General features: G+C 39.6%; 2 protein-coding genes across 3 annotated transcripts; both read right to left on the bottom strand.

Annotated features, from left to right (window-relative positions):
• Positions 1–25,550: 25,550 nt before the first annotated feature.
• Positions 25,551–28,406, bottom strand: LOC135593410 (uncharacterized). The gene is made up of 3 exons (XM_065083401.1): positions 27,491–28,406; positions 26,920–27,085; positions 25,551–26,466 (listed from the first exon to the last, which is right to left on the bottom strand). Exons 1-3 carry the CDS (start codon positions 28,205–28,207, stop codon positions 26,231–26,233), a joined length of 1,119 nt encoding a protein of 372 aa, XP_064939473.1. The 5' UTR covers positions 28,208–28,406; the 3' UTR covers positions 25,551–26,230.
• A 5,034-nt stretch (positions 28,407–33,440) lies between these two features.
• LOC103973782 (zinc finger CCCH domain-containing protein 17) lies at positions 33,441–41,343 on the bottom strand. 2 transcript variants are annotated; one of them, XM_009388436.3, is made up of 9 exons: positions 40,592–41,341; positions 40,423–40,518; positions 40,250–40,339; positions 40,033–40,134; positions 39,763–39,909; positions 35,664–35,783; positions 35,474–35,533; positions 34,222–34,319; positions 33,441–34,137 (listed from the first exon to the last, which is right to left on the bottom strand). In XM_009388436.3, exons 1-9 carry the CDS (start codon positions 41,027–41,029, stop codon positions 33,996–33,998), a joined length of 1,293 nt encoding a protein of 430 aa, XP_009386711.2. In that variant the 5' UTR covers positions 41,030–41,341; the 3' UTR covers positions 33,441–33,995. The 2 variants fall into 2 exon arrangements, with proteins under 2 accessions (XP_009386711.2, XP_064939472.1); XM_065083400.1 differs by lacking the exon at positions 35,474–35,533 and having other exon boundaries at positions 40,592–41,343.
• Positions 41,344–72,089: the final 30,746 nt, after the last annotated feature.

Here is a 72,089-nt window from a genome sequence, read left to right as displayed (position 1 = left end):
GAGATCGTATATCCCTGTTTCCTTACAGATCCTCAGGAGAGGGTGAAGGAGGTCAAGCGTCCTCCTCTCTAGCGGTGATCCACACAACAGGGTTGCGACGACGCTCCTCAAAACTCCAGGCCTACTCTGAGGTGGAGAGGGAGAGGAGAATAGGAAGGGCAAGCAAAGACTCTAGCCTATGAGGCTGTGAATCCCTCCTATTTATAGAGATCCTGTGTCAAACCCTAATGGGTCCTTCCCTAGTGGGTATTGGATCTGCATCCAATAAGACAAGGGCTCCGTCGGATATCTCATATCCGAACCTCTACTCATCGCAATGCCTACCATATGTGTGTGACCCTCTAGGCCCAATATCGAGCTGGCCGTGAGTCATACCTGTCAGAACTCCTTCTAACTAAGTGAATTATTATCTCTGTAATAATTCACTCGACTCATCGACTACGGAAGTACTAGGCCACTACGCCGTAGTCCCCAGACGATACAGGGGAATCCAATCCATTGGACCTGTCTGTCCTCAGTTACCATGTACCTATAGTCCCTCATCCATCTAATATCCCAGAGACCGTATATCGAGCATGGTGCTGTCAGACCCATACGGTTTCTACTTGAGTCTCGCTCTAATCGGATTCTCCCGGAGAACTCTTTCTCTCTCAACCCGAATGACCCTGGCCAGGGATTTGTCTGAGCAAGAACACATGGGATATTCCTCTCATGATACCGAGAGTGGATGATCCTCTATCGACACTCAATAGCCCTCGTAAGGTCGACTACCACTCCCAATGACCAGCTGTACTAGATCTGGGAACAGCCAAACCTATAAGTCTGGTATCAAAGAGTGGAGCACTCATACAGGACATCCTTGGTGTCTCAAGTCTAAGAACCAGATACACCACTAGGATTACGGAATCGTTGTCTGACAATAAGGCATCATCAACCATCCAGCATTCCATAAGCGGATCAATCAGTGAACTCATTCTCCAATGAGCACCTGTACTGTATCCCTAGTGTCCCTACACGAGCAGCTATGAGACCAGCTGCATCCATCATATGGACGGGTATACAGCACACCAGTCTATCCGGTTATCACGATGTCCCTCTCGAGTAACCTATGACCGGGATTATTTAGGATATGTGTTTAAAGGTGAATCGATCTCATTATCGTGATCTCATCACGATCCGATTCCCATTGCACAAACCCAAGGACATCACAATACATATGCATTTATGCAATAGTTATAAAGTGATATACGCCAAAAATATAATAAGCAAAAAGATTCTGTATCAAGTCACACGTGCCATCACTCACGTGATTGGCTTGCTGGGCACTTATGACTAGCAATCTCCCACTTGACCTAAAGCCAATCACCTATGTGTCTGATCCCCATCAGACTCCTGTGACGCTCATAGACAATCTGAGACAACGACTTTGTCAGTGGATCTGCAATGTTACCTTCGGATGGAACTCTTTCCACTGCTACATCTCCTCGGGTTACGATCTCTCTTATAAGCTGGAACCTCCTCAGAACACTTCTGTTGAGACCCGGGTTCCCTTAATTGAGTAATCACCCCATAGTTGTCGCAATATAAGGAAGTCGGCTCCTCGTTACTCGGCACGACTCCCAAATCTGTGATGAACTTCTTCATCTAGACTCCCTACTTTGCTGCATCTAATGCAGCAATGTACTCCGCCTCTGTGGTCGAGTTAGCAGTGGTATCTTGCTTGGAACTCTTCCAGCACACTGCTCCTCCATTCAAGGTGTACACATACCCTGAATTCGACTTGCTATCATCGACATCAGACTGAAAACTTGAGTCAGTGAAGCCTTCAACCTTAAGGCTATTACCTCCATATACTAGTAAAAAATCCTTAGTCCTTCTCAAGTACTTAAGGATACACTTTACTGCTTTCCAGTGCTCCAAGCCTGGATCCGCCTGATACCTGCTCGTGACACTCAGAGCATGCGCTATATCAGGCCTAGTACATAGCATGGCATACATGATAGACCCTATTGCTGAGGCATAAGGTATCATATCCATGTTCGCCCTTTCTTCTGGAGTCTTTGGGGACATACTCGTAGAAAGCGATATCCCATGTTTCATCGGTATGAGACCTCTTTTGGAATTTTCCATGCCAAACCTTTTGACAATAGTTTCTATGTACCTGGACTGGGACAAGCCAAGCATCCTTTTGGATCTATCTCTATAGATTCTAATCCCCAAGATATAAGATGCTTCTCCTAAGTCCTTCATGGAGAAGTGTCTAGATAACCAAGCCTTTATTGTGGATAGCATTCCTATGTCATTCCCAATGATGAGGATGTCATCCACATATAACACCAAAAAGCTAATAGCGCTCCCACTTACCTTTCTGTATACACAAGGCTCATCTTCGTTCTTAACGAAGTCATAAGATCTGATTGCCTCATCAAATCTTATGTTCCAACTTTGGGAAGCTTGCTTTAGTCCATAAATGGATTTAAGCAACCTACACACTTTATCTGGGCAGTTCTTGGACACGAATCCCTCAGGTTGCATCATATACACCTCCTCCTCGAGGTTCCCATTGAGGAATGCGGTTTTCACATCCATCTGCCAGATCTCATAATCATAGTGTGCTGCAATAGCCAATAGAATTCTGATGGATTTTAGCATTGCTACGGGTGAGAAGGTTTCGTCGTAGTCAACACCTTGTCTTTGACGATACCCCTTAGCCACTAGCCTTGCTTTATAAGTCTCTACCTTTCCATCTACTCCGATCTTTTTCTTAAAGATCCACTTGCAACCGATGGGTACAATACCTTCGGGTGCATCAACTAGGTTCCAAACCTTATTGGAGTACATAGAATCCATCTCAGAATTCATGGCTTCTTTCCACTTCCCGGAGTCTATACTCATAATAGCCTCCTCGTAGGTCTGAGGATCAATATCCTCTACATCCTCTGCTCTAATATGTCTCACATATCTCTCAGGAGGATGGGATACTCTATCAGACCTGCGTAAAGTTGAAACTTGTGTATTAGATACCTGAACATACTCGGGCTGTAGAGTGGTGCTTGAGCTTGGTTCTCCAACCTCGCTCAATTCTATCATTCTCCCACTGTCTCCGTCAAGAATGTGTTCCTTCTCGAGGAAAACTGCTCTCTTAGCTACAAAGACCTTTTGGTCCTCGAGATGATAGAAGTAATACCCACAAGTTTCCTTAGGGTATCCCACAAATTTACATCGCCCTGTCCTTGATTCTAACTTATCGGGGTTGTGTCTTTTAACATGGGCAGAGCAGCCCTAAATCTTAACTACTTTAAGATCAGGCTTCTTCCCTTTCCATATCTCATATGGTGTAGACACCACCGACTTAGTTGGAACTCTGTTCAGAAGGTAAGCTGCGGTTTCTAGGGCATATCCCCAGAATGAGATGGGTAGGTCAGCGAAACTCATCATGGACCGTACCATATCTAATAATGTACGATTTCTCCTTTCAGAGACACCATTGAGCTGAGGTGTATAAGGAGGTGTCCATTGGGATAATATCCCATGGTCCTTGAGGAAGTGAGTAAACTCTGTACTTAAGTACTCACCTCCCCGATCTGATCGAAGAGTTTTGATACTCTTTCCAGTCTGGTTCTCCACCTCATTCTTATACTCTCTGAATTTCTCAAAGGCCTCGGACTTGTACTTCATTAAGTACACATATCCATACCTTGAGAAATCATCAGTAAATGTAATGAAGTAGGAGTAACCTCCAATGGCATGAGTTGACATGGGTCCACATACATCACTATGTATGAGTTCCAACAACTCATTGGCTCTCTCTCCAGTTCTACTAAATGGAGATTTGGTCAGTTTTCCACGAATGCAAGGCTCACAAGTTGCATATGACACATAGTCGAATGGATCTAGATATCCATCATTTAGCAACTTTTGAATCCTTCTTTCATGGATGTGACCTAGCCTACAATGCCATAGGTATGCACTGTTCAACTCATCTCGTTTCCTTTTGGACACATTTACATTCATGATATGTGGAGTGGTGTCTAACATAAATAAACCATTATGCAATGTTCCTTTCGTGATGATCTTATCATCTAATAATATCGAACAACCATTGTTCTCAAAAACAAATTTATATCCACTAACTGTTAAACATGAAATGGAGATAATGTTTTTGATAATAGAAGGAACAAAATAACATGCATCTAATGCAATAAAAGCTCCACTAGGCAGATGTAGGGCGACCTCGCCAACAGCTAAAACAGCAACTTTTGCTCCATTACCCATCTTGAGGTCCATCTCGCCTCTCTCTAGTCTCCTAGGCCTTGCCAGAACCTGCAACGAATTACATATATGATAAGCACTACCGGTATCTAATACCCATGTGTTATCATAAGAGTCTGACAAATGGAGATCGATCATGAATGTACCTGAAGCTTCATCAAGCTTTTGTTTCGCCCTTTCTGCAAGGTACTCTTTGCAGTTTCTCTTCCAGTGCCCATCTTTACCACAGTGGAAGCACTGGCCTTTGTCCTTTGTTGGGTCTTTCTTAGCAACCTTTGCTTTACCTTGTTTGCCCTTGCCCTTTCCCTTCTTAAGGGACCTTTCTGCTTTCCTTTTCTTTCTGGTCTCACCAGTGTAGAGAACTGGCTTCTCTTTCTTAATAGTACTCTCTGCCTCCCTCAACATATTGAGGAGCTCTGGGAGAGTCACCTCAAGCTTGTTCATATTAAAGTTCATTATGAACTGTGAAAAGGAATCTGGTAGGGACTGAAGCACAATGTCCACACACAAGTTTTCCTCTAGGACCATTCCTAGACCTGTGAGTTTCTCTATCCACTCAATCATCTTTAGGACATGGTTCTGAACCGGTGTCCCCTCAGTCATCCTAGCGCGGAAAAGGCTCTTGGATATCTCATATCGTTGAGTCCTTCCCTGTTCCTCAAACAATTTACGGACATGTAGGAGAATGGATCTGGCATCCATCTTTTCATGTTGTCTCTGTAACTCTAGAGTCATAGAGCCCAACATATAGCACTGAGCAAGAGTGGAGTCATCAATGTACTTCACGTAGCGAGCGATCTCATCCTCGCTTGCCCCTTCTTCGGGCGTAGGCATCACTGTATCAAGGACGTACACGATTTTCTCCGCTGTGAGAACAATTCTCAAGTTACGGAGCCAGTCCGTATAATTTGGACCAGTGAGGCGGTTGACATCAAGTATGCCACGTAAGGGATTTGAAAGCGACATTTTCTGAAAATAAAGATGTAGCAAAAATGAATAACATGCAGATTTTGCAAGAAATAAACAATCAAGATATGGACTTCTATCTTAATATGCTCCCACTATTTTACTAACGAGTCACGCGACACCCTCAGCACGTGAAACGGAAGTCTCCGGCAGACTTCTAGTGGGGATCAGGATCCAATCAGCGTCTTAGTGTAACCTCGAGGGACTCGACCAATCACACTAAGCCTAAAAGGTAGACAACTCTTGCCGATCACAACTCCTTGTGATTCCCGTCCTGTTCGGCCTCCGAATCACCATGGCCTCGAGGGACTCGACCAACCATGATGCTCGGTTAAGTCAACACCTTCGTTACAAGATAAGTCTGATTTGATGATATACCCTCGAGGGACTCGACCAAGCATATCATGCCCTCAGGTCACCGGTGACATCTCTATGTCGTAAGCAAGATAGCGAATCGCGATATAGGTGAGTCTCGAGGGACTCGACCAACTCAACCTACACCGGGATTCGGTTCCTACTCATAACGATGGAAGGCCACGTGGGTCAATCTAATTGCCTCACGTTTACCGACTTAATATTATCGAGAGATGTTTCTATGATTTGGTCTCCTATTATGACATGTCACACATGTACATATTTAATATATATCTACATCGCATGCAAATATATATACATATCTAGTATGTGTATAAGCAATCACACCAGATGATCATGGACCACAACCTAATATGATTAGGCCCGAGCCAGTAGGCCTAATCACTCACATCAAGATCTATGTGTGCAACGGTGCATCTCCATGCCTTGTGATCATCCATCTCGTCCTCGTCGGTTCCGTCGACATCTTGATGCATCTTCATGCATCACGATCGTCCGTCTCGTGGGTCCCGCTATGGCTTCCACGCTCCCGCTGCGCCTCCTCATGTGATTACAACTTAATCATAGGCACGCAGGCCCGACAATAAACGAGAAATATAATGGAGGTTCGCAGACCTCAATAATAATAATCACAAGTACACACATCACACGGTCCATGATCATCCGTCCACTCATCATACATCACATGTATAAATAATCGTCATTATGTAGGACTACTAGATAATAAAAATAATAATCAACTAAACCTTTTAATTAATTAATATTTTCTGAAATCAGGGATATATAGGGAATTTCTCAATTCCTAAGGGTATTTTCGTAATTTGGACAAAAGACAGAAACTGGAATTTCTCAAATTCCGAGGGGTAAAACTGTCTTTTGCCCAGAAAACCCTAATTTCCTACTGCCCTTTGCTGCTGCCGCCGCCGCCGCCACCCTGCTGGCGGCGGCCTGTGCGGCGAGGGGCGGGGCGCTGCCCTCGCCTGCGGGCGGCACGCCCGCTGGCGGCACTGCCGTTGCAGGTGGGCGCCCCCGCGGGCGTTGGCGTCGCCGCCTCCGCGGACAGTTCTGCCGGCGAGGCAGCGCCCGCAGGCGGTGCTGCCTCGCTGGCGGCCGCCCCTGCGGGGTTTTTGCCCGTGGGAGCAGCGGCCACAGGCGCCGCTGCCCTGCGGTGCCTCAGCCCGCGCTGCTGCCCCGCGGCGCCTCTGCCCGCGGGCTCAGCGGCCGCAGGCGCCTCTACCCGCGGGCTGCCAGCCCCGCCGGCCGCAAGCCTGCTGCAAGCAGACCGCCGGCCGGCTGCTGCAAGCACAGCGCTTGCGCATGCGCCGGCGTTGTGCTGCCTGGCTGCGGCTGCGGCTGGCTGCAGGCATGCAGATCGAGGGCAGCAACTGTTGCTGCCCTTCCTTGCTTTTGCGTCAACGATTTTGACGTCAATATTCTTCCTAAACACAACACACGCAGTTCAAAAACCAATCATTCGCACGAACAACCTGGCTCTGATACCACTGTGGGAAATCATGGGGGGCGACATCATATGCGCAGCGGAAGAACAAGAAAACAAAAATCCCCGATTCCCAAAAAGATGTTCGTCGTCGTGCGAAGATTGGTGCGCAAAATCCGCAAAACACAAAACTGCGTATAGAGATTGTATTACCTAGGGAGATCGTATATCCCTGTTTCCTTGCAGATCCTCAGGAGAGGGTGAAGGAGGTCAAGCGTCCTCCTCTCTAGCGGTGATCCACACAACAGGGTTGCGACGATGCTCCTCAAAACTCCAGGCCTACTCTGAGGTGGAGAGGGAGAGGAGAATAGGAAGGGCAAGCAAAGACTCTAGCCTATGAGGCTGTGAATCCCTCCTATTTATAGAGATCCTGTGTCAAACCCTAATGGGTCCTTCCCTAGTGGGTATTGGATCTGCATCCAATAAGACAAGGGCTCCGTCGGATATCTCATATCCGAACCTCTACTCATCGCAATGCCTACCATATGTGTGTGACCCTCTAGGCCCAATATCGAGCTGGCCGTGAGTCATACCTGTCAGAACTCCTTCTAACTAAGTGAATTATTATCTCTGTAATAATTCACTCGACTCATCGACTACGGAAGTACTAGGCCACTACGCCGTAGTCCCCAGACGATACAGGGGAATCCAATCCATTGGACCTGTCTGTCCTCAGTTACCATGTACCTATAGTCCCTCATCCATCTAATATCCCAGAGACCGTATATCGAGCATGGTGCTGTCAGACCCATACGGTTTCTACTTGAGTCTCGCTCTAATCGGATTCTCCCGGAGAACTCTTTCTCTCTCAACCCGAATGACCCTGGCCAGGGATTTGTCTGAGCAAGAACACATGGGATATTCCTCTCATGATACCGAGAGTGGATGATCCTCTATCGACACTCAATAGCCCTCGTAAGGTCGACTACCACTCCCAATGACCAGCTGTACTAGATCTGGGAACAGCCAAACCTATAAGTCTGGTATCAAAGAGTGGAGCACTCATACAGGACATCCTTGGTGTCTCAAGTCTAAGAACCAGATACACCACTAGGACTACGGAATCGTTGTCTGACAATAAGGCATCATCAACCATCCAGCATTCCATAAGCGGATCAATCAGTGAACTCATTCTCCAATGAGCACCTGTACTGTATCCCTAGTGTCCCTACACGAGCAGCTATGAGACCAGCTGCATCCATCATATGGACGGGTATACAGCACACCAGTCTATCCGGTTATCACGATGTCCCTCTCGAGTAACCTATGACCGGGATTATTTAGGATATGTGTTTAAAGGTGAATCGATCTCATTATCGTGATCTCATCACGATCCGATTCCCATTGCACAAACCCAAGGACATCACAATACATATGCATTTATGCAATAGTTATAAAGTGATATACGCCAAAAATATAATAAGCAAAAAGATTCTGTATCAAGTCACACGTGCCATCACTCACGTGATTGGCTTGCTGGGCACTTATGACTAGCATGTACTGTATCCCTAGTGTCCCTACACGAGCAGCTATGAGACCAGCTGCATCCATCATATGGACGGGTATACAGCACACCAGTCTATCCGGTTATCACGATGTCCCTCTCGAGTAACCTATGACCGGGATTATTTAGGATATGTGTTTAAAGGTGAATCGATCTCATTATCGTGATCTCATCACGATCCGATTCCCATTGCACAAATCCAAGGACATCACAATATATATGCATTTATGCAATAGTTATAAAGTGATATACGCCAAAATATAATAAGCAAAAAGATTCTGTATCAAGTCACACGTGCCATCACTCACGTGATTGGCTTGCTGGGCACTTATGACTAGCAATCTCCCACTTGACCTAAAGCCAATCACCTATGTGTCTGATCCCCATCAGACCCCTGTGACGCTCAAAGACAATCTGAGACAATGGCTTTGTTAGTGGATCTGCAATGTTATCTTCGGATGGAACTCTTTCCACTGCTACATCTCCTCGGGTCACGATCTCTCTGATAAGGTGGAACCTCCTCAGAACATGCTTAGATTTCTGATGAGACCTAGGTTCCTTCGCTTGAGCAATTGCCCCGTTGTTGTCGCAATATAGGGAAATCGGCTCCTCACTATCCGGCACGACTCCCAAATCTGTGATGAACTTCTTCAACCAGACTCCCTCCTTTGCTGCATCTGATGCAGCAATGTACTCCGCCTCTATGGTCGAGTCAGCAGTGGTATCTTGCTTGGAACTCTTCCAGCACACTGCTCCTCCATTCAAGGTGTACACATACCCTGAATTCGACTTGCTATCATCGACATCAGACTGAAAACTTGAGTCAGTGTAGCCTTCAACCTTAAGGCTATTACCTCCATATACTAGTAAAAGATCCTTAGTCCTTCTCAAGTACTTAAGGATACACTTTACTGCTTTCCAGTGCTCCAAGCCTGGATCCGCCTGATACCTGCTCGTGACACTCAGAGCATGCGCTATATCAGGCCTAGTACATAGCATGGCATACATGATAGACCCTATTGCTGAGGCATAAGGTATCATATCCATGTTCGCCCTTTCTTCTGGAGTCTTTGGGGACATACTCGTAGAAAGCGATATCCCATGTCTCATCGGTATGAGACCTCTTTTGGAATTTTCCATGCCAAACCTTTTGACAATAGTTTCTATGTACCTGGACTGGGACAAGCCAAGCATCCTTTTGGATCTATCTCTATAGATTCTAATCCCCAAGATATAAGATGCTTCTCCTAAGTCCTTCATGGAGAAGTGTCTAGATAACCAAGCCTTTATTGTGGATAGCATTCCTATGTCATTCCCAATGATGAGGATGTCATCCACATATAACACCAAAAAGCTAATAGCGCTCCCACTTACTTTTCTGTATACACAAGGCTCATCTTCGTTCTTAACGAAGTCATAAGATCTGATTGCCTCATCAAATCTTATGTTCCAACTTCGGAAAGCTTGCTTTAGTCCATAAATGGATCTAAGCAACCTACACACCTTATCTGGGCAGTTCTTGGACATGAATCCCTCAGGTTGCATCATATACACCTCCACCTCCAGGTTCCCATTGAGGAATGCGGTTTTCACATCCATCTGTCAGATCTCATAATCATAGTGTGCTGCAATAGCCAATAGAATTCTGATGGATTTTAGCATTGCTACGGGTGAGAAAGTTTCGTCGTAGTCAACACCTTGCCTTTGACGATACCCCTTAGCCACTAGCCTTGCTTTATAGGTCTCTACCTTTCCATCTACTCCGATCTTTTTCTTAAAGATCCACTTGCAACCGATGGGTACAATACCTTCGGGTGCATCAACTAGGTTCCAAACCTTATTGGAGTACATAGAATCCATCTCAGAATTCATGGCTTCTTTCCACTTCCCGGAGTCTATACTCATAATAGCCTCCTCGTAGGTCTGAGGATCAATATCCTCTACATCCTCTGCTCTAATATGTCCCACATATCTCTCAGGAGGATGGGATACTCTATCAGACCTGCGTAAAGTTGAAACTTGTGTATTAGATACCTGAACAGACTCGGGCTGTAGAGTGGTGCTTGAGCTTGGTTCTCCAACCTCGCTCAATTCTATCATTCTCCCACTGTCTCCGTCAAGAATGTGTTCCTTCTCAAGGAACACTGCTCTCTTAGCTACAAAGACCTTTTGGTCCTCGAGATGATAGAAGTAATACCCACAAGTTTCCTTGGGGTATCCCACAAATTTACATCGCCCTGTCCTTGATTCTAACTTATCGGGGTTGTGTCTTTTAACATGGGCAGAGCAGCCCCAAATCTTAACTACTTTAAGATCAGGTTTCTTCCCTTTCCATATCTCATATGGTGTAGACACCACCGACTTAGTTGGAACTCTGTTCAGAAGGTAAGCTGCGGTTTCTAGGGCATATCCCCAGAATGAGATGGGTAGGTCAGCGAAACTCATCATGGACCGTACCATATCTAATAATGTACGATTTCTCCTTTCAGAGACACCATTGAGCTGAGGTGTATAAGGAGGTGTCCATTGGGATAATATCCCATGGTCCTTGAGGAAGTGAGTAAACTCTGTACTTAAGTACTCACCTCCTCGATCTGATCGAAGAGTTTTGATACTCTTTCCAGTCTGGTTCTCCACCTCATTCTTATACTCTCTGAATTTCTCAAAGGCCTCGGACTTGTACTTCATTAAGTACACATATCCATACCTTGAGAAATCATCAGTAAATGTAATGAAGTAGGAGTAACCTCCAATGGCATGAGTTGACATGGGTCCACATACATCACTATGTATGAGTTCCAACAACTCAGTGGCTCTCTCTCCAGTTCCACTAAATGGAGAGTTGGTCAGTTTTCCACGAATGCAAGGCTCACAAGTTGCATATGACACATAGTCGAATGGATCTAGATATCCATCATTTAGCAACTTTTGAATCCTTCTTTCATGGATGTGACCTAGCCTACAATGCCACAGGTATGCACTGTTCAACTCATCTCGTTTCCTTTTGGACACATTTATATTCATGATATGTGGAGTGGTGTCTAACATAAATAAACCATTATGCAATGTTCCTTTCGTGATGATCTTATCATCTAATAATATCGAACAACCATTGTTCTCAAAAACAAATTTATATCCACTAACTGTTAAACATGAAATGGAGATAATGTTTTTGATAATAGAAGGAACAAAATAACATGCATCTAATGCAATAAAAGCTCCACTAGGCAGATGTAGGGCGACCTCGCCAACAGCTAATACAGCAACTTTTGCTCCATTACCCATCTTGAGGTCCATCTCGCCTCTCTCTAGTCTCCTAGGCCTTGCCAGAACCTGCAACGAATTACATATATGATAAGCACTACCGGTATCTAATACCCATGTGTTATCATAAGAGTCTGACAAATGGAGACTGATCATGAATGTACCTGAAGCTTCATCAAGCTTTTGTTTCGCCCTTTCTGCAAGGTACTCTTTGCAGTTTCTCTTCCAGTGCCCATCTTTACCACAGTGGAAGCACTGGCCTTTGTCCTTTGTTGGGTCTTTCTTAGCAACCTTTGCTTTACCTTGTTTGCCCTTGCCCTTTCCCTTCTTAAGGGACCTTTCTGCTTTCCTTTTCTTTCTGGTCTCACCAGTGTAGAGAACTGGCTTCTCTTTCTTAATAGTACTCTCTGCCTCCCTCAACATATTGAGGAGCTCTGGGAGAGTCACCTCAAGCTTGTTCATATTAAAGTTCATTATGAACTGTGAAAAGGAATCTGGTAGGGACTGAAGCACAATGTCCACACACAAGTTATCCTCTAGGACCATTCCTAGACCTGTGAGTTTCTCTATCCACTCAATCATCTTTAGGACATGGTTCTGAACCGGTGTCCCCTCAGTCATCCTAGCGCGGAAAAGGCTCTTGGATATCTCATATCGTTGAGTCCTTCCCTGTTCCTCAAACAATTTACGGACATGTAGGAGAATGGATCTGGCATCCATCTTTTCATGTTGTCTCTGTAACTCTGGAGTCATAGAGCCCAACATATAGCACTGAGCAAGAGTGGAGTCATCAATGTACTTCACGTAGCGAGCGATCTCATCCTCGCTTGCCCCTTCTTCGGGCGTAGGCATCACTGTATCAAGGACGTACACGATTTTCTCCGCTGTGAGAACAATTCTCAAGTTACGGAGCCAATCCGTATAATTTGGACCAGTGAGGCGGTTGACATCAAGTATGCCACGTAAGGGATTTGAAAGCGACATTTTCTGAAAATAAAGATGTAGCAAAAATGAATAACATGCAGATTTTGCAAGAAATAAACTATCAAGATATGGACTTCTATCTTAATATGCTCCCACTATTTTACTAACGAGTCACGCGACACCCTCAGCACGTGTAACGGAAGTCTCCGGCAGACTTCTAGTGGGGATCAGGATCCAACCAGCGTCTTAGTGTAACCTCGAGGGACTCGACCAATCACACTAAGCCTAAAAGGTAGACAACTCTTGCCGATCACAACTCCTTGTGATTCCCGTCCTATTCGGCCTCCGAATCACCATGGCCTCGAGGGACTCGACCAACCATGATGCTCGGTTAAGTCAACACCTTCGTTACAAGATGAGTCTGATTTGATGATATACCCTCGAGGGACTCGACCAAGCATATCATGCCCTCAGGTCACCGGTGACATCTCTATGTCGTAAGCAAGATAGCAAATCGCGATATAGGTGAGTCTCGAGGGACTCGACCAACTCAACCTACACCGGGATTCGGTTCCTACTCATAACGATGGAAGGCCACGTGGGTCAATCTAATTGCCTCACGTTTACCGACTTAATATTATCGAGAGATGTTTCTATGATTTGGTCTCCTAATATGACATGTCACACATATACATATTTAATATATATCTACATCGCATGCAAATATATATACATATCTAGTATGTGTATAAGCAATCACACCAGATGATCATGGACCACAACCTAATATGATTAGGCCCGAGCCAGTAGGCCTAATCACTCACATCAAGATCTATGTGTGTAACGGTGCATCTCCATGCCCTGTGATCGTCCATCTCGTCCTCGTCGGTTCCGTCGACATCTTGATGCATTTCCATGCATCACGATCGTCCGTCTCGTGGGTCCCGCTATCGCATCCACGCTCCCGCTGCGCCTCCTCATGTGATTACAACTTAATCATAGGCACGCAGGCCCGACAATAAACGAGAAATATAATGGAGGTTCGCAGACCTCAATAATAATAATCACAAGTACACACATCACACGGTCCATGATCATCCGTCCACACATCATACATCACATGTATAAATAATCATCATAATGTAGGACTACTAGATAATAATAAAAATAATAATCAACTAAACCTTTTAATTAATTAATATTTTCTGAAATCAGGGACATGTAGGGAATTTCTCAATTCCTAAGGGTATTTTCGTAATTTGGACAAAAGACAGAAACTGGAATTTATCAAATTCATAGGGGCAAAACTGTCTTTTTGCCAAAAACCCTAATTCCCCCTCTGCTGCTGCCGCCGCCGCCACCTTGCCGGCGGCGCCTGTGCGGCGGGGCGAGGGCACTGCCCTCGCCTGCAGGCGGCACGCCCGCTGGCGGCGACGCCGCTGCGGGTGGGCGCCCCCTTCGGGCGCCGCTGCCTCCGCAGGCGGTGCTGTCCCGCCGGGCGGCCGCCCCTGTGGGGGGGTTTCGCCCGCAGGAGCAGCGGCGGCAGGCGTCGTGCGTCGCTGCCCTGCGGCGGCAGGCGCCGCTTCCTTTCGGTGGCAGGCGCCGCTGCCCTGCGGCGCCTCTGCCCGTGGGTTGCCAGCCCCGCCGGCAGCAAGCCTGCTGCAAGCAGGCCGCCGGCCGGCTGCTGCAGGCACTGCGCCGGCGCTGTGCTGCCTGGCTGCGGCTGCAGGTGGCTGCAGGCATGCAGATCGAGGGCAGCAACTGTTGCTGCCCTTCCTCGCTTTTGCGTCAACGATTTTGACGTCAATATTCTTCCTAAACACAACACACGCAGTTCAAAACCAATCATTCGCACGAACAACCTGGCTCTGATACCACTGTTGGGAAATCATAGGGGGGGGCGACATCATATGCGCAGCGGAAGAACAAGAAAACAAAAATCCCCGATTCCCAAAAAGATGTTCATCGTCGTGCGAAGATTGGTGCGCAAAATCCGCAAAAACACAAAACTGCGTATAGAGATTGTGTTACCTAGGGAGATCGTATATCCCTGTTTCCTTGCAGATCCTTAGGAGAGGGTGAAGGAGGTCAAGCGTCCTCCTCTCTAGCGGTGATCCACACAGCAGGGTTGCGACGACGCTCCTCAAAACTCCAGGCCTACTCTGAGGTGGAGAGGGAGAGGAGAATAGGAAGGGCAAGCAAAGACTCTAGCCTATGAGGCTGTGAATCCCTCCTATTTATAGAGATCCCGTGTCAAAACCCTAATGGGTCCTTTCCCTAGTGGGTATTGGATCTGCATCCAATAAGACAAGGGCTCCGTCGGATATCTCATATCCGAACCTCTACTCATCGCAATGCCTACCATATGTGTGTGACCCTCTAGGCCCAATATCGAGCTGGCCGTGAGTCATACCTGTCAGAACTCTTTCTAACTAAGTGAATTATTATCTCTGTAATAATTCACTCGACTCATCGACTACGGAAGTACTAGGCCACTACGCCGTAGTCCCCAGACGATACAGGGGAATCCAATCCATTGGACCTGTCTGTCCTCAGTTACCATGTACCTATAGTCCCTCATCCATCTAATATCCCAGAGACCGTATATCGAGCATGGTGCTGTCAGACCCATACAGTTTCTACTCGAGTCTCGCTCTAATCGGATTCTCCCGGAGAACTCTTTCTCTCTCAACCCGAATGACCCTGGCCAGGGATTTGTCTGAGCAAGAACACATGGGATATTCCTCTCATGATACCGAGAGTGGATGATCCTCTATCGACACTCAATAGCCCTCGTAAGGTCGACTACCACTCCCAATGACCAGCTGTACTAGATCTGGGAACAGCCAAACCTATAAGTCTGGTATCAAAGAGTGGAGCACTCATACAGGACATCCTTGGTGTCTCAAGTCTAAGAACCAGATACACCACTAGGACTACGGAATCGTTGTCTGACAATAAGGCATCATCAACCATCCAGCATTCCGTAAGCGGATCAATCAGTGAACTCATTCTCCAATGAGCACCTGTACTGTATCCCTAGTGTCCCTACACGAGCAGCTATGAGACCAGCTGCATCCATCATATGGACGGGTATACAGCACACCAGTCTATCCGGTTATCACGATGTCCCTCTCGAGTAACCTATGACCGGGATTATTTAGGATATGTGTTTAAAGGTGAATCGATCTCATTATCGTGATCTCATCACGATCCGATTCCCATTGCACAAATCCAAGGACATCACTATATATATGCATTTATGCAATAGTTATAAAGTGATATACGCCAAAATATAATAAGCAAAAAGATTCTGTATCAAGTCACACGTGCCATCACTCACGTGATTGGCTTGCTGGGCACTTATGACTAGCACAAGCTAGCAATTTTTACGATATACAAGTTTCACAATATATAAGCTAGCAAAAATTTCGAAAGCAAATACAAGATAGCTTTCTTGTGTAAGCTCATGATTCTTGCTTCCTATTGCAATGTGCAAATTGCAAGTTTTGCTTCAACTAAGATATTCAAGATAGTGATGTTCAAGAAGACAATTTTTCTTCTTGAAATGAGCAAGTTAGCAATCTTTGCTACTTAAGATAGGCAAGCAAGCAGTCAAGTTTTTGCATCTTCTTGACTTGTACAAGCTAGCTATCTCCCCCTTTGTCATTGTAAAAAAGGAAGAGAGAATACAGTTTTGTACTTCTTTTTTCCTTTTACAACGATTTCAAAATCATGACAAAGGATGAATAATCAAGTTATGAATGTCAAGACAATTTTTCATCATGAATATTTTATCATTGCATGCATCATTATCATAAGTTGAAGTATTACATGCATGATATCATATCACCATTCATAATTACATTAATGTTTCAATATAGCAATTTCTTCTCAAAATGTGTAACTTGGCACTCATAGCATTTTAGATCATGATTTACATCATATGCAATACATCACATCATAATTAGAAAGCAAGTATTGCATGCATAATTGCACATCATAAATGTTTCATATCATGATGGTATCAATTTTGTCAAATTATATCCTACCATGCATGATCAAAACTTCTCCCCATTTTATCATTGAAAACAAGAAGAAAGTAGGGGGTAGAGCATAAAAGTATTAAATATTTTAATCATTTCAAGGCATCATAGATCAAGTTATGATTCGTGATTCATCATAAAGCAAGTTAGTTTTCAATCATCACATAAGGCATTTAAGGAATTTTTGAAACATAGGAGAATGATTAATTTAAGCATACAATGTTTCAATCCAATTCAAGTCATGAATATCAATGCTTTCATATTGTGAGTATCAATTCATGAATACCACAGGATATTATTTGTGACTTCAATTTTGCAAGATCAAGATTATGATTCAAATCAAATCATTAACTTGAAATTCATAATCAAGTCATTAAAATTAATTTCGAGATTCACAAAATATCATGAAATCATTAATCTCGATCAGATGGGAAAAGCATTTTCTTTTTAAGTGATTCTTTTAACGCATCATAAAAAAAACTCATTCATAATTCAAGTGATTTACAAGATATCATAAATGAATTTATCACTTGTATTTCATCAAAATCGAGAACTCTAGAGATAGAAAATGATTGAAGCATTTAACATGATTGATGCATGATTCATATTTAAAGTGTATCTTATATCGTAAATACGAATCAAGCATTTGTCAAATCTGAAATCATCCTCAAAATTACATTCAATAAATTCATGTATGACAAGCATAGATTTATTGAAAAATCAATAAGATAGAGGATTACATTTCAAGTGTTCATCAATTGTAGCATTTCATCATGTGGTAAGATATCAATGCGTAAAACTGTGAAGCAAGATTTTGTTTGATATCTTGATACAGGTCATATAGCAATGATAGCAATCATATATTTCTTGGTGATGCAAGCATGGGATAATCATAGCATAGTGTTTATAGCATCAATTCATATATTTCTCCCCTTTTTTAAGTGTTTCATCTTAAGTGATCGATTTCATGTTAGCATGCCTTTTCATTTATGTCAAATGAAAACATGCATCAACGTTTAGGATCGTAAAATGAATTTCATCATAAAACCATCAATCACAAAAATCATCATGTATATCTCATGCATGAAATTGTCAATCGAAATATTTAATTTCATCATTATGCATTTCTTCAAATCAAACATGATCTTTAATCAAAATCGAGAAATAACAATGGAAATTAACGTAATGCACATTATTACTTCTTAACCATGATTTCATATTTTCAATCAAGATCATTTTATTTGTTTATCATAAAATATGCAATATTATCATTTTTGAAATTACTTAGTATGATCATAATAATTTTTTTTTTTTTTTAACATGTAATTTTTAAGAAAATTAATTCTAAACTAAAAGAGAAAGATACATCATGAAAGCATCAAGTAATTTCAAAATAAATTAGGGGGATTTCGATTACCTCATCATTGTAGGCTGTTAAGGCGTAGTTTGCCGCCTTGCTTTTGTTGACTTTCTCTTCTTCGGAGGAGCTCGATTCATCCCAGTTTTTGTTCTTCTTCTTGCGTTTAAAGCAAGTAGTTTGATTCTTTTTGCTTTTTAATTTTCGTTTCATTTGTAGTTTAAGTTCACCATCACTTGAGCTTATGCTCGAGTGGTCTTCAAATGTTCTATGTCCCAAATCCTTCCTGTTCTTTGGAAGGTGGTTCTCAAGTTCTTCACGTGCATTGCACGTCATTTCATATGTGATCAATGAACCAATTAGTTCTTCAAGTGGAAATTGGTTCAAGTTTTTCGATTCTTGAATAGCAGTTACTTTTGAATCCCAAGTTTTAGAAAGTGAGCGCAAAACTTTGTTAACGAGTTCAAAATCCGAAAAGCTTTTACCAAGTGAATTTAAACCATTGACGACATCCGTAAAACGGGTGTACATGTCAACAATGGTTTCGCTTGGTTTCATATGAAAAAGCTCGAAATCATGCAGTAAAATATTAACTTTCGAGTCTTTGACTCTACTAGTTCCCTCATGCGTGATTTCAAGAGTGCGCCAAATATCGAAAGCCGTTTCGCACAAAGAAACCCGATTGAACTCATTTTTGTCCAAAGCGCAAAATAAGGCATTCATAGCCTTTGCGTTTAAAGAAAAATACTTCTTCTCTAAATCCGACCATTCGTTCGTCGGTTTAGAGGGAAGTTGAAAACCATTTTCAACGATATTCCATAAATCCAGATTTAGAGAAATCAAGAAAACTCTCATTCGAGTTTTCCAGTAAGTGTAGTCCAATCCGTTAAAGAACGGTGGACGAAAGACCGAAAAGCCCTCTTGAAGAGCCATTTCTCTCGGGTGTAAATCCGAAATGAGAGATACCCCGCTCTGATACCAATTGTTAGGATCGAGAGCACTAAGAGGGGGGGGGGGTGAATTAGTGCAGCGGAAATCTTACAGCGATTAAAAACCAAAAGCTGCATTCGTTCAATAAAAGCTATTATGATGCAAAAGCTAATTCTCAGTTTGTATCTAAGTGCAGTTTGCGTCTAAGCGCAGATTACGTCTAAGCGCAGTTTGCGTCTAAACACAGTTTGCGTCTAAGCGCAGTTTGCGTCTAAGCTTTGAAACTCGTTTGTATACTCGCAGAAGGCAGTATGCAGTTGAAATCAAGACGTAAACGTGAACTGAGAACTGATGATTGTGAGAGGAAAGCCGATTTACGTCTAAATGCAGTTTTACGTCTAAATGTTGAAACTCGTTCGTAAAATTGTAGAGGACAGTTTGCAGTTATCAATAGGATCAAAATGTAAGTGTAAACTGCAAAGAAACTCTTTCGTAAAAGCACGGAAGACAGTTCTGCAGAATCAAACGTAAACGTAAACTGTAATGTACGAAAATACGAATTTACGTCTGAATGCAGATTCGGAAGAACAGCACTTAGAACTTGTTCGTGAGAGCGCAGAGAGCAGTAGTAATGGAGGAGGTTTGCAGTAATGATAAAGTGCTCAAAAATAAACGCAAACCAGAGATTTAGAGTGGTTCGGTCAGCCTTGACCTACTCCACTTTTGGCTTCCTCCACCGACGAGGTTGCCGACGTCAACTAGGGGCCTTCCTTCAATAGGCGAAGGCCAAACTTCCCTTTTACAGTTTCTCTCCTTTTGACAGGCTCAGGAGACAACCTTTACAGACCTTTCTCTCCTCACTTTACAACTGAAAACTTGAAGAACAGAAGGAGGAGACTTAAAGGCTTTACAACACTTTTGAGCTCTTAGAATCACAGAAAAGATCAAGATTTTGGTGTAGGTCTGTATCTTTTCAGTGCTGAATGGGTGGGGTATTTATAGGCTCCAACCCAATTCAAATTTCGAGCTCAAAACGATCAAATCCCGGAATTCCGGGATCAGGCGGTTGCACCTCTTGACTGGAGAGGTGGCACCGCCTGGCAGAGCTCGAAGTCTGAGCTCAGGCGGTTGCACCTCTCGACTGGAGAGGTGGCACCGCCTGGCAGAGCTCGAAGACTGAGCTCGGACGGTTCCACCTTCTCTGTCAGGGGTGGTTGCACCTTCCTGCCAGAGCTCGAAGACCGAGCTCAGGCGATGCATCTCCTGACCAGAGAAGTTTCTCTTCTCTGCCAGAGGTGGTTGCACCTCTCTGCCAGAGGTGGTTGCACCACTCTGCCAGAGCTCGAAGACCGAGCTCAGGCGGTGCATCTCCTGTCCAGAGAGGTTGCAGCTCTCTGCTAGAGCTCGAAGACCGAGCTCGGTGGTTGCATCGCCTGCCAGAGCTCGGAACTTGAGCTCTGGCGGTGCTACCTCTCGACAGAGGAGGTTGCACCGCCCAGTCTCGCTTGGAGACTGAGCCCTGGGCGGTTGCACCTCTTGGCTGGGGCGGTTGCACCGTCCAGTCTCGCTGGGAGACTTAGCCTGGGCGGTGGCACCTCCCTGCCTGGGCGGTTGCACCTCCCACAGCTACTTGGGTTCGAATGGGTTGAACCATTCGACCCAACTTGAGTTCTTCAGGGGCCCAATTGCCCCAGGATTAAGCTAATGGGATCACCTCCCATTTCTAACTTAATCACCGTGCTAACTACGATTAAATCTAAGACAATTTCTGCAGCTTTGCTTCGGTACGTCAATCGCTTCTTCCGGCGAGTTTCCGGCGAACTTCCGTCGATCATCCGATGAACCCTCGGTGATGCTTCTGCGGACTTCCGGCAAACTCCTGGACTTTGCGACGATCCACTTGGCGAGTTCCGACGAGCTTCGCTTGGCAAGCTTCTGGACTTCTCGGATCTGTTCTCGCAGAACCTCCGACGACCGTCCGTACTTCCGTCGAACTCTCGAACTCCCAACGTGATCATGAACTTGACTCCGGCGCAACTCCTGCTGCTTATCTATCTTTCATCATAGTTAATCCTGCACACTTAAAACAAAACTTCGATCGAGACAATTAATCCTAAGCAATTAACCAAGTTGTCCGGCATGTCATTGGTCCCTCGACGCTTCGTCTGATTCTTCGGCGCATCGTCCTCTCCTGCGGCCTATTGCCCAATCGGTCAGTTGACTCCGCAACTCCGATATCCTTGGCACAATACCCGCTCTACTTGGCCCGATGCCCGAGTCCACGGCCCGAAGCCTTCTGTCGATACGTCGACCGATCCACCGGCCCGACGTCCAATCTTCTGACATGTTCCTCCGGCACAACATGATTTTCCTGCTTTAATTGTCTCATCCTGATCAAAGCATCCTGCGTCACTCAAAACGCAGATTAAATCATAAACATATATCAAGTAGTTTCATCATCAAAATACGAGATTCAACATAGGTAACACTATAATAAGGATGAAGCGTAAGTCCACCTGAGTTTATAATTACTATATAAACTCATAAAAGAATATCTTCACAATAAAGTATTACTTTTGTAGCAAATAAAGTTACGTAAAGAAGAAATATACTACAAATTTTAATTTGAAATGAAAAAGGTATAAATATAACCTTTATATGGTTCAAATCAAATATTATAGATATTATTGATGGATTATTTTGATATTTCATCATATGTTACCAATAATAGATATTTATTAAAATTAAAAAAAATGAAGAGGGATAAAACCAAAAGAGAATGAGATATTTATCATTATAGGGAATCATCTTAAAGTGAAAGAGATATTAGTTTATATTTATCGCTTATATCTAAAGATGATTCAATTTAATAAATCTTGAGGATCCCTACTTCTTGTAATTCTGGGAATTTGAGTTCTTTATCTAGAATTATTAAAATATTATTTCTCTTTTGATGGTTATAAATTTACTATGATTTAATAAAATTAACCTTTAAATTTTGTATAATAGTCTATATAGAATTAATATGAATTATAAGTTTACAATGATCCTATAATTAAATATTGAAATAAAATGTAGTTTTATAAACTCCTTGAGGTTATGTTTATTACTATATGCTTTTGTCTCATTAAAGAGAGACATTTTATCACCATATAAATAATCTGTTGAGATATGATTATATATATCTAATTCATGTAAAGTCTATGACCATTGACACTCTTGAAGTGTGTATAAATGAAGTTGATAGACAATTAGATAGAAAAGTCAAGATCATCATATCTGATAAGGGTGATAAATTTTATAGTATTTATGATGAATCCAATTATAATTCTTTTGCTAGATTCTTAGAAAAATAAGGTATATTATTTACCAGATGTGTTACAGTAGAATATGATTGCTGAAAGATATCATCGTACCTTATAGATATGGTTAAGAGTAATGATAAGTTATTCTTTTGTATCCGAATCAATGTGAGAAGAAGCTCCAAGGACAACTATGTATATCTTGAATGGTATTCCTAGTAAGTAAATTACATGATTTCTTTTAAGTTATGAAATGATAGGAAACATAAGTTAAGATATTTACATATTTAAAATTATCCTATGGAGATAACGATCTTCAACTCACATAAAAGAAAATTAGATTTAATAATTATTTTTGAATATTTTATTATCTATGCAGAAAAGTTTAAAGGGGTACATATCTTATTGCTCTAATCATAGTACGAGGACAATTAAATATGGTAATATAAGATTCCTATAAAATAGCAAATAAGTGGGAGTGAAAATCTCAAATTTTAATTTTGATATAGAGGAGATACAAGTTAATACTCCTTTATTATTCGAGAGATTGTTGTTACTCAAATCATTAAATGATTTGATAAAAGTAAACAACAAAATAACATTACTAAACTCCCATATTATATTGATATCATTATTAATGGTCTTGTAGAACAAACATAATTGACAACTTTAAGAATATCTCAAAGGAGAAGGAATCATATCATTTATGGTTATTATATTACATATCTACAAGAATTATATTATGATATAGGAATCAGAATGGATCCCTTATTGTTGTCACGGGTCATAAAATGTAATGATTCTGAAAAGTAATATGATATAATAAAAGAAGAGTTAAAATTAATAACCATAATGGTATCTGATAAATTTATCGAATTATCCAATAATTGTAAAAGAGTATATTATATAAATGTGACTCAAAGGACAATGTCGAACAATATAATGATCAGACTTGTGGTTAAAAGTTTTACTCATAAAGAATGTATCGATCATAACAAGATTTTTAATGAACTTGTTAAGAATCATCATGACATTAGTGATTCATTATAAGTTTGATTTATATCATAATGATATAAAAATATTTTTAAAAAGATCTAGCTTTATATGGGTTACTCTAAATGATTTACAAAGAAAATAAAAGAAATATAAAGTTTTGTATGCAAATTCAGGAATCCATTTATGACCTTAAATAAACTTCAAGATAATGATATATAAAGGTTCTTGATATCATTATTTTCAGATTTAAGATAAATACTATTAATCAGTATTTATATCAGTGGGAGTAAGTTTATTATATGGATAATATTTTGCCTTACCAATAGTGGTCTTGATTTATTATACTAAATCAAGAATTTGTCACTAAGAGTTTTAAGATTGATATGAATAAGATATATTATATTATTAACATTTAGTAATTTAAGGATAGACCTCAATGATTATGAAGATTGTCTTAGAAACGATATATCAACCGAGCCGGACTACAGAGAAAGTAATAAGATATCTAGAAGGGACAAAGGATTATATGCTCACATGTATGAAATTATATCAGCTTGTAATAATGATATTTTTCATATGCTGATTGTATAAATTGCCTCGATAATAGAAAGTCCACCTTATGGTTAATATCTATATCAATTAGAGAGGTAATTTATTATTAATAATAATAGAAGTTGATTTTGTGGCATGCTTTGAGGCCACTAATCAAATTTTTTACTGTAAAATTTTTATCTCAGGACTTGTTATAATCAGACTCAATTACCAAGTCATTGAAGATATTTTATGACATTGCAGTGGTTTTTTTCTCTAAGAATGACAAGTACTATTGCATCTATATGCATTATAGTATAAAGTACTTGATGGTTAGAGAAGATGAGTCCAGAAACATATAATGTTAATTAATTACTTGAGTTTCATTGCATTGATTACTGATCCATTCACTTAGGACTTACAGTCTAAAGTATTTTGAAAGAACATGTTCTTATAATTGAGTTTGTGAGCAACCCATAAAGGATATGATGATGCATGTTTAAGTGGATACTATAATTGACATTCTTACTTATGTACTTAAAGTTATTTGTTTATGCTATCCTATTCACAATTATGTATGTAAATATTATGGTTGAATGTGATGACAAAATTATCTTGACAAAATAAATTATAGGGGTCATTTTGGACTACATTAGGAAAGGCTAACTGTGGTACATAAAAGGAAGTGTAACACTAATGACATACAATCGCTATGACTCATATTGTTAGTGAGACTTGATGTAGTAGTATTATTATTATTGGACTTATTGGTCTATTTTCTAAAATTCACGCACGTGTATATATTTTTTCTAAAATTTCATAATCCAATTGAGTCAAATTATTTTTAAATAAATTTTATTTATTTATTTTTGAGTTTAAGTCTTTTTGTATCTTACCAATTATTGGGCCAAGTGGGAGAATGTTAGATTATGTAGCCATATTTAATTAGGTAAGATATATTATAGATATGATTGGATTCTGATTATGGTTATTGGCCAATAGAAAAGAAGTCCATGTTAAAGTAGGATTTCTTAGGAGATAACCTTAATGGGAGAACTCTCCTAACAACTTATCATAGACCCTTTACTCTCGCCTATAAATAGACAAGACCTCTGGGGGCTAAGTGTGTATCTGAGTAGCATCTCAGAAATTGAGAGATTAAGGTTTTTCTTGGATCCTTGCAGATTGATATTTCAGATGCGCTTGTAGATCAGATAAGGTTTATTCTTTTGAACAACAAGAAAGGTACGTATCATAATATTGTCAGATCTAATTTATTTGATTTCAATCTTGACATACAAAATTTTTCGCATTACAGATAGCATGATTACAGATTTTATACTAACATCTCCATCAAAGACTACTTCTATATATGCAAAATGGATATCAATACAATTCAAAAGTATACATTTACTATGTTATATATAGAATGCAACATATGCAATTTGGCATTCTCAATATGTTAGAAATGCGGGACTCGTGTATGTCTCATCATCTCTTTATATGTATCTATCTCACGCAGATGTCTTCCCACTTGTAGCCAAAAGAATTAAGAAAAGGTTTAGAATTAACACTCAATGTTCCATTGGAACGTAAGAAAAAAAAAAAGTTTCATTCTATCAAGTGGAGGAGGCTGAAGAACAGAATCTTGTGTGCGTCAATAATACTAATGCGTGCTTCCATGTACATGAGACCTAAAGAAATTACTCTTCCATTAGTAATGTACATACAAAAGAAGCTGCTCTTCGATTACCCCCTCCACTCAAAATTGGTTGGCCTCCCAACCCTTGTATCTACCCCACACACACACACACACACACGCACACACTGTCCAGGGACATATACATACCTTAACGATAGCTTCACCAGCTAATTTATTACAGCGACGATGGCGCCGACTCCGCACTAGTATCGTTGTGTTCAACGTGACACTAAATCCATCACCAGCTCCTCCATCAACGAACCCAGCACGAGTCCCTGTAGGTCCACCCCCAACTCCCCATCCTCCTCCTCCTCGAACGATCTCCACCGTCCGCCCCTCTCGATCTCCCTCAGCGTCGCCTCGCCGTGGAAGTCGTCCAGGTCCCGGCGCCTCGTCCCCTCGATCCAATCTCTTGCGGTGATCAAGAGCGCTCTTTCCTCTGCTTGCCCATGACGCACGGCGGATATTGCCCACTCCCTGTGGCCCCGCCGGAACCGACCGTCGCGATTGGCATCGCCGTCGGAGTAGGACAGTTCTTGGATGAACAAGTCCAGCAGGAGCTTCTACACGCTCGCCTCCGCTGGGTCCACGTGGCAGCTGGCTTTTAGCTGTCCCAGTACGCCCCATGCCTTCCTTTCTCGTAAGGCTCTCTCGTCCTCCTCCTCCACGACGGATGCCACGTCGTCAGTGGATTCGTCCAAGCAATCCGTGGAGGCGAAGCGCCGGTCGACGTCAATTGGTTCGAGGTCAATGAGGCTCTCGAACTGTCCGATCCTCTGCAGCAGCTGCCGCGTCGTTCCTGCACCAACAGATGACCCACCTTGCATACATTAATTCTTCTTTCCCCTACACTTTCAATGCCATTAAATTGCACCGAGCACCTCTATATAAATAAATAAATATATATATATATATATATATATATATATTACAAGCAAAATTAATATTTCAACTAAGATTATAAAGAAAACTAGAATGGTGGAGGGTTTCTTATTTATGGGCACAATTAGGGGTCTGAGTTCGCACAAGGCAATCCTCCGACAAAAGAGACGAGATTCCGGCGGGACACAAGAACCGAACAAGTTTTGGGCTCGGCATCAAGTCGTCTCAGCCTCCAATTATATATGGTATTGCGATCCTAATGGAAGATGACTTGTTCCTTGGAATCTGAGCCCAAACAAAATGGCAGCTACTGCAACTCGAGATTCTTCACTCGGTTTCAAGAAGCAACAAACTAGGATGAGATGCCTACGTTCGAGCTTGGCGAGGCTGCGATGGAAGGAAGGCGATGCGGGGTCGTCCGCTTCCTCTTCCTCGTCTTCTTCACCAGATGGAAAGTCCATAACTGACATTGGACTCAGCTGCTCCTCTTCCTCCGAGTGGCATTGCGGCGACTCCGTGCCCTCGCTCTCCGGTGCCTTTTTTGTTTTTTCCCATGTAAAGACAAACACACGAATTAGTGAAATATAAAGACTAATTTCTATTCGTTCCAAAGGAAAATAGATATAAACAAATGACAAGGCCACGTGGCTGTTCGATTTTGTATCTCGGCCAAAGAAGCCGGAAAATTAAACACGCGTGGCTTATCACTGGACAATCTACTAATCCTTGAACTCTTCGACTCGCGGTGACCAAGTTGAACATTTCTGAGACTACGCTCAGGTCCTCGCCCACCGATCTATTCCGTGTTCTTGCGCATATATTAGACGAGACATCCTGCTACCTGTAGTGGAGATACAACGAGACTGGGGCCCGCACTTGATAATCCAGAGATGTGCAGGGTTGAGCAACAAATAATTGAAGGGCATTAATTGACCTCTCACCATGGGCATGCGGCTGAGGCCGGCGCCGCTTGCGTCCAATCCTTCGCCGGTGCTCTTCCTGTCTACCTTGGGTTTGCGGCTCGACCTTGCTCGTGGGGATCCCTTCTTGGCTTCTCTGGAGGTGGCGGCTCCGGCAGAGGAGAGGCTGTCGTCCGAGGAGTCGGTACCGGCCGTGGTCGAGGGCAGGAAATCGGACTCCGACCACACGGTGCAGCTGCTGAGAGCCGGAGACGGGAAGTCGAACGACCTGAGCTCCTCGCTAACCACCTTTTCCTCGACAGATCTCAGCCGTACGATGTCCTTAACTCCCACCCAGGTGTCCTCCATCGCTACGGCCGCGGCCGCCATCCCCGTCATCCGCCAGAAGCTCCCACTAAGCCGCTGTGAGAAGCTTCTTGTCAGGAATCCTCCCTCCCCACACCTCCGTCGTCCACCCGAGGCGGACGACGAGGAGGCACCGGCGAAGGACAGCGGCCTGAAAGCGCCGATAACGGCGGAGATCTTCGCCATGGCGTTCATGGATCGCGTCCGCTGGAGCCTTGGTCCTCCTCCGCCACCGCGGAGCTCCGCGTCAAGGAGATACCGCATGGTCGCGGCATCAGCGTCTGGGTCGACATCACCGGCCTGGGCCGGGACGCACCCGAAGCCAGCGCAGTAGGACTCGGAATCCCAGTCCAGTTCAAGGTAATCTTTGAGCATTAACGGCTTCTGAGCCATCGCCAATCACCAATTCTATCGCCCAGAAACGCTACCTCTCTTGCCTCTTCTTTCTTCTTCGCCGGAAAGACAAAGAAGCAACGACTGGGGAGGTGGGAAGAAGGGAATGCGAAAGGGTATTTAAGGAGAGAGGTGGAGGAGGAGGAGGAGGAAGGTCGAAGGCGAAGGAGAGGCGTAGCTTCCGAGGCGGAGATCTCCAGCTGATAGACAAGCAGGGCGACATAGTGAGTAAAATAATAGTTAGGAGGAGGAATTCATTTGATCTGTGTGGTTAAAATGTGGCGGCAGGAAGCAGTTGGCAGTAACACAGGAGGGCAGAGAGCACGGAGAGGCAAAGCGGGTCGGAGTGCTGGAACGCCTGAGTCAAGTAAAAATAATAAAAAAATAATAAAAATAAAAATAACTCCAAACTTCACGTCTCTGCCGACCTTTTTACCGAATCGTTGTGAACCAACGGAAGTAACGAAAATTGAAGTGCTTTTATTTGTTTATTTTATTTATTTATTTATTTATTTATTTTGGTTATTCTGGCATTGGGACTAAATGGAGGGTGGCCAGGTAGGATAAATTTTGTTTCGTCTCATACTGAAGAAGCCAACACTACTTTTTTTTACCCCGCCCGCCCCCCCCCCCCCCCCACCGAGCAAAACAAATATTGGTTTGGGATCCATTTTTCGGCATCTGATGGCCAGGTAGGACCTTTTTTTTCTTTTTTTTGGTTTGTCGTGTAGTAAGTAGTAAAGAAAAGACGAACACCTTTTAATTCCCCCAAACAAAATAAATATTAGTTTTCGGATCCAAAAGATCGTGTGACCCTTGGGAGGGAGGGAGGGAGGGAGGCAAAAACTAAATCATGTGAAAAAAAAAATTAAATAATATTATATCGTAACATCTCAAATGAAACCTCATTTTCATCAATCACTTACTTATAGAAAAAAACAAAAAAACAAAAACCACGTTAAAGTAACAATTGGGGACGGATTCGAAAATTTTGAAACTTGTCGCATCCCCAGACCTGTCGGCGGGACGCGTGGTGAAACCCGACTGAGGAACAGCACGTGCGGGTTCCCCGACTAATTCGTGGAGGAGTCGTGCGCGGTGAAGACTCGCGGCGCCGCTGGCTCGCTCGGACGGTGGGGATGTATTTTTGGGAGGGGATCAGACGATGGGCTCGCGGTGGTCACGTACGGCGGACGCACGGGGCGCGAAGAGCGCGGACGTATTCGTGCGGTCACGCCGAGGCTTCGTGCAAATGCATCGACTGCTCCTGCCACTCACTCACTAAGCCCACGACTGCAGCGTCGACCGCAACGGGAGTGCAGTTGGGTGACCAACGTAACGTGAGCGGTAATGGAAGTACCACCTCGACACGCCCGTGACTCGAGTCCATGTCATTGGTAGTAAGTATGTGAGCACGGCATTCGCGTTATTACCCCGTGACTTGAGTCGTCGAAGGAGTCCCATGTCCATAGGTAGTATGATCAGGTTTAGGTGCATGAATCTGGGTTCAATAATATGAGTTGTCGAATTCCATACGAAAGAACCAAACGTTGTACAATCGAGCGGGGCTTGGGGTTATTATATCGGAACAATCAAAACCCAATCATGAAGTTGCAATTGGTCTCTAAATGAACCAAAATGTGATGATCATCAATCAATACAATACTGGCCATCGTACCGTGGGTCACAAAAATAAGTTGTTGTTGTTGTTATTATATCGGAAAGATATTGTCGGAGTTGGTTTGTGGTTCATACATGTACTGATCTCAAGGTATCGGATCGATCTCCAGTATTACTGAGGTTAATGATTTTAAAGCGGAAAAATACAAATAGACTTTGTTACCTTTTTGTGAGATTCATTACTTTGGATGGGCGGTTATCACTGTATATTTTTTAAAAATATTTTTTTATAATAATTTTTTTTATTATATAAAATGACGTATATAACGTTCTTCAAAATTGAGATCCATTACTTATGCAACAACGTACTAATCAGCTTAATTATTATATAAATTAAAATTACTATTACAAAATATATTCTTAAAATTATTATATGTGGCTAAGTAAACTTTCATTGCTTAGTTGATCTATTTGGATAAGTGCGGCAGTAAAATAGTAAAGAAAAGAATAAAATTGGGTATCATACATTATACGTTCATTGAGCTTATGTGTGATTATAAGAATGGATTAAGAATTTGAAGTTTGGGAATGAATTGGAGTGAATCTACAATCAATCGAGTTTCTGATTAAACAGAGCCACACATAATACGATTCATCATGAGTAATCTTATCGGTTTGATATATAAAAATAAAAAAAATATATATATATATTTATATTTATATTTAAAGGGTAAAATAAAAATAAATAAATGACAAAAAGAAACAACAGGAAATTTTTCTTATGGTTAAGAAACGACAAACAGCATGTCTTTGACGTGCGTGGATAATGCAATTTAAGCGGTCGGAGGCCGGTACTTCGAATCTTGAGCGGAGATCTTTGTTGTTGGCTTTCGGTGAGCTGTGTCTCCGTGACTGGGGATTGCATGCATGCATGCATGCATGCATCTCTCCATCGAGCCTGCCATGTGGTTAAATGATGGGGGAAGTCGTCATGAGCGTTAGTACTCGCGCGGCCGAATCGCCTTCTCCTCTTTCATGCCGTCAAAACACGCTCGTATTTTGTCCGCACATCTGACCGACACAATGCTTCGTGTCGTGAGTGGTTGACGTACATGACAAACCGACTCTGCGCCTCGCGTCGTGCCTCTCTTGCTACATGCGTTCCACCACCATCTGTCGGGGCTTGGCTCCTCTTCATGATCTGATGTGACTTGCGTCGTAACTCACTCCATCCTAAGTTGAACGTGCTTGTTGGCCGTATTTTGACAATTGGACGTGGATATTCGGGGACACCTCACGTTTGTCTTTTCAAAATACCTACTTACGAGTAGAATACAATCTGAATTCTAGGATGATTAATTGAATCAACCATGATAAATCATATCAAATTTTACAATCTCCTGCCTAGACAGATAAATCCAATTAAATTTAATATTAGTATTGATTTTTGATTATCGATCGACCTAGCTCATTTTCTTAAAAATCCATTTGAATCCTAAATCCTATGTGTCTGATACAAATTTCTTTTTGACCTCATAAGTTTTTGAATTTGGTGTTTAGACCCTCTAATTCTTATAAAAAGTTTTGAGACATGTTTGGTGAGATACTCACGCTAGTAAATACTTGAGATTGAGTGTAAAGTATACATTCGTACGTGCTCTAGTAAATGCTTGAGATGAGGATAAAGTATATGATGGCATAGCTTACCGAGTTGGTAAAAACTTTAACAGTTTATCGTAAAGTATTGAGATTTTATAAAAAAAAAAAAAAAAAAGTATAGATATAATATATATATTTTTTATAATAGTTGGTGGTTAGAGAAATAATTAATCTTTTAATGTGGTGGCGATGTTGGTGAGGTTTGGTTGACTAGGCCTCACATCACATGTCTGATGTAGCGAGGCTGACTGGGGCTTGCATGCCAGATTGTGGTGGTGGAGCTGAATGGTATTTACATGTTGAGTTTGGATTGATGGGGAATAATAACCATATAAATCATCAGTAGGTAGGTAGGTCTAAAAATCAGGAGAGAGATAGATGCCTTTGGATGCCATTAATGTTGATTGGGGAGGATTATTCTGTTGTATAATTGACACACATGTCGACTATCCGTCCAACTGCTTCAACAATTAATATATGTTTAAAGAGGATGAGAAATTCAGTCTCATTGTTAGCATAAAATCTGTAATCATGTTATCTGTAATGCGAAAAATTTTTTGTGCCAAGATTGAAATCAAATAAATTGGATATAACAATATTTACCTTTCTTGTTGTTCGGAAGAATAAATCTTATCTAATCTATAAGCGCTTCATCTTCGGATCTGAAATATCAATATGCAAGGATCTGCAAGGAGATCCAATCATATCTATAATATATCTTACCTAATTAAAAAGGGCACATAATCTAACAATCTCCATGTAGCAGTGATCGACATATTAATTTTCGCTCCTACCATACATGTCTATAAATAGTGCACTAAATTAATGAGCTCAAAATACGATACCGACGATATTGTGGATACCGAGTTATTTGCAGGTCGGAATGAATAAAATGGACTGTCGGTGGAAGGGCAGAAATTTTTAATTTTTATACAAGTTTAAGCCCAACTTTTATCGGTCTATTAAGATTTTAACATTTGTGATTCTTCTTGCAAGACTAACCTCTCTTCTCGTATGAATTATTATTCCCAACAGGAATGATATCAAACAGGAAATATATATATATATATATATATATATATATATATATATATATATATATATATATATATATATATATATTCCTGAGTTATCATAACCTGATGTGAGCCGGACGACAATGTCATACCCACCCACTTCCATGGATTACTGTTGCACCAACATATCCCCTACTTCTCGGTGGGTATCGGGCGTGCTCATGCCTCGATTGGTTGTACTCTTTATCTACATGCATGTTGACCCCGGAGCTGCCTTCCTTCCCTGCTTCTTCCTTCTCTTCTCGCCCTGCACATGACTCCTCCTCTACTCCTGCTTAGGTTTGGAATGCTGTCGTCTACCTCAAGCAAGATTCCGGCCCGCAACAGCTGCAACATTTAACCCGGCTTGTTTTCTTGGCATGTGCCAATCGAACACTCGAAATAGCAAAGTAAACGCTGCTGTCAGTGGGTGCGTGTTTCTGCAAGTCAGAGTTTAGTCACCTCCATCGTGGCTGCCCCTCGAAGACGATTCGGTGGCCTCGAGATGGAAGAGGGGTTGCTTGTCCATTCTTATTAGACTCCCAAGTAATATATCGTGTTATAATAATAGCTTTTAACTGTGCTAATTGCGAGGTGTTAACAACACTGTTACTCAAATTGGTAGTCGTATGGTGGAGCAACAGCACAAGTCCATGGCACCATTTTATGCATTGAATTAACCCAGCTGGTTATTGTGATTCGAACCTCTGAAGTTGGCTACTCATTTCCATTGCAGTTTCTGGAATTTCGAAATGAAAAAAACAGAATACCAATATGTATACACAAGATTTGATGCCTACGAATACTCAAGAGGCGTATCTGTCTGTCTTTGCATATATAGAAGTGTTAGGCCTGTTTACCGGCACCGATCGATAGAAAATCCAAAACTCCTTGCAAGAGGCCCAAATTTCTGCACTAATAAATGCAGCAATCGGTTGTTTTAAATCCTTGCTCCAAATGTCCGAGGATTAGAGCGTGCACAAAACAGCATCTTACTCCGAAACTTACACACTACCACAAATCATGCATCAGACCTCAGATAACTGAATGACTACGATGCTGTCAAACTGCCAAAACCTACATACATTGATATGAAAATTTCTCACTGCACACCTTTTGTTTTAGTAATGACCCTCAGAGCTCTGTGAATCCCAGAAAGAATGCAGATTTGGATTCAGTTCTTCGCTGGCTTGACAGCTTATCCACATGGCATGAAATCACAAAAAACAATTTGTCTGCTAACTCCATTCCAAAGTGATGGCCAATTACGGCATCTGGGTAATATACCATAATCTGATTTCTACCGAGATGAAGTACTTGCACGGCACGTAACTACGATCCCAATAGCCGAGATGACAAAAATGGCAGCATTAAGTCTCACTTCTGGCCCTTCACCGAATCCCTTAAATTTACATGAGAGGATCCTATAAATAGGAAAGGCTGATCACTCCTTTTCATGAATTTGCCACCTCATTGGTCAACCACTTCCACACCTTAAGTTCACCTGTCGCATCTCCAGTAAAAAATAGACCACCAGGTCCAGTTTGTATTGCTCTAACTTCTTCTTTGGAGAAAATCTTACCCCTTTCGCTGAACCTACAAAACAAGAAAAAACAACATCTTCATAATGTAATGGGCTCAAGATATGCTTAAGGAGTGACTTAATCAAAATTAACATACGATGGCAGGTCATAGAAGCGGACACTGTTGTCATTGCAAGAACATAGTAAGATGGGTTTCGCTTGAGCATCATGCATGCCACATAAAGCAAGCACTCCCTGAAACATTTGACCACATCAATTAGCAAAATTTTATACAAACATGTTGAGTACAGTAAACCAGTAACCAGCAATGGTAACTTCACTAAAAAGTGCAAATGTAAGCTAAGAACAGAATAATCCGCCACCCGAAAGAATTGACTGAAGAAGCCCTTTCCAAGAATATAAAACAGATACATGGTCTTGTGAAAGTTGCAGTAGCAGCAGAATACTTCTATCTGAACTCACACTCAATAATTAGGAGTACAAATTAATGGTTCAACATTGGACACATCTGATACAAAGCAACCTCCATATTAAGCACGTATTTGGCTTCTATGACAAGATCTAACCAGATGCAGCCATGGTTGGTCATAATTCCGTTACATGCTAACATTGCTCCCAATTTTCTTTCAACTAAGGGAAAACGGTGAGGTATTTGTGCTTTTAGGCTGACTGGAAGCAGACGTAACATATATGGACATAATCTTCTTGGATCAAGATGATCCATTTGATAATATAATTTCTACACAAATGCGAGACTTGGTAGAAAATAATGAACTAAACAGCTGCAACAAAATAATTTCAGATTTCAGACATTCATGTTAAAAGTTAGCATCAGTATCAAATGAAACATGATGAGAACAGCGCTATCAAAATTCCTTGCATTCCAACTATATGATGACCCTAGATGGATTGCCTTATATGTGGTTATTTTGATATTCATATGTGCTATTCATAGAAGGCTTATAAGTGTTGATGATTCCCTGTAATAACAACCTAAGAACAGAATAATGAACCATGAAATTTGTTTGGTACAGCACTGCAGGTTGGTTTACAAGAATTATGTTCCACATAAAAACATCAAATCATTAACTGACTGATGTTTCTCAATCTTTCTCTAATATTTTGAATAATTTATGCTATTAAATAAATTAAAAAAATCCTATGATTCAATAACTTTCTCAAAAATATAAAAAAATACAACCACTACTCTACAAGAGCAGGAACTTAGCAATCATAATTAGTTAAAGATTCACATAATAAATATAAAATAATGGAGTTCATGAAAAATTGTTGTCCCTAATCACTTGGTTCTAATTGAGCCAACAATGCTGCAATTTGTTATCCAACAAGTTCATCCAAAGTTATTTTATAGCTAGTTAGGTGCTTACATGCTCTTCAGTGTGAGTATATGTTACTTCTAGGTTTCCACTTTCTGTTGTTACCCAAACCTGCACAGAAAAACATTATGGCATCGCTAAAACATCAATGTCCTCCTAAGTGAGCAATTAAAAAAAAGTGCAAAGCAAAATAAAGAGTTTTTAGCAAATAAATAGGAATTGCATATAAAGAAGAACTAACTTTTATTGTTTTGTCCAGTGAACATGATAGTAAAAATTGATCCCAGCAGAGCACTGACATGACAACTGATGTATGGTTAGTAAGCGTCTGGATACACTGAAAAGTTGCAAGGTCCCACACCTGAATCACCAGAAGATTGAGAAAACATGATTTACCATAATAAAGTATCAGATTAAACAGAAAGAATATTATGCTAATCTGATGTTGTCAAAATCAAGAAAAGAAGAGAGAAAAAATGTTCATTTTATGTGGCATAATAGCATATCTATACATTTGCCTATGGGTAATAAACAATCTTAAAAATGAATGCATTAGCAACCATCCAAGCTAAAGGTCCCCTCATATATAACTCATAAATCCACTATAGTTTTTTGCTTAATGGATACATCCGGAGGAACATATTCAATGGTGCTGCTGTAAAATAAACGAAATAAAATGACCTAAGCAGATTGGATGGCAAGTTGTATCGACAAAAGCAGAAACTGTTTGAGTTCATCATGATCAGGATGAATCCAAGTTGAAGTATCATGAAGCTCTCAAAAATAAAAAGAAACAGACACTAAATACAACATGAAGTTGTTCAATTCAAATACTCCAATGAACAAACAGAACAATATACTGTTAACTACTGAAAAATCCTTTTTGAGTACGTTGTAAAAAGTTTGGTGCTAAATAAAAGAATTCCGATGACTTAGATGTCAAAATATCATCTTAAATAGACATAATGTATAACCAACCATAAAAAAAGCTCAAAAGTTCACTAAATCATCTAACAAAACCTAATACAAGACTCAAAATTCACCCTTATTTAAAGACAAACAGACCCTCTTGAAGAATGGATATAACACAACAAGAACAACAAGCATAATGTCCCAACTATTTCACGACATTCTGTCACATGCAAGAATAGGGAATACAATCAATTTTTATACTTCATCCTCTCAAATCATCCTTATTCGATAGCCTTGGTACTTCATATTGATATGAGTGATTAGGCTGATCAAACTTCATTTATTTTCTGCAGGTATTATGTCAAAATTCATTAAGAACAAACAATACTAATAAGATATAGGTACCATCCTGAAGTATCCTTACATTTCCAGTCAGTACTCAAAAGTGGGACACATGAAGCATCCAGTATGTATGATCAAAACCATATACTACACCCACTGACATAAAATCACTAATTCTAAGGTCAGTCATTCATCATTTTGTCTTCAACACTTCAATGTTCATCAAGAAAGCTCTCTTGAAAACTACCCAGAAAGTATTGCATGACTATCTCAATGTTTCCAAGAAGTACATGATCTAGGAATATGCAATAGGTATCCGCATCTACATAGCTGGATACATGGAAGTACTTTTAGGTCTCAGTTGTCAGCATATGGAATCCAAGCAGAAGTTCAAGTTGAAGCAAGAAGAAAAGTTATATCGAGAAAGGCTGACCCATTGACAAAATTCTTGAAAACATAGAATTCTAAGAAAGAGTGACAGCCGTAGAAGAGAGCTATATGCAATCTAATTAACAAAATGTCAAATAGGTGACCTTATATTCTATTTTACATTGTGGCAAACCATGAAATAAGATGTCGTAACTGAGTGGTTTAGTGCAGTCGTAACTTGGCAAACAACCAGTAGAGCACAGCATGTCCCCTCTACATACAAAATACCACATAAATGTACATTTGGGACAAAACCTTTGTTTCTTTCATGGGATAACAAATAGAATTAGTATGTAAAAGGATCTACGGACACACTTGGGCAAAGACAATAATGCTGAGCATTGCTCCAATGCTAGCAAATATGATAATGACTGTTATGAGGCAATGCTGAAACCCACTGTCCGGCCATGGCTTCAATCCTCCTATAAAAATTCTCAATCAATGTTTTTTGAGACATGTCAGGAACCATATGAGATACTTGAATTCTTCATGATATTCTCTTCACCATTGCATCCCAATCAGTAATGCAGGAAGGACGAAGGCACGCCATAGTTACTAACATGAATCATCACTTGTAGGCTATCCAGTTTGAGTCAAGTAATACAGATATCATTGTCATATCCTCGAAGCACATAGCTGCAATAGCAACTTCTGGTTCTCGAGTGTTGCCATATAATCATAGGATTGCTCAAGAAGAAAATCCAGTTAGTTGAGCAGTCACCAGCAATTTTGGAAAATCTGTCTTGGCAGTCAGGTGCAGCTCTGCTGTTGACTTTGGGCCATCGAAGGATTGTAACATCATTAAATGGGAGGCAACTGATTGTTGTCAAGTGATGTTGTTGGCAAGTGTTTAAAGTTGTCAACTATTACCTGCTTTCATGATTTAGCAGACTCCAGGCTAAAGAGTGCACCGACAAGGATCCAGAGGCTTGATTGCCTCTGTATGGGCTTCTGCCAACCAATATGAACTATTGGAAGTCCTTTGGTACTATTGTGAACATCAATGGGACAACAATTTTGTCAAGCCTTGTGTCATCGCAAAAATGACAATACCAAGTTGAGAATGTTGTATCATTGTAGCAACATGTTGAGTATCTTTAGCTATGCCAGAGCCATCAATGCTATTGTGATGATTTCGGTTTCCATATATGTGATTCACCTCCCTGAAGGATGGCCTACTATGTTGTGGGAGTCAATGCCACATCATCCGAAATTTCCAATAGTCAGGGACATTCAAGCCTGACTTTCCCTTGTTACCTCCAACTTGGACTTTTTTGTTGCCTTAGAAAGGCAATGTTGAAGGTTACTTGATTGGCGTGAGGGAGGGAGTAGCACTCTCATCGATGAGATCGAACATTACCGATGGTGTGACAAGGTAAGTGCTTTGATCTTCTTCCATCTTTTCTAAACAAAATACTTCACAAATAACTCCCTTGTCCCATGATCAGGTCCATAATATCGGTTTGCATCCTCATATCATATTGATGACATCTGGTAACTGAGGTTTACAGCTCAAGATGTGAGCACCAATAAAGGAGCAATCCAAAATGGTTGTAGGTCGATGTATAATTGCCCTCAAACTCACTTTCATAGCAAATTGTTAAGGATTGCACTCCTTAACTAATGCTTCTAACTAATGAAGAGAAATAGCCTTACAAGATAATATTAAAGAAAAAAAATACTGGTGGAATAAGAAAGAAAAATGGTCCAAATAATGGACAAAGAAGCTTGCACAGTCTCATTTACATGCTCCCATATGCCTTCTCCTTGTTATATAGGCTGAGTATTTCCAATGATAAACAGCCTAAAATCATAAGCTGCCCTTCCTTTATTATGCTGGCTAACTGCTATTTATTGTTTTCTTAAGCTGCAAGTACTGCTAACACTTAAAGAGATGATTTGTGCCCCTTTTAAGAGTCCAAATTGGACTTGTGATCTGCTATCTGGTCCAAACAAAGAAAAAAAAAAACCTGCCCATCTGCCATTAGGAGTCGTGGACTCCTCGTGGGGGCCAGGGGAGCCTCCTTTCTCCTGGGCACACAAGACCCCTAATAAAGTACACTACGTCATAGTCTAATGGAACAAGTCTTGGATTTTCTTTGGAATGGAATTATGGAGTTGAATGCAGGATCTGGTTGCATCAAATGGAACATGTCTTGGATTTTCTTTGGAATGGAAATTTTAAGATTCTAATTGGACCATTATATCTTTTATCCTTATTTCAAACATTTATATTTGCTACAACTCTTATGACAGTCTGTGCTTTGCCACTGATGACAACATAAGGTTTCACATGAAAGGAAATTCTTTAGTGCACCAGATCAAGATGTGTCAGTTAGAAAGTTAAAGACTTCAAACTAAATTTAATGACAAAAAACTTTAGATTTTGTTTTCAATCAACAAATGTTTTCTTTTAGTACAACAGAAGAAGGATATCAAATAGGCTCACTTTCTCTAGAAGCTAAAAAACCATTAAAATATGTTAAAATTATTAGTATTTGATTCTCAAAAGCTACTGCTTGCAATAGTGAGATCTCGCATATAACCTTATACATAGAGAGTGAATAGGCAGAATATATAAAGGTCAATAACCAATAATGAGCAGTTAGAATCATACATAACAAAGGATTAATCGATTTAGATGACATGACACTTACTCTTATCGTATTATCCATAGAACTGGAGTAAAGCCTCAAAGCTCCCACCACTAATGAAACCACTGAAAGTTGATGGCCATCAAAGAATGCTGCCGGTTCAAAGCAGTTTCCAACAGCACTAAATTTCCATGCCAATATACGTCCATTCTGCAGCAGAAGACATGCCCATAAGGTTTCCCAGATTACGAAGATAAATTCACAAGGCCAGAGTAGCACATTGTTTAATATTGAGCATCACAATTGCAAAACAAAAAACGACAAAGAAAGTACCTGAGTTCCGGCAAAAAGCAACTCATTGCCAACAACCAGAGAATAAACTTGTCCACTAGGGCCATCAAGACTCAGCTCTGTTGCCGTTTGTGTGTTCCATGCCTGTTCCACCGCCGAAAAACAAATCCGAAATGAAGTTCTCTTCATTCATATATGAGAACTTAACCTCAACATCCAGAATCATATTAGAAGAAGAAGATTATAGATGATAACTAACCTTGACAGCATTTCGAACTCCGATAAATAACCAGGGCCCTTCACTGATCATACATCCGACTTCACCTCCCATATTGATGACTCCAACGCACTACCAGAGGCACGTGTAAAAAGAGGTCAAAAGATTGATGATAGCGGGTGTCAAAGAAAAGAAAATGCCGTGAGAATCTGGACCTGCCCAGTCTGGCAATCCCAAGCCCGAACAGATTCATCCATGCTTCCAGAATATAACTTGTCCGAGCCAGAAGGAAGTGCAATACCTGATACGGCCTGCAAACACCCCTTACCTAATCAAAGTTGTAGAACCAAACAACAAATTACCTATAGGAAGCAAAAGAATCACCTTTTGATGCCCCTGGAGCGGGGTCAGAAGGGAGAAACTGTCGCTGATGAACCACGAGTGCAAGAAGCGGCAATTCTCGCCGTACGTACAGTTCCCTGCTAAGAAGTAATGGCAGATCCTGTCGGAGGCCCTGCCGGAGGCCCTGCCGGGAGGTCGCCCGACGGCGCCTCCACCGCGCCCCTTCCCCCACTTGGAGGGAGGGCCCGAGGCGGCGCCAGGGTTCCTCCAGACGTTGTTCCGCTTCGCGATGGCGCCGCCGTCGGGAGCGACGGACTGCTGCTGCTGCTGATGCGGTGGCAGCTCGCTGTGGAGGAAGGGGCAGGGGTGGCGATTGCACCGCCCCGCCCGCCAGTGGTAGCAGACGTTGTTGTTGGCGCGGTCTAGCGGCGCCAATCTCTGGTGGAATCTCTTGTTGCCGTTTCGGCCGTCGGCGTCCATGGCCGTGAATCAAAGATGAGGGATAAAAGAAGATTCTAGAATCGAAGAAGGATGAGATCAAACCGATAATGGAAAGGGTTCGAGACTCGGAATCGGACAGGAGGGCAGAGATCTTGAGCTGAAAAGACACAGAGAGGGAAGGAATCGGAGGAGCGCTTGATATTTGTGTTTCACCGCGTCGCTTTTGGATTTAGAGGGGGTTTTCTATGTGTTCTTCTTGCGTTCCTCGTTTCCTTTTTGGCTATCGGCCGCCGCAACCCATCGTCGGTCTCGGTTTATTTTTGTCGTGGAGAGGACACGAGCTGCAACACATTGCTTGGGCTCGAGCACGGGCGTGTGTATTTTGATCTAAAACGATCGAAGACGGAAGCGGGCTCGGCCCAGCATTCTCCCCATCTCTCGAATTTATTACGTTGTGAACACAGCCTCCCTATTTTTATATACCCACCCATTCACCAAACGACAGTAACGAATGATGAATCTACCAACCATGCGTACACCCATGACGATGTCATGGGTGGAAAGTGTAAGACCACCCCATATCGGAAAGTGAAAAAAATTAAAATTAATTTATAAAAATTGATATTATTATTAATTTTTATATTTTTGATTAATAATTTAGATCAAACAAAATTAATAGACTAATAAGCCCAATAAAATTTTATTAAATTATTAAATATATGATTAACATATTATAAAATATTATGCAGTTTAATGAAAGATATTCCTTTTAGATAACATATAATCTTTGGAAGCAAGCTGATATGGCATACTCAATCAATGCTTTGTTATATCCAAGTACGCGTGGAGTATCAATTGGCCAAAAATACTGATTATATCATTTATTTCTCATATTGTACTTTGAGATAAAGGTTATATCATTTGAATAGCGATATTCTTTTCTGAACTTCCATCATTGTCTGGTTCATAAAATATAATTAAGCGGCGACTTGAATGTTTTTTGTTATCCTAGTAAACATATCATGTATAAAGGATACATCATGCAAGATGGGGGTACTGTGCCTAGTTAAAACACATCACATTGTTTGCAAAGGACACTCTTTCTTTTATGTTTTTTTTCTTTTTCAGTAGACATATTTTTATCAATTACTCTATATATATATATATATATATATATATATATATATATATATATATATATATATATATATATATATATATATATATATAATCCTGAGTGGATGCATCAAGATGCTTAGAATGCAGTGACTGTTTTCATGTAAAACAAATATTTTAGCTAATTTGTATGCATTAAACACATGATGATTTTTATCTTGGGCAGGCAAGGGGAGGCTTCAATCTCATCCATGTATTGGATGTTTTTGAATGTCTTTTTGTCCTTAATACCACATCTACCATAAATGAAAGAATTTATCACATCAAATACTTTTGATAGTTTTTCTCTTGATTGAACACACGTTACTCAAAAAGGATGTTTTACTATGTCGAATGCTTTGGCTGCTTTTTGTTATCCTAATGACCACATTGCAAGTAAGATATGAGCACATGTCATTCATACATTTAATGACAACTCATGTTTTGTAATTAATTTTTTTTTAGTGATGATCTTGTCAATAAAAAAAGAATTATTGTCAAATATAAATATTTGTAACATAAAATATTTGGCTAACGAGGAATTTTTCTTGTAGTAATTATCCTATTTATAAGAATGAGGATCTCTCCTTACGAGAGACAAGTTCAACTGATAAAAAAGGATAAAATATTTCACTTTAAAAAGAAAAAAAAAGAGTTAGAACATAATAATTCCTAAATCAGATTTTGGCTCGAGTTAGGTTATTATGATTGGTTAAGACGTTAGGATTTTATCGATCCTAGATTTACTCGACTAGGATAGGTAGGACAAAAGCTGGTTAGACTTGAATCATGCTTTAGGTTGTTGGCCTAATAAATGTAGGTCGATCGAGCCCAATCAAGACAATTGAAAGAGATTAAGCTCAGGTTGATCCTACGGTAGAGGTTGGGCTCAAGTTGAGCCTATTCAAACCTAACCAATGTATGTCAAGCAAAGGTTGAACTCAAGGTCAAGTTTGGGTTAGCCTAACAATGGTAGTCAGTTGATGACAATCATGTTCTAACACTAGCTTATTATAGTTTAGTTATTAATACAAAAATTTCTTCTTTTTTTTTTTTGAAAAAAAGCAGAGGGCATAATCATTCCTACATAGGCCTGGGTTAAATCCAGGTTGGATTAGGCTTGAGTTAGGTTCATTCAAGGTCAACTAAGATAGTCTAAGTAAAATTTGGGCTTGGGTCGAGTGTGGTTTGACCCAATCAAGATAAGTGGGGCTTAGGTTGCGTGACCATGATAGGTCAGGCTCGGGTTAGGTCGACCCAATCAATATAGATGATAAGTCTGGCAAAGGTGGGACTGAGGTTAGATCCATGCCAATTCAAGCAACCATGTTGGATGAGAGCTTATTGTGGTATAGTGATTAATATAAATATCTAAGTCATGAGCCACTTGGTGGTAGTGAGTTGTAATTTTGAATTAAAATTAATAATAATAAAAAAAACCAAGTCTATTTTCTTTGGCTGGTTCACAGGATCGGCTCTATCTCTATTTGCTACCACAGTTTGCTTTGTCTACCAAATTTTGTTGTGTGTGGATGGGTAATTGGCATCTCACAATTATAATATTTTATGCTCCCTATATAGGAGCATGGTTATAGTTGTCATCACATTTTGTTTTTGGAAAACAAATTTCTTCTCCATTTTTAATATTTAAAATAAATAAAAACTAATTAAAAGAGACATAAACAACTTTTCTCCAATATGACAGAGCAGCCATTAGGACCTTTATAGGGAGAGCTGAGCATAGCTTTCTCTGTAAAACTTCAAATCAAATAATCTAAAATGCTTTGATTTCCTAACTCAACGAGCTTTCCTATTATGTGCAACTCATATCATAAATATCTTAGAATTATTCATCTCTGGATTAATGTGAATTGAGTATTAAAATTTTAATTTATTGAAAAACTAAGAAATCAGTGTGATTATCTTCACTTCTCTTGCTTTAAAAGTTTGGAGACACTCTAGTTGTTGAATCTCGGATTTTGATGATAAAATCAATTGATGGGTTATTTGATTTAATCCATATTATTGAGTTAAGTATGCAGGGTTAACTACGATAAACCAGAAAACACAAAGCAAGTATACCGGAGTCAAGTTCGATGGACGTTTAAGAGTTCGAAGAATCGTCGGATATGCTGCCGGAACCAACCGAGAAGAAATCGGGAACCTGTCGGAATTTTCGGAAGTTCGCCGAAGAGATCGTCGGAGGTTCACGAAGATCAACGAGAAGGCTCGGCTACTCATTAAAGTCATCACAAGTTTGGGAGCGTGCTTGGAGCCCATCGGAAGAAGTTCGTCGGAAAGCTCGTCGGAACAAGACTCGACGTTCGCGGTTGAAAAACTTGTTTAGGAGGTGTTTTTTTTAGTTAACTTGTAATTAGGATTAGGATTAAGAGATAATCCTATATCCTGGTTAGGGGCCAACTGGGCCCAAAATTAGACTTGGTTTGGGCTAAGTTTGAAGCCCAACCAGTCAACCAAAGAGTCTGGCGGTGGCGCTGCCAGACTGGGCGGTTGCACCGCCCAGCACCCGAGAGCTGGGCGGTGGCACCGCCCAGTGCCCGAGAGCCAGGCGGTGCCACCGCCCAGCTCAGCGCCTGACACTGACAGGCGGTGGAACCGCCACTGACAGGCGGTAGCACCGCCAGCATCGGGAACTCCACGAGAATTCAAATTTGGAGCCCAAATTTGAATCCTCTTGAGGCCTATAAATACCCCTCAAATCTCAACTGAGATTACAACTTTTGAGAAGCAATTTGATTGAGAAAAAAGTCTTAGAAAGTCTTAGCAAGTCTTCTTTTCATTTTGTTAGAGAGTTCTCCTCATTCTTTCTTGCTGAAATTTTGTAAGAGGTTTAATTGCTTGTAAAAGGTTGTAAGAGGGGTATTTACCCTTCCATTTCAAGAGATTTGCTAGTGGAAGGTGGGAGCCTCATCGAAGAGGGGCCTCGCAAGTGGAGTAGGTCATTTGACCGAACCACTCTAAAATCGGTGTCATCCTTGGTTTGCATTTCATTATTGCCATTTACATTATTGCAAACCTTCTTACATGCTTTAGTTCCTTATTACTTTTGCTGCACAACTTTAAGAATATGCCTTCAAGTTAAGCTTTTCAAGTTTCATACTTTTCGTACGAAAGTTTTGTCGAAATCAACGTTTTAATCCGCTGTACTAATTCACCCCCCCCTCTTAGTGCCGCTCCGATCCTAACAATTGGTATCAGAGCTAGGCTCACTCTCATATTTGGTTTAATACCCAAGAGAGATGGCTTACTCAAGCATGCATGAGGGACACTCTATCACACGTCCACCTATGTTTAATGGGTCGGATTACACGTATTGGAAGACTCGGATGAGGATCTTCCTCATTTCTATGGATTTCGAGCTTTGGACTATTGTTGAAAACGGATTTCAAAAATCTTCTCTTCCGATGAGCGAATGGAATGAATCGGAGAAGAAGGTTTTTGCTTTAAATGCAAAGGCTATGAATGCCTTGTTTTGTGCACTAGACAAAAATGAATTTAATCGTGTTTCAATTTGTGATTCGGCTTTTGATATTTAGAGAACTCTTGAGGTCACTCATGAAGGCACTAGCCGAGTGAAAGAGTCCAAAATCAACATTCTTGTGCACTCTTACGAACTTTTTCGAATGAAACCAAGTGAGTCCATCGGAGACATGTACACCCGGTTTACGGATGTCATCAATGGACTCAAAGCTCTTGGTAAAGATTTTACTAATTTTGAACTAGTAACTAAAATCTTAAGATCCCTCCCTAAAAGTTGGGATCCAAAAGTTACGGCAATTCAAGAGGCCAAAGACCTTAAAACATTCCCTCTTGAAGAACTCATTGGGTCTCTAATGACCTACGAAATGACATGTCAAGCTCATGACGAGCTTGAGAACCCCCTTCCAAAGAACAAGAAGGATATGACACTCACATCACAAGAAGACCACTTGAAAGGAACATCAAGTGATGAGGACAGTGACAATGACATTGCACTTTTGACTCAAAAATTTAAAAAATATTTAAGAAAGAACAAATTTAAAAATAATATAAAAAATAAATTCGAACACAAGAAGGACCAAGTAATTTGCTATGAGTGCAAGAAACCGGGACACTACAAGAACGATTGTCCACAAGCCAAAAAGAAAGCATCAAAGAAGAAGGCGCTCAAGGCAACATGGGATGATTCAAGCACGTCCGAAGAAGAGGAGTCCAACACCGAGCAAGTTGCTCACTACGCCCTAATGGCCTTCGAAGAAGAGGTAACGGATTTAATTAATGCAGATTTACCTTATCATGAATTATTAAATGCCTTCCATGAGTTATTTGATGAATGTGAGACAATTAGTAGAAAGTACAAAATGCTAAAAAAGGAGCATGATAGCCTTACTTGTGATCTTGATAAATTAAAAACTGAATATCATGATAGTATAGCTCAATGTGCTAAATGCCATGATCTAGAAACTCTCCAAATTGAGAACTTGGTACTTAAAGATACCTTGAAGAAATTCGAGGTCGGTAGCAAGTCCTTAAACATGATCCTTACAAATAAGGGTCACGTTCCCAAAAGGAGTGGAATCGGATTTGTGAGAAGTACTCACCAAAATCCAACCACCTTTATTAAAGGTCCTATCTTACATGTTCAACACCAAAGCAATTGTAACTTTTGTTGTAAATATGGACATATAACTTACCAATGTCCATTCAAGAAAATTAGTCCGAACAAATTGATTTGAGTTCCTAAAGGAACCATGATCAAGTCTATGCAACATGATAAACAAGTTAGATTAGTTTTTGAGGCACCCAAAAGTAAATGGGTACCTAAAAATAATTCCTTCTTGTAGAAACATACACCATCACATGTTAGGAGCAAGAGATGGTATCTTGATAGTGGATGCTCAAGGCATATGACCGGAGATCCATCCCAATTCTCCAAACTCACTAGCATGGACGAAGGCTATGTCACCTTCGGAGACAACAACAAAGGCAAAATCATTGGCAAGGGAACCATAGGTAACAAATCAAGTTTTTCCATTGATGATGCGTTACTAGTTGATGGATTGAAACATAATCTATTGAGCATTAGTCAATTATGCGATAAAGGCTATATCGTTAGATTTGAATCAAATATGTGCATTATTGAAAAACCAAATCTTAACATGACTATGATTGCTTTAAAACAAAATAATGTCTATACCATCAATCTTGATGAACTAAGAAATGAAATGTGTTTCTCCGCCGTAAATGATGATGCTTGGCTTTGGCATAGGAGATTAGGCCATGCAAGCATGAAAACAATATCTAAAATCTCATCTCAAGAATTAGTCCGAGGGATTCCGAATATGAAGTTTATTAAGGATAAGGTATGCGATGCATGTCAACTAGGGAAACAAATAAAAACAAGCTTCAAACCAAAAAATCAAATTAGCACCACTAGACCATTACAATTGATCCATTTGGACTTATTTGGACCAATTGATACGACAAGTCTAGGTGGAAGCAAATATGCTTTTGTGATTGTGGATGACTACTCTAGATACACTTGGATCTATTTCTTAACTCACAAAAGTGATTGTTTCAAGTGCTTCTCTAAATTTTGTAAACTCACTCAAAACGCAAAAGGTTTCATGATTTCATCAATCCGGAGTGATCATGGTGGCGAATTTCAAAACCATGACTTTCAAAATTTTTGTGAAGTTAATGGATACAATCACAACTTCTCCACTCCAAGAAATCCCTAACAAAATGGAGTAGTTGAAAGAAAAAATAGAAACCTACAAGAAATGGCAAGAACTATGTTGAATGAACATAGTTTACCTAAGTACTTTTGGGCCGAAGCCGTAAATACGGCTTGCTACATCATGAATAGAGTCCTAATAAGACAATCCTTATCAAAAACTCCCTATGAATTATGGAATAACAAAAAACCAAACATCTCCTATTTTAAAGTTTTCGGTTGTAAATGCTTTATTTTAAATGAAAGGGATGCCTTAGGAAAATTTGATGCTAAATCCGATGAAGGCATCTTTCTTGGTTACTCTTCCGTTTCTAAAGCTTTTCGGGTTTTTAATAAAAGAACTTTAGTAATTGAAGAGTCTATTCATGTAGTTTTTAATGAAGTTTCAAATTTAAAGAAAAATGATTTTGATGATGATCTTGGTTTTGATAATTTGAATTTGAATGAACCCCCTCCTCAAAATAGCAACTTGGATGCACCTTCTTCCGAAATTTCCTTACCTAAGGAATGGAAGTATATAGATGCTCATCCAAAGGAGCTAATTATATGGGATACATCTAAAGGGGTTCAAACTCGTTCCTCTTTCAAGAATTTTTGTGCTAATGCCGCCTTCCTTTCTCAAATCGAACCTAAATGCATTGATGAGGCCATAAAAGATGATCTTTGGGTTATTGCAATGCAAGAGGAATTGAATCAATTTGAGAGGAATAAGGTATGGGAGCTTGTTCCTAGACCTAGTGACCATTTAGTCATTGGTACTAAATGGGTCTTTAGAAACAAGCAAGACAAAAATGGTATCGTGGTTAGAAACAAGGCTAGATTAGTGGCCAAAGGTTTTAACCAAGAAGAAGGTATCGATTACGAAGAAACCTTCGCTCCCGTGGCTCGATTAGAAGCCATAAGGATGCTCCTTGCCTATGCTAGTAGTTATAATTTTAAACTATTTCAAATGGATGTCAAAAGTGCCTTCTTGAATGGTTTTATTTCCGAAGAAGTATATGTCGAACAACCTCCCAGATTTGAAAATTCTCTTCTTCCTAATCATGTATTCAAATTGACTAAGGCTCTCTATGGCTTGAAACAAGCCCCTAGAGCTTGGTATGAAAGGCTTAGTTCCTTTCTTATTTTAAATAATTTTACCAAAGGCAAGGTTGATACTACATTGTTTATTAAACATTTTGAAAAGAATTTTCTTATTGTGCAAATTTATGTTGACGATATCATTTTTGGCTCTTCGGATGAATCACTATGTGAATCATTTGCCAAATCTATGAGTCATGAATTTGAAATGAGTTTAATGGGTGAATTAACTTTCTTTTTAGGATTACAAATCAAACAACTTAAGGATGGTATATTTCTTAACCAATCTAAATACACATTAGAATTGTTAAAACGATTTAACATGGATAATTCAAAAGCAATAAACACTCCTATGAGTACTGCAACTAAGTTAGATATAGATGAAAATAGTGAACATTTCGATCAAAAAACATATAGGGGAATGATAGGTAGCCTACTCTACCTCACCGCGACTAGACCGGATATTATGTTTAGTGTAGGACTTTGCGCTAGGTTTCAATCTAATCCTAAATTATCTCATCTCAAAAGTGTTAAAAGAATATTTAGGTATCTTAAAGGAACTCCAAATTTAGGATTGTGGTATCCAAAATCTGAAAAATTTGATTTAATAGCTTATGCGGATGCCGATTTTGGTGGATACAGGATAGATAGAAAAAGTACATCCAGAACATGCCAATTTTTAGGACATGCACTTGTTTCTTGGACTTCCAAGAAACAAAATTCAGTTGCACTATCTACGGCAGAAGCCGAATACATTGCTGTAAGTGCATGCTGTGCACAAGTTGTTTGGATGAGAAATATATTAGAAGACTACGGAATTCACTTTAAAAACATTATCATAAAATGTGATAATACTAGTGCCATATGTCTTACTAAGAATCCAATTCAGCACTCTAGAACTAAACACATTGACGTTAGGCATCATTTCATACGCGATCATGTCCTTAACAATGATGTTATTCTAGAATTCATTGACACAAAGCATCAATTAGCAGATATTTTTACAAAAGCCTTAAATGAAGATCAATTTGAATTTATTAGAAGGGAACTAGGCATGTTAAATTGTCCCTTGGAGTAAGACTTTTGAAAGGATGTCTTATTCCTATTCCGTTCGTTTGTGAATTTGATTTCATCTTCCTCTTTCGATTCCAAATGAGATATTAAAACTACAACTCAATGTCTCAACCTTTCCTTGTGTCAAAAAAAAAACTCTGGAAATCAAGAAAGGGGGAAGAAAAGTTTTCTTTCCTCTTTCACGGTCAGCCAGCGGTGGCACCGCCAGAATCGGCGGTAGCACCGCCTGAGCGCTCGGGCGCCAGGCGGTGGCACCGCTTGTTCAGGCGGTGGCACCGCCCGAGAGCCCTTTATAACCCGAGAAGGTTAGGGCCGGCGGTGACACCGCCCCCAACCCGTGGATATCTTCCTCCAGCTCTCTCAAATTCTCTCAATCTCTTATTCTGCTCTTCATCTCATGCTCCAAATTGGTCGTCTTTTGAACAAAACCTGAACTTCTGTTTTGTATTTAAATTCTGGATATATGCTTTTGGTTGAATGCTGATTTCTCTTTTTAAGCTGAATTCTGGATAAGTATTAATGAATGTTGGATTTGCGTGAATGCATGATGAGTTTCAAATTACCATGGGCTTGTATAGAAAGAAGAGGTTTGATAAAATGAATGCTAAATTTTTCTGTAAAATCGTATTCCTTTTTGTTGATGACAAAGGGGGAGAAAAGTGATGACTTATATAAGCTAGTGTGATATGAATGTCTTATGTGCCTTACATAATCTTTGAGAAATTCGCAAGATCACATAATCATATTGAAAGCATGTCAAACATATCATTAAATTCATGATAAAAATCTTCATTCGACTTGAAAATTTTTTTTCATCAAAGTTTCGTATTTACATTATGCTTAATGAGAATAGTGATAAGTTCTACGGTTAGAACTTATCGGTTCATGTTTGAATTCAATGGGATGAAATTCAAGTGTTTATTTTTTAACTTCTTATAATATGGCATATAGATAGGGGGAGTTATGGTTAACTCCGTCATCAATTGATTGTCATCATCAAAAAGGGGGAGATTGTTGAATCTCGGATTTTGATGATAAAATCAATTGATGGGTTATTTGATCTAATCCATATTATTGAGTTAAGTGTGCAGGGTTAACTACGATAAACCAGAAAACACAAAGAAAGTATACCGGAGTCAAGTTCGATGGACGTTTAAGAGTTTGAAGAATCGTCGGAGATGCTGCCAGAACCAACCGAGAAGAAATCGGGAACCTGTCGGAATTTTCGGAAGTTCGCCGAAGAGATCGTCGGAGGTTCACGGAGATCAACGAGAAGGCTCGGCTACTCATTAAAGTCATCACAAGTTCGGGAGCGTGCTTGGAGCCCGTCGGAAGAAGTTCGTCGGAAAGCTCGCCGGAACAAGACTCGACGTTCGCGGTTGAAAACTTGTTTAGGAAGTGTTTTTTTGTAGTTAACTTGTAATTAGGATTAGGATTAAGAGATAATCCTATATCCTGGTTAGGGGCCAACTGGGCCCAAAATTAGACTTGGTTTGGGCTAAGTTTGAAGCCCAACCAATCAACCAAAGAGTCTGGCGGTGGCGCTGCCAGACTGGGCGGTTGCACCGCCCAGCACTATCAGCGCCTGACACTGACAGGTGGTGGAACCGCCACTGACAGGCGGTAGCACCGCCAGCATCGGGAACTCCACGAGAATTCAAATTTGGAGCCCAAATTTGAATCCTCTTGAGGCCTATAAATACCCCTCAAATCTCAGCTGAGATTACAACTTTTGAGAAGCAATTTGATTGAGAAAAAAGTCTTAGAAAGTCTTAGCAAGTCTTCTTTTCATTTTGTTAGAGAGTTCTCCTCGTTCTTTCTTGCTGAAATTTTGTAAGAGGTTTAACTGCTTGTAAAAGGTTGTAAGAGGGGTATTTACCCTTCCATTTCAAGAGATTTGCTAGTGGAAGGTGGGAGCCTCATCGAAGAGGGGCCTCGCAAGTGGAGTAGGTCATTTGACCGAACCACTCTAAAATCGGCGTCATCCTTGGTTTGCATTTCATTATTGCCATTTACATTATTGCAAACCTTCTTACATGCTTTAGTTCCTTATTACCTTTGCTGCACAACTTTAAGAATACGCCTTCAAGTTAAGCTTTTCAAGTTTCGTACTTTTCGTACGAAAGTTTTGTCGAAATCAACGTTTTAATCCGCTGCACTAATTCACCCCCCCCCCTCTTAGTGCCGCTCCGATCCTAACACTCGTGTCATTGGCTACATATTAAAAGAATTATGATGGCTTTAATCCATATTGATAATAATATGGATGAGTACATAGGGATAAGGGTCAGCTACTTGATAAGTCTCTCATAATTTAGTTGGGTTACGACTCATGGAAGTGCCACCGCAAATCAAGCTGGATCAATTTCATCACATCGAATTGACCACTAAAATTGATTATACTATATTTGTGCTAAAAAGAGGGCTAACGAGAAACTTGTTCTTTCTAATTATGTTTCATAAATTTTGAAATTTTTGATGAAAGCACTGATCTTGTGAAATATATGACTATCTTGAGGTCAAAATGACATTATTCTACGTGAATTATGATGATGCCCTCATATGTTATATTTCTCTAATTAGGAATTTTATAAAGTTGTATTCTCGCCTTCTTCTTTGGTTAATTATATTCTTTCAAGAATTGGTAAAAGACTTCAATCTCTAGCTTAATTATCACAAGTAATTGTTATGAGAGTTGAGTCAAGAGATTCGAATATCCCATTTGCTAATGATGATGTGTATATGGTATTGTATTTATGTATTTGTAATTCATTAGCATGTGTGGATTATATATTGTATTATTGCATGAACTAACTATCATTTAAAAAATTATTTTTATCATTTACCTTAATATATCTTTTTATTTATTCGGGATCACCCTACTATTGCAATGCTATTGTTGTTGAATGCTATTATTGCAAAATTATTCCAAGGCATAGGACAATAGCTAATAACAATAGGAGCAACACATATTCTTTTAGTAAAAGTACTATTGAGCGATCAACTTAAGATATTTTTTTTCTTATTAATTTTTTAAACCATGACTAAATAAGTTGGATCATTATTGTTAAAATAAGTTTCATACTTTTGGTACATGACTAAATAATGTTGAATCATAGTTGGGGTTTGATAACTTTTTTTATGGTATTAGAGCATGGTTAAGTACTTATGAGAGTCTCAAATTTAAATAATAACTATGACAATAATCTTTTTAAGATTATAACACATGTGAGGAGGTGGAATTGGAGCTGGACAAGGGGCGCGAGCTGGTATTTCCACGAGATTATAGAGTGGTATGCCGATGGTGCCATAGGCTAATTAATTACCCAACCAAAGCCCCAGTTATTGATGGCCTGATGCATCCTATCCCTCCACCTGTGCTAAATGCTGCTACTGTGGGAGTTCCACATAATGTTGTAGTCCTTTGCAAAATCTTCATACGATATTGTTGTGCCTGCAAGAGTTCCGCATAATGTTGTTACTGCTATTGCTGTAGAAGTTTTGCACAATGTTGCTATTGATGTAATTCCTCAAATACTTCCCGACTAGTGCAAGTGGACATGATGGTGTTTGCTGGTACTGCTGGAGGGCAACATGAAGCTTGAGGAGTTGAAGCAACTTGGACCCTTTCCCTTCGATGGGAGTCATGACCTATTAATGGCCGAATGTTGGATCCAATGGGCCATGAAGCTTCACATTTGACGCCATAGGCTACCCTAAGGAGCAAAACGATCACCTTTACCACGTTCATCCTTAAAGGCAAAGCCAACCTGTGGCAAGCTACCATACCCAACGTTAAATTCTGGAGATTGTCTATGATGTGGTGACTTAGCAAGTATTTAGGGAAGCTTTTTATAAGTAATTTTATCTTATCACATTTGGAATTTTTGAATATACAATAAGGTAGTTGGACAGTGGTAGAATATGAGCACAATTTCACATAACTCTCTTGCTTTGCTCGACACTTAATAGTAAATGACGACTAGAAGATTCGACACTTTCAGAGTGGTACGGCAAATTACATCCAAAGAGTTAGTTGGCCTCGTGGAGCTACCGACCTTTGTAGAGGTCATCAATAAGGCCCTTATGTCAAAAAGATACTTTGAGCAGCTTTTGAGCCGAAAGGACCAAGGGAAAACCTTTCGTTTTTCCTTCGTTGGAGGTGGTTCATGCATGCACAGCACTAATCAAAGACTCTCGAAGAAGCTGAGATTGCATCAATGGCAACCACCATCTCAGAAGAATCCAAATGCTCCAAGTAGGTTATTTTCATATGCTATAACTGTGGGCAAACTGATGACATTTCTACTCATTGTTTGGTGGGACAACGAGTGTGTTTTATCTATCAACAGCTTAGTCACATGCCGAAAGATTGCCCAAGATGGTTGTAACAATGACCTTTACCCATCTCGTGATCAATGGAGTAGATCTCATAGGAACCAAGCCCAAGTCTTTGCTTTGACTCAACAAGATGCTCTAGCTTTTGGATCAATGATTCAAGGAGTCCTTCCCCTTTGTAAATTGATAGCTAATGTGCTTATTGAAAGTAGTTCTACGTATTCATCCATTGCACTACATTTTGCATGCAAGATGAATATAGAACTTGTTCCACTAGAAAACATCATGTCTCTAGCCACACTTGTTAAGAAATCCAAGCTGATGGATTAAATATTCAAGGATTGCTCTATTAAGATCAAGGATCAGGATATAACTGTTTACTTCATCCTCCTAGACTTGTATGATTTCGATGCTATATTTGGTGTAGATTGACTTTTAGCTTATTATCTGAGCATTAATTATTTCGTGAAGATTATGATTTTCTCACTACCAAGACAATTCTCTTTTAAATTTATATGTGTGTGAGATGACCACTTATTATTTTGGCTCCCCATGCTGTGCAAGTACTAAAGCAAGGGTGCCGAGGATACTTGACATTTGTGTTTGGCAATCAACGTGTTGAACCTAACTTTCAGGACATATTCATTGTTAAAGAATTTTTAAATGTATTTCTTGTGGATTTATTAGGGTTGTCTATTGAATGATAAATTAAATTTTGTATTGAGTTGTAACATGGCACAACACTAATTTCAAAGCCACCTTAACGAATGACACTGTTAGAGCTTCTCGTACGAGAGCTATTAGATAAGAGATTTATTGAACCTAGTATCTCTTCATGGGGTGTCCTTATCTTATTTGTCAAAAAGAAGAATGGTTTCATAAGGTTGTGCATCGATTATAAACAATTGAATCAAGTAATCATTAAGAATAATACCCTCTTCCTCATATTAATAATTAGTTAATCCAAGTATATTCTAAGATTTTCTATTAGTTACAGTGTATCCAAATATATTCTAAGCTTGATCCAAGATTGAATTACCAAGGATTAGAGAGATAGATATTTAAAAGACTGATTTTCAAATATGATATGGCCACTATAAGGTTTAGATTGTCATTTGACCTAACTAATGCACTTGTCATATTTATGGACTTAATAAATTAGGTTTTTCACTAATATCTAGATAAATTCATAATTATATTTATCCATGATATATTGATATATTCCAAAAGCTCAAAAGAACATAAGGAGCACCTAGGAACTGTTTTAGGCATTCTACCAGATGAGAAATTTTATTATAAGCTGAATAAATGTGAATTTTGGCTTAAGGAAATCATTTTCATGGAGCTTCAAAAGGTGGAAGCTGTGGTGAACCGGAAATGACCTCCCAATTTTTTTGAGATAAAAAAGCTTTCTTAGATTAATAGGTATTATCGAAGATTTGTGAAAAGTTTCTCCAATATAGTTACTCTTCAAACTCGTGTTACTTAAAAAATGTTAAGTTCGTTTGGGATGACAAGTGTGAGTAGAGTTTTTAGGAGCTAAAATCCAAACTCATTAGTACACTTGTATTGGTGATACCTTTTGATGGAGATGGATTCGTTATATTCAGTGACACCTCATTCTAGGTTATGGTTATGTGCTACTGCAACATGATAGGGTGGTTGCTTATGACTCCGAATAACTAAAAACTCATGAAAGAACTATCTTACTTATGATTTTGAATTCACTTTAATTGTTTTTGCTATAAAGATTTAGAGGCACTATCTTTATGGTTAGACTCTTGAGATTTTCAAGGGTCATAAAAACCTCAAATATCTATTTACACAAAAGAAGCTTGATATAAGACAATGAAGACAGATAGACTTCGCCAAGGATTATGACTATAGCATCAACTATCATCAAAGGAAGGCTATTGTTATTGCTTATGCCTTTAAGTCAAAAGTGTATAGGATATATTACTCACAAATGTATTTTCAAATAGCATAGAATTGGGACTGAAGCTTATTAGGGAGACAACTTATGATTTTTTTGAGTGGTGGTAAAATCTTTCTTGATAGAGGAAATCAAGGAGTATTAGAAGGATGTTCCCTATTTACAAACCTTAGCTAGAGATTTAGAACATGGACTATGGTAGTAGCTGGGATGAACATTTACACTTAGTAGAGTTCTCTTATAATAGCAACTATTATTTTGAGATTCAAATAACATCTTTTGAAGCTTTATATGGAAAAAGATGTAGATCTTCACTTTATTGGGATGAATTGGGAGAAAAAAAATTACTTGGACCTCATATGATTCAATGGGAGATAGAGATAATTCAGTTCATTCATAAGATGTTACTAACAACCCATAATTGACAAAAGAGCTGTGTCTATCGAAGATGAGACTTAGAGTTTGAAGTTGGTGATCATGTTTTTCTCAAAGCATCATCGATAAAGGGTGTAATGAGATTTAGATTAGAGGGAAAGCTAGCTCCTCATTTTATTGGATTAGAGGGAAAGCTAGCTCCTCATTTCATTGGACTTGTAGAAGTTCTGTAAAGTATTATTCTAGTCACTCTACCACCAACACTCTTGGAAATTTATAATGTGTTTCATGTGTTAATGCTCCATTGCATACTCCTCTCACGTCCTAACTATTTCAATTACCGGAAGATGCTATTGACGTGGAGCAACTAATATAAATTCTAGAGCGAGGATGCACAATTTGAGATGAAACATCATATTATTGGTGAAGGTCTACTAGCAGCATCATTCGACTAATTAGGCTACTTGGGAATGAGATTAGAAAATCATTGAGAAATATCTTCATTTGTTAATAGTATTTTTAATCAATTTTAAAAATCGATCAATAAATCAACACATTAATGAAACTTGATTGATCAAGTTGAAATTACAAGAGAATAAAACTAAGTCATAAATAAAGGGTAAGTAAAGAGAGACAAATAAATCTATAATAGTTCGGTCTTCCTGATATATGCTCACTCATGATTTCTCTTTCCTCGAGGTCATCGATTTTTAGTACCAATCTTCTTTATAATGGACAAAGATTAACTATCATTGTTATAATATTCTTCTTTTCAGATTTAAGAGATAACCTTCACACTCTCTTTTTATAAGAGATCTCTTATGTCCTACAACTTATAATTTAAACTAAACTCAAGAGGAGGAGACTCAACATAAAATGAGAGCTTACAATATTTCACTAGCTCAGGAATGGATACTACATTAACCAAGCATGAGTGAGGTATTTATAGACTCCAAAAGGCTTGAAAAATAAGGTTAAAAATTTAAATCTTCAAAATTTCGAGGTACGAGTAGTACTACCATCGACATTGGACAGTATTGCCATCATAACTTTTGATAGTTGCAATTCTAGACTATGGCAATACTATCATAATTTTTAAATTTTGGGTGGCATTACCATTACCCTAGGTAATAAATACTATTGCTATTGCTAATCATAGGTACCCTGCGAGCCAATCACGTGAGTGATGGCACGTGTGACTTGACACATAGTCTTTTTGATTATTATTATTATTTGACATTTTATCATTTTATATTACCTGTTGCTTGAATATATTGTGATGTCTATGGATCCGTGCAATAGAAATCGAATCATGATTAGATCACAATAATGAAACCGATTCACCTTTAAACATAGATCCTAAATAATCCCGATCATAAGTTACTCGAGGGGCACATCGAGATAACCAGACAAATTGGTGTATTGTATCCCCGTCCATATAATGGATGCAACTAGTCTCATAGTTGCTTGTGTGGGGACATTAGGGATACAGTACAAGTGCTCATTGAAGAATGAGTTCATTGATTGATCTGCTTATGGAATACTGGATGGTTGATGTCTTATTGTTAGATAGTGATTCCATAGTCCCAGTGGTATATCTGGTCATTAGACTTCAGACACCAAGGATGGCTTGTATGAATACTCCACTCTTTGATACCGAATTTATAGGTCTGGAGGTTTCAGATCTTTTATAGCCGGTCATCGAGAGTGGTAGCCAACATTATAAGGACTATTGAGTGTCGATAGAGGATCAGCCACTCTCGGTGTCATAAAAGGAATATTACATGTATTTTTGCTTAGACAAATCCCTAGTTAGGGTCATTTGGATTGAGAGAGAAAGACTTCTCCGGGAGAATCCGATTAGAGTGAGACTCGAGCAGAAACCGTATAGGTCTGATAACACCATACCCGCCATACAGTCTCCAAGATATTAGATGGATGAGGGACTATAGATATATGGTAACTGAGGATAGATAGTTCCAATGGATTGGATTCCCCTGTATCGTCTAGGGATTGTGGCATAGTGGCCTAGTATGTCCGCAGTCGATGAGTCGAGTGAATTATTATGAAGATAATAATTCACTGAGCTAGAAGGAGTTCTGATAGGTATGACTCACGATCAGCTCGATATTGGGCCTAGAGGGTCACACACATATGGTAAGTGTTGCGATGAGTAAAGGTTCGGATATAAGATTCCACTGTAGCCCCTATCTTATTAGATATCCAATAAGACCCTAAATTATTGGATCCTATGGATGAGATCCACTAAGAGCCAATAAGATATTATTGGATAGAGATCCACTAATCTAAGAAGCTTGGATAGTTGGATGAAAATCTAATACCCAATATGGTATGATCTATTAGGGTTAAGTTGATAAGAGACCTCTATAAATAGGAGGAAACAAATGGTTCATAGGCTAGAGCCTCTTTGGGTTACCATCTCCTATTCTTCTCCCCTTCTCCTCCTCAGATAGCAGGCCTGGAGTTTTGAGGAGCATTGTCACAGCCTTGTTGTGTCGATCATCGCTAGAGAGGAGGGCATTTGACTTCCTTCATCCTCTCCTATAGATCTGCAGGGATTCAGGGACATACGATCTCTCTAGGTAACACAACTATCTCACGTGTGGTTTTAAGTTTTACAGATTTTGCACTCCAATCTTTGTATGATGACGAACAGAACGATGGAAAATTTAGAGATTTTAATTTTTATTCTTCCACTGCGCATGTGATGTCACCCCCTAGATTTTCCTATTGGCGCCCCTACCGCCTCGCTGCCGGTAGGGTGGTAGCGGCCGCAACAAGTAAACTGTTAGGATCGAAGAAGCACTAAGAGGGGGGGGGGGAGGGGGGGGGGTGAATTAGTGCAGCGGAAATCTTTCAATGATAAAAAACGTTCAAACGATAAAAACGATTTCGGTGTGAAAGCTGATTCTAAGATTACTTTAACTTAAGATCAAGTGAGAGGATGTTAAAGTCAATCTATGAAGGCAGTTTGCAGTTATGATGAAAACCAGAATATAAGCGCAAACTGAAATACGATGTTCGTATGAAGAAACTGATTTACGTCTAAATGCTGATTCGTAAATCACTTGATTAAGCGAGATGCAGTTTAAGTAAGGATATAAAGGCAGTTTGCAGTTATGATAGAAATCAAAACGTAAACGCAAACTGAAATATGATGATCGTACGAAAAAACAGATTTACGTCTAAACGTTGATTCGGAATGTGCAAAGCTTGAAACCCGATCGTACATGTGCAGAAAGCAGTAAGCTTTAGAGGAGGTTTGCAGTAAAGATAATATGCTCAAAGTAAATGCAAACCGAGATTTAGAGTGGCTCGGTCAATATTGACCTACTCCACTTTTGGCTTTCTCCACCGACGAGGTCACCGACGTCAACTAGAGCCTTTCTTCAATAGGCGAAGGCCAACCACCCTTTTACAGTTACACTCCTTTTGACGGGCTTAGGAGACAACCCTTACAGAATTTTCTCTCCTCTCTTTACAGCTTAGAACTTGGAAGAAAAGAGGGAGAAGAACTTTTGGCCTCTACAACAATTTTGAGCTCTAAAAATCATAGAACAAGATCAAGATTTTGATGTGTATTCTCTGCTCTTTCAGTGCTGAATGGGTGGGGCATTTATAGGCCCCAACCCAGTTCAAATTTGGAGCTCAAAACTGTTAATTCCCGGAATTCCGGGATCAGGCGGTTGCACCTTCTGACTGGAGCGGTTGCACCGCCTGGCAGAGCTCGAAGACTGAGCCTCTGGGCGGTGCTACCTCATGTCAGGGGCGGTTGCACCTCCTGCCAGAGCTTGAAGACTGAGCTCAGGTGGTGCAACCTCCTGACTAAGGCGGTTGCACCGCTCAGCCAGTGCTCGGAGACCGAGCCCAAGCGGTGCCACCTCTTGTTAGGGGAGGTTGCACCGCCCATTCTCGCTCGGAGACTGAGCCCAAGCGGTGCCACCACCTGGCTAGAGTGGTTGCACCTCCTAGTCTCGCTCAAAGACTAAGCCCAAGCGGTGCAACCTCCTGCCTTGGGCGGTTCAACCGCTTGGCAGAAATCAGGGTCCGAATGGGTTGATCCATTCAGCCCAATTTGGGTTTTTCAGGGGCCCAATTGCCCCAAGATTAAGTTAATGGGATCACCTCCCATTTCCAACTTAATCATTGTGCTAACTACGATATTCCCTAAGACATTTACTGCAACTTGCTCCGGTGCGTCAATCGCTTCTTCTGGCCAGCTTCCGGCGAACTTCCGTCGATCATCCGATGAACCCTCGGTGATGCTCCTCCGGACTTCCGGCAAACTCCTGGACTTGCGACGATCCACTTAGCGAGTTCCGACGAGCTTCTTTGGCAAGCTCATTGACTTCTCGGATTTGTTCCCATAGAACTTCCGATGACTGTCCGAACTTCCGTCGAACTCTTGAACTCCCAACGTAATCATTGTTTTGACTCCGGCGCAACTCCTGCTGCATGTCTTACTTTCATCGTAGTTAATCCTGCACACTTATCTCAACATATAGATTAGATAACAAATGACAATTGACTTCATCATCAAAATCCGAGATTCAACAATCTCTCCCTTTTTGATGATAAGAATCAATTGATAATGGAGTTAACCTTAACTCTCCCTGTCTATATGCCATACTTGAGATAAGTCTTTCTTGAATTCAAAACCTTTGAATTCAAGAGACATATTGATAAGTTAAAATCATTTAAACTTATCAATACTCCCATCATGAATCCCATCATGATGTATCTCTTTGAAGATGATGTCAAGGCTTGACATTCATTTTCAAATTTTACATTACAAGTTTGAATGATGGTAATAGTAGCAATTTATCATATTGTAAGATATCAGCATATAAATCTGCAAAGTAAGATTTTGATAACATTACATGATGCACACATTTCAAATGTTTTAGCAATTATTACATTTCATCACATGGTAAGATATCAATACATAAAATTACGATGCAAGTTTTTTGTTTGATATCTTGACCTGATACAAACAAGGCATAATGCAAATTATAGCAATCATAGCATCTCTTGGTGATGCAAGCATGACATTGATACTCATATATTTCTCGGTGATGCAAGCATGGCATTAATACTCATATATTTCTCCCCCTTTGTCATCAACAAAAAGCATGATAATTGTGATACCAGGAGAACAATATAAGCAAATTTTGAGCATAAGTGTGATAGTCGTTCATGCCTTTACTCGGTTCATGTTATTTTCAATAGTAAGTGATAGGAAATCAATTATACAAGCATGATATGTAGATCACTTTGAATACTTCTTCCTTTTTATTTGTTATAATCTTTTTGCATGAAGGAGGAAGGCCATTTGTGATACTAGCTATTTGTGAGTTTACTTTGAGTGAAGTTAAAACTTATGAGAGATTAAATCATGCTTCAGGTATCAAGATATGTGTGAGAAACAACTCTTTGCAAGTATAAACACAATCATCCATATTTCAAGATGGAATTCATAAGCAGGAATCATTTCATCAAATCCATTTCAGAAAAATATTTTTCACATATAAGTGTATGAGAAAATCTGATTTTTAGGATACCAATTGTTAAGCGAATCCAAACATGAAATGGACACTTTCATGCATTCGGACAAGACTATGCTACATATTTTCAAATACAATCAAAACATGCTTATTGTTATTGAGATTTTTGTATTCAGCACATAATTTCCAACATGTTATTTTGGCATGTAATGGCAGTCAAGTGATTCAATAAAGTCTGAAAAATAGTTTATGTGTTTGGACACATCAACATTCATAATTCTCTTCTTATGAAATCAAATTGTTCTTTACTTAGAGGTTTTGTAAAAGTATCAGCTAGTTGATGTTTAGTATCAATGAATTCTATGATTACATTATGATTAGTAACATGATCTCGTATAAAGTGATGTCTAATATCAATATGTTTTGTTCTTGAGTGTTGTATAGGATTTTTCGTTAAGCATATTGCACTTGTGTTATCACATTTAATAGGAATATTTTTAAGATGAATTTTATAATCTTCTAAGGTGTTTTTCATCCATACAACTTGTGCACAGCATGCACTTGCTGCAATATATTCAGCTTCGGTTGTTGATAGTGCAATCGAGTTTTGTTTCTTAAATGACCAGGAAACAAGGGCATGTTCTAAAAATTGACATGTTCCTGATGTGCTTTTTCTATCTAGTCTACAACCAGCAAAGTCCGCATCAGCATAAGCAATTAACTCAAGATTCTTTGATTTTGGATATCATAATCCTAAATTTGTGGTACCATTAAGATATCTAAGTATTCTTTTAACTGCTTTGAGATGAGATATCTTAGGGTTTGATTGAAATCTTGCACAAAGTCCTACACTGAACATGATATCTGGTCTAGTTGCAGTGAGGTAAAGTAAACTTCCTATCATACCCCTATAAGTTTTTTGATCGAAGCTTTCTTCACATTCATCAATTTCTAACTTAGTGGAGGTGCTCATAGGAGTGTTAATAGCTTTTGAGTTATTCATATTAAATTTTTTCAGCAAATTCATAGCATATTTAGTTTGACTAATAAAGATGCCATTGCTTAGTTGTTTGATTTGTAAGCCTAAGAAGAATGTTAATTCTCCCATTAAACTCATTTCGAATTCAAGACTCATAGTTTTAGCAAAAGATTCACAAAGAGATTCATTCGTAGAACCAAAGATAATATCATCAACATAAATCTGAACAATGAGAAAATCATTTTCAAAATTCTTGATGAACAATGTAGTATCAACCTTGCCTTTTGTGAAATTATTTTCGATAAGAAAAGAACTAAGTCTCTCATACCAAGCCCTTGGAGCTTGTTTTAAACTATAGAGAGCTTTAGTTAATCTAAACACATGATTAGGGAGGCTATTATTTTCAAATCCAGGAGGTTGTTCAACATAGACTTCTTCGGAAATAAAGCCATTAAGAAAAGCGCTTTTAACATCCATTTGAAACAACTTAAAATTATTACTACTAGCGTAGGCAAGGAGCATCCTTATGGCTTCTAATCGAGCCACAAGAGCGAAGATTTCTTCGTAATCGATACCTTCTTCTTGGTTGAAACCTTTGGCCACTAATCTAGCATTGTTTCTAACCACGATACCATATTCATCTTGCTTGTTTCTAAAAACCCATTTAGTACCAATAACTAAATGGTCATTTGGCCTAGGAACAAGCTTCCACACTTCATTTCTCTCAAATTGATTTAATTCATCTTGCATTGCGATAATCCATGAATCATCTTTCATGGCTTCGTCAACACATTTGGGTTCAATTTGGGAGAGAAAAGCGGCGTTGGAACAAAAATTTTTAAGAGAAGAATGTGTTTGAACCCCCTTTGATGTGTCTCCTAGAATTAGCTCCTTAGGATGAGTATCTACATACTTCCAATCCTTAGGTAAGGATGTTTCGGAAGTGGATGCATTCAGGTTGCTAGTTGGAGACGGGGTTTCATTTAAATTCAAGGAATCAAAATTAACATCATCATCAAAATCGTTTTTCCTGATTTCGGAAATCTCATTAAAGACAACATGAATGGATTCTTCAATAATTAAAGTTCTTTTGTTGAAGATACGAAAAGCTTTAGAAACCGAAGAATAACCAAGAAAGATTCCTTCATCGGATTTAGCATCAAATTTTCCTAAGTTATCTTTTTCATTCAAGATAAAACACTTACACCCAAAGACTTTAAAATATGAAACATTGGGTTTTTTGTTGTTCCATAACTCATAGGGAGTTTTGGTGAGTAAGGGTCTTACTAGAACTCTATTCAAAATATAGCATGTAGTATTTATGGCTTCGGCCCAAAAATATTTGGGTAGGCTATGTTCATTTAACATGGTTCTTGCCATTTCTTGTAAATTTCGATTTTTTCTTTCTACTACTCCATTTTGTTGAGGATTTCTTGGAGTAGAGAAATTATGGTTGTATCCATTTAGTTCATAAAATTCTTGAAAATCATGGTTTTGAAATTCACCACCGTGATCACTTCTAATTGACGAAATCATAGAACCCTTCTCATTTTGAACAAGTTTACAAAACTTGGTAAAATATCTAAAGCATTCATTTTTCTATTTTAAGAAGTAAGTCCATGTGTATCTGCTATAGTCATCCACAATGACGAAGGCGTATTTGCTACCTCCTAGGCTTGATGTAGAGATTGGTCCGAACAAGTCCATATGGATCAATTGTAAGGGCCTAGAGGTGCTTATTTGATTCTTAGATTTGAAACTGTCCTTAATTTGTTTACCTAATTGGCAAGCATCACATACATTATCTTTGATGAACTTGATATGAGGAATACCTCTTACAAGTACTTTAGATGATATTTGAGTGATTAGTTTCATGCTAGCATGACCTAATCTTCTATGCCATAGCCAAGCATCCTTATTCAAAACCGAAAAATATATTTCATTACACAAATCATTGATGTCAATAGTGTATATGTTATTTTGTTTTAATGCAATCATAGACGTGTTTTTATGTGGTTTTTCAATGATGCAAGCATTAGACTCGAATCCGACAATATATCCTTTATCATATAATTGACTAATGCTCAAGAGGTTATGTTTTAAACCATCAACTAACAAAATATCTTCGATAAAGAAGTTGGATTTGTTACCTATGGTTCCTTTGCCAATGATTTTACCCTTGTTGTTGTCTCCGAAGGTGACATAACCTTCGTCTATGCTAGTGAGCTTAGAGAATTGAGATGGATCTCCGGTCATATGCTTTGAGCATCCACTATCAAGGTACCATCTCTTGCTCCTAGCATGCGATGGTATATGTTTCTACAAGAAAGGATGATTTTTAGGTACCCATTTGCTTTTGGGTGCCTTAAAAATAGATCTACATTGTTTATCATGTTGCATAGAATTTATCATGGTTCCTTTAGGAACCCAAATTAATTTATTTGGACTGATTTTCTTGAATGGACAATACTGCATTTTGTGTCCAAGTTTGCAACAGAAGTTGCATTTGCTTTGGTGTCGAACATGTAAGATGGGGCCTTTTATGAAGGTGGTTGGATTTTGGTGAGGACTTCTCATAAATTCGATTCCACTTCTTTTGGGAACGTGACCCTTGTTTGCAAGGATCATGTTCAATGACTTGCTACCAACCTCGAATTTCTTCAAGGTGTCCTTAAGTAGCAAGTTTTCCTTTTGGAGAGTTTCTAGATTATGACATTTTATGCATGAACTTAAACTATCATGATATTCAGTTTTTAACTTATCAAAATTACAAGTAAGACTATCATGCTCCTTTTTTAGCAATTTATATTTTCTACTAATAATCTTGCATTCATCAAATAAGTCATGGAAGGCATTTAATAATTCATCAAATAATAATTCTGCATCTATTAAATTCGTTACCTCCTCTCCGATGGCCATTAAGGCATAATGAGCAACTTGCTCGGTGTTGGACTCTTCTTCTTCGGACGCGCTCGAGTCATCCCATGTTGCTTTGAGCGCCTTCTTATTTGATGTTCTCTTTTTGACTTGGGGACAATCACTCTTGTAGTGTCTCGGCTTCTTGCACTCATAACAAATAACTTGGTCCTTCTTGGGTTCAAATTTATTTTTTGTTTCATTCTTAAACTTGTTTCTTTTAATGAATTTTTTAAATTTTCTTGTTAGAAGTGCCAAGTTATCGTCATAGTCCTCATCACTTGAGTTTTCTCTCAAGTGGTCTTCTGAAATTTTAAGTGCCATATCCTTCCTATTCTTTAGAAGGATGTCTTCTTGCTCTTCATGAGCTTTGCAAGTCATCTCGTAGGTTATTAATGACCCGATTAGTTTTTCAAGAGGGAAGTTGTTTAGATCTTTCGCCTCTTGAATAGCAGTGACTTTAGGATCCCAACTCTTAGGAAGGGATCTTAGAATCTTATTTACGAGCTCAAAGTCCGAAAAACTTTTTCCGAGTCCTTTTAGACCGTTGAAGACATCTGTGAAACGGGTAAACATGTCGCCAATAGTCTCACTCGGTTTCATCCGGAAAAGTTCGAAAGAGTGTAACAAAAGGTTGATTTTTGACTCTTTCACTCTACTTGTGCCTTCATGAGTCACTTCGAGTGTGTGCCAAATATCAAATGCGATTTCACAAACCGAAACACGGTTGAACTCATTTTTATTAAGTGCACAAAATAAGGCATTCATAGCCTTTGCATTAAGAGCGAAAGCCTTCTTCTCCAATTCATTCCAATCGATCATTGGAAGAGAAGACTTCGAAAATCCATTTTCGACAAGATTCCAAAGTTTAAAATCCAAAGAAATAAGAAAGATCCTCATTCGGGTCTTCCAATAGGTGTAGTCCGTTCTATTGAACATGGGTGGACGTGTAATAGAATGACCCTCTTGGTTTTCGGTATATGCCATCTCTCTTGGGTTTTAATCCATTTGAGAGTTAACCCCGCTCTGATACCAATTGTTAGGATCAAGAGCACTAAGAGGCGGGGGGGGGGGGGGGGGGTGAATTAGTGCAGCAAAAATCTTTCAATGATAAAAAAACATTCGAACGATAAAAATAATTTCGGTGTGAAAGCTGATTCTAAGATTACTTTAACTTAAGATCAAGCTAGATGATGTTAAAGTCAATCTATGAAGGTAATTTGCAGTTATGATGAAAACCGGAATATAAGCGCAAACTGAAATACGACGTTCGTACGAAGAAACTGATTTACGTCTAAATGCTGATTCGTAAATCACTTGATTAGGCGAGATGCAGTTTAAGTAAGGATATAAAGGCAGTTTGCAGTTATGATAGAAATCAAAACGTAAACGCAAACTGAAATATGATGATCGTACGAAAAAATAGATTTACGTCTAAACGCTGATTCAGAAAGTGCAAAGCTTGAAACCCGATCGTACATGCGCAGAAAGCAGTAAGCTTTAGAGGAGGTTTGCAGTAAAGATAATATGCTCAAAGTAAATGCAAATCGAGATTTAGAGTGGTTCGGTCAATCTTGACCTACTCTACTTTTGGCTTCCTCCACCATCGAGGTCACCGACGTCAACTAGAGGCCTTCCTTCAATAGGCGAAGGCCAACCACCCTTTTACAGTTACACTCCTTTTGACGGGCTTAGGAGACAACCCTTACAGAATTTTCTCTCCTCTCTTTACAGCTCAGAACTTGGAAGAAAAGAGGGAGAAGAACTTTTGGCCTCTACAACAATTTTGAGCTCTAAAAATCACAGAACAAGATTAAGATTTCGGTGTGAATTCTTTGCTCTTTCAGTGCTAAATGGGTGGGGTATTTATAGGCCCCAACCTAGTTCAAATTTGGAGCTCAAAACTGTCAATTCCCGAAATTCCGGGATCAGGCGGTTGCACCTCCTGACTGGAGCGGTTGCACCGCCTAGCAGAGCTCGAAGACTGAGCCTCTGGGCGATGCTACCTCCTGTCAGGGGCGGTTGCACCTCCTGCCAGAGCTCGAAGACCGAGCTCAGGCGGTGCAACCTCCTGATTGAGGCGATTGCACCACTCAGCCAGTGCTCGGAGACCGAGCCCAAGCGGTGCCACCTCCTGTCAAGGGAGGTTGCACCGCCCAGTCTCGCTCGGAGATTGAGCCCAGGCGGTGCCACCGCCTGGCTGGAGCGGTTGCACCTCCTAGTCTCGCTTGGAGATTGAGCCCAGGCGGTGCAACCTCCTGCCTTGGGCGGTTCAACCGCTTGGTAGAAATCAGGGTCCGAATGGGTTAATCCATTTGGCCCAATTTGGGTTTTTCAGGGGTCCAATTGCCCCAAGATTAAGTTAATGGGATCACCTCCCATTTTCAACTTAATCATTGTGCTAACTACGATATTCCCTAAGACATTTACTACAACTTGCTCCGGTGCGTCAATTGCTTCTTCCGGCGAGTTTCCGGTGAACTTCCGTCGATCATCTGATGAACCCTCGGTGATGCTCCTGCGGACATCCGACAAACGCCTGGACTTGCGACGATCCACTTGGCGAGTTTCGACGAGCTTCTTTGGTAAGCTCATTGACTTCTCGGATTTGTTCCCGTAGAACTTCCGACAACTGTTCGAACTTCCGTCGAACTCTCGAACTCTCAACGTGATCATTGTCTTGACTCCGGCACAACTCCCGCTGCATGTCTTACTTTCATCGTAGTTAATCCTGCACTTTTATCTCAACATATAGATTAGATAACAAATGACAATTGACTTCATCATCAAAATCCGAGATTCAACAAATTAGTGCAGCGGATTAAAACTTCGGTTTTGATAAATCTTTCGTACGATGAAAAGCAATATCATTGGAAATCGATTTTACAAGCCTGATAACTTAGAAACGTATGGAAGCGTAGTAACTAAGTAGAGAAGTTTGCATTATGTAAATGGCAAGAGTAGGATGCAAACCAGATAACGCAGTAGTTTTTAAATTGATTCGGTCAAAATGACCTACATCCACTTGCGAAGCCTTCTTCGAAGAGGCTTCCAACTTCCACTAGCAAATTTCTTATAGGGGAAGGACTAATACCCCTCTTACAACCTTTACAAGTGGTTCACACTTTTACAATTCTTTTCAATAAGATGGGAGGAGGTGAACACTTAAGCAATATGAAAATAAGGCTTGCAAAGACTATTCTAAGGCTCTTAACTCAAACTATTGCTTTTCAAAAGGTTGTCATCTCAGTTGAGATTTGAGGGGTATTTATAGGCCTCAAGAGGATTCAAATTTGGGCTCCAAAATTTGAATTCTCTTTGGTTTCCGAGGCCGGTGGTGCCACCGCCTGTCAGTGTCTGACAGACAGTGGACTGGCGGTGCCACCGCAAAGTCAAGCGGTGCCACCGCCCAGCTCTCAGGTGCTGGGAGGTGCCACCGCCTAGTCTAGGCGGTGCCACCGCCTAGGCCAATTCAGCTCACTGGTTGGGCTCCAAACTTGGCCCAAACTAGTCCGAACTCGGGCCCAATTGGCCCCAACTTGGGTAATAGAATTAACACCTAATCTTAACCCTAATTAACATGCTAACTATGAATTTAAAGAAATTTTCTAAGCTATTACAAAGTCCGTAAGTCAAGACTTCTTCCGGCGAGCTTCCGGCGAACTTCCGGCGGTCTTTTGATAAACTCTCGGAAACTATTTTGCGGACTCCCAGCAAGCTCCTAGACTTCACGATTTGATCTTGGCGAGTTCCGATGAGCTTCTTCGGCAAGCTCCGATCTTTCTCGGCGAGCTCCGCGAACTTCCAACGAACCTTCCGGCGAGCTTCCGAAAAACCCTTCGGCAAGCTCCCTACTCATTCTTGGCTAGTTCCGGCAACATTCCCGACGAACCTTCGGACTTCCGTCGAACTCTCGAACTCGCAACAAATCCTTCATGCTTGACTCTGACACTTTGTTTTGCTTTATGTCTTCATCGTTATCGTAGTTAATCCTGCACACACAAGGAAAAACTCTACTCCGATCTAGACAATTATTACAACGCGAATTGACATTCTATTGCCCGGCACGTCATTGGTCTGCGCTTAATCCGATTCTTCAACGCATCGTCCTCTCTTGCGGCTTGTTGCCCATTCGACGGTTGACAAACATAGATTTATTGAAAAGTCGATAAGATAGAGGATCGTATTTGGTTTTTATAAATTTCTATTCATGTGATTTGCTTCTTATAAGCATGCCTTTACCTTTAATAAAATAAGTGTCAACATTTAAGACGGAAAGGTAAATTTTGTAAAACAAATCATCAAGTATGATTCCATGATAACATCTTTTTAATATCTTGATATTCATCAACAAGTATGATTTCAAAAAATATGTTTAAGAGAAATCATTAAGACCAAATACATGATACACTCATTTATTTTCAAAATATTCATCATGTTTATTTTCATGAAATTCACAAGATTGGTAAAATAAATTCATTAATTTCAATAGGATAGAAAATTCATTTCCATTTCATACAATTGATTTCATGTGAGGGTATTCAAGTCTTTTGTGAAAACATATATCATTTTAAAATCGAAATAAAAGTTTCGTCATGAAGCCGTCAAGACCAAACACATCATAATATCACATCTATCATCAAAAGACTATTAAGAAATTCATACATAGATGTACATGCACTATGTCATCTTAATATGTCATGAGAATGTCATCTTAATTCATCATAAAAACGATTAGACCAAAAACATATTAATCTAAAAATGAGAGGTTCAAATCAACATTTACTTCAAAAAACTCATGCATGACATAAAATCATCAACATACATATGTATGGATTAAGCCTAAGCATTATCACATATCATATTATCATCCTTAATATTGCATCATTCAACATTTCAAAACGTAACATGCATGAAACCTTTGCAATATACTTTTCATGATCAAAATTTTAATTTTTCAAAGATGCTACAAAGAAAAACATGATATAATTTTTGAAAAACAAATTTTTATTTCCTATTCCTACTATTTAAATTAAGCACTCATGAAGGACTTCAAGTAATTTTAAAATAATTTAAGAGAGTTGAGTTACTTACCTTGTAGTCGAAGCTTGTCAAAGCCCAATTCGCCGTTTCACCTTTGGAAGTTCTTGATTCATCCTTGGGTGCCTTCCTTTTCTTTGGCCTCTTCCTCCGTTCAAGTTCATTGTTTATTTTAGATTTTTGTTTAATAAACTTATTAAGATTTAGTGTTCGAAGTTCAAGTTCATCATTGTCCTCATCACTTGAGTCATCGCTTAAGTGGTATTCATTTGACCAGTGTTCCAAATCCTTCATATTCTTTGGAAGGTGTTTCAAGTGCTCATCGGGTTCAAAATGTTCCAAAAGTGTCATTTTATAGGTCATTAATGACCCGATTAATTCTTCTAATGAAAAATCATTTAAATTTTTTGTCTCTTGTATTGTGGTTATTTTAGGATCCCACCTTTTTAGAAGGGATCTTAAGATCTTGCTTACGAGATCAAAATTTGAAAAAGATTTACCAAGAACTCTTAGATTATTGACGATATCCGTGAAACGGGTGTACATGTCGCCTATAGTCTCGCTTCGTTGCATTCAAAAAAGTTCAAAATCATGTAATAATAAAATATTAACTTTCGAGTCTTTGACTCTACTAGTTCCTTCGTGCATGATTTCAAGTATTCGCCAAATATCAAAAGCCGTTTTAAGTGATTCTTTTAACACATCATAAAAAAAACTTATTTATAATTCAAGTGATTTACAAGATATCTTAAATGAATTTATCACTTGTATTTCATCAAAATCGAGAACTCTAGAGATAGAAAATGATTGAAGCATTTAACATGATTGAAGCATGATTCATATTTAAAATGTATCTTATGTCGTAAATACGAATCAAGCATTTGTCAAATCTGAAATCATCCTCAAAATTACATTCAATAAATTCATATATGACAAGCATAGATTTA

The sequence above is a fragment of the Musa acuminata genome, chromosome BXJ1-9 (genome assembly GCF_036884655.1).
Source record: "Musa acuminata AAA Group cultivar baxijiao chromosome BXJ1-9, Cavendish_Baxijiao_AAA, whole genome shotgun sequence".
Taxonomy (NCBI): domain Eukaryota; kingdom Viridiplantae; phylum Streptophyta; class Magnoliopsida; order Zingiberales; family Musaceae; genus Musa; species Musa acuminata.
This window is presented reverse-complemented; position numbering and strand designations above follow the sequence as displayed.

What these genes read in the sequence shown, in the direction of transcription:
- LOC135593410 (XM_065083401.1), bottom strand. Translation starts at nt 28,207, where the DNA reads ATGGCTCAGAAGCCGTTAATGCTCAAAGATTACCTTGAACTGGACTGG. An exon ending in GCCTCAGCCGCATGCCCATG is followed by an intron (nt 27,086 to 27,490) that starts GTGAGAGGTCAA and finishes AAAACAAAAAAG; the next exon opens with GCACCGGAGAGCGAGGGCAC. An exon ending in CAGCCTCGCCAAGCTCGAAC is followed by an intron (nt 26,467 to 26,919) that starts GTAGGCATCTCA and finishes CTGTTGGTGCAG; the next exon opens with GAACGACGCGGCAGCTGCTG.
- LOC103973782 (XM_009388436.3), bottom strand. Translation starts at nt 41,029, where the DNA reads ATGGACGCCGACGGCCGAAACGGCAACAAGAGATTCCACCAGAGATTG. An exon ending in CTATGGATAATACGATAAGA is followed by an intron (nt 35,784 to 39,762) that starts GTAAGTGTCATG and finishes CTGGTGATTCAG; the next exon opens with GTGTGGGACCTTGCAACTTT. An exon ending in ATACTCACACTGAAGAGCAT is followed by an intron (nt 34,320 to 35,473) that starts GTAAGCACCTAA and finishes CAAATGTTTCAG; the next exon opens with GGAGTGCTTGCTTTATGTGG.